The sequence below is a fragment of the Haemaphysalis longicornis genome, unplaced genomic scaffold (assembly GCF_048455015.1).
Source record: "Haemaphysalis longicornis isolate Haplotype H1 unplaced genomic scaffold, Haemaphysalis longicornis Haplotype H1 scaffold_7, whole genome shotgun sequence".
In the NCBI taxonomy this organism is placed as follows: domain Eukaryota; kingdom Metazoa; phylum Arthropoda; class Arachnida; order Ixodida; family Ixodidae; genus Haemaphysalis; species Haemaphysalis longicornis.
Genome location: NW_027526422.1, coordinates 191,178,256 through 191,250,344, shown reverse-complemented (window position 1 = coordinate 191,250,344; position 72,089 = coordinate 191,178,256).

Below are 72,089 nucleotides of genomic sequence, written 5' to 3'. Positions count from 1 at the left end.
CCATCCTACAGCGGCTGCAACGGGCCTGTTTTCCCCAAGCTGGCGCTACAAACTGATTTTACTTTCGGGCAGGGTGCTGACGTGAAAGATGCCGTTACAAACTTTAAAGGGCCACGCGATGCAACTTGATGAGTTACTTTTGCGAGATCAAGTTATGAACAAAAAGAAGAAAAATATTTCGCCATATTACTTCTGCGTCAGTAGCCAATGTGAACATCCAAAATACAACTACAAACGGGCTCCAGAAAATTCGCAGTCAGCGATATTTCCAGCTTTGTGAGCAAAAGAACGTTACTATCGTGTGGTTTGAGCAATATCTTTATTCCATTGGGATGGAAGACGGCTAACGATTTTTGTTAATGATTATATACTTGAGTGAACTCAGGAAATGCTACAATTCTTGTAAAGCTCTTGGGTAACGGGTGAAGCTGGACATTTGTTCTGCAGTACAGCCGTCTCCGAATACCGACCTAAGAAGCAATGATCATGATCAGCCGAGGAAGTAGACGAAGTGTTTTTCAAAATTGTTTGGTAATGGGGATATAATATGAAAACGAAAGAAAGAAATTTCCCCGCTTCAAAGCTTCGCGCTCCTAATATTTAACTTGAGCGTCATACGAGGAGGTGGTGATAAGTATGGGGAAGGAGTAGGAGAAAGAAAAAACCTAACAGGAGAGCAAACAAGCAGTACATGCTTTACACGTCGGATAGACTGCTTGCCTTTGTGGGTGGCGGCAATGCGTAGTAACATTCGCTGACCTGCGCTGCCTGTTTCCCAGGCTCATTTTATATCTGTTGAAATCAGGGCTTCCCCCTACTAAACTATGAGCAAGGCATCCGGTCTCAGAAATAAAGTCTTTTTTTACTGCAGCGGTTTCTCAGCAGCTAGACAGGTGCTTTGAACACGGAGGATAAAGCTAGTTGTTAATATATAGCGCCTCACAGCGCAAAGAAAAAACATACAACGGACAAAGGAAACGTTATCGCTTGTTTTTGGCTCTTTACTTTGTCCATTATCTGTTTCTTGCGCTCAAATAAAATATGCTTTTGAACGAGCCAATTGAGCGTTTGTGGTTCGGGGATGACCTTTTCTATCCCACGTATCTTTCGGTGCAACCAGTTTGGTATACCCAAGAAGCCTGGTGTGGAACCAGAACCGCAAACCGGCACCGAACCGGTATATTTTAAGAAACTGAGCACGAGCCCGAACGGTTATTTTTTTAGTTCGCTTAACCCCTACTGCCACTGAAACAAAAAATAACTAAAGGTTACCGGTTTACTACGAAGCTGTTCGACCATCCTTTTGTGATGCAGTTGAACACTGATATATCGAAAACGGATACAGGGAATTATTACCTATGTCGTGCAGTCTAAACATCCCCTTGGAAATCCGTCGCAAAGGTATAGCGCAGTTTTACGCATGTATCGAACTCCTGATCACAGGCACATTCGATATATCAAAATCTGCGACGCAAGTGCCCCTACAAGTGGGCTTCTCCTGACGGTTGAGGGGTGGTAATGATGATGAATTCTCGCGGGCGCTACCACATTCATGAGAAGGAGGTGGCGTCGCGTCGGTTCGTTGGCATTGAGCACCTCGCAAGCCAGCATCAGCCCAGTGAGAACGCGGGGATTGATTGGGTTTCAAAGGCAAAAAGGAGGAGGCAAACCGACCGGAAGCGCTGGGTTTCTGGCATTTTTTCTCTGTGTTTGAGCGGTTACCAATGATGGCTTGCGCGGGGGCCAATATGGCGTGGTGCATGTCTAGTTTATTCGCGGCACACGTTTAGGAGCCATGGTCACGAAAAACCGGAAGAATTTGGATTTAGCCACGAAGGCAGACATTTTTCGACGGGTACAGGCTGGTGAAAAGATATCAGCTGCAAAGGTATTGGAGATTTTTCGCAACATTTTTAGGCGCGATACTGCGCATAAAACCGGACGTAAAGGCAAATGCAGCTCGGTCGGCTCGGTCACGGCCCGGCCGATCCGGAGCGTGTCATGTGCATGCGGCTTTGCTGGGCGGCTCCACACGAGAGGTAATCGGATACCGACGACTACGGCGATGAGTGCCAAGACAGTAAATTTTGAGAGATATCAGCATTTCCATGCGCCATTGTGAATGGCACAATGGCACACCAGCTCGTAAGTACTTACGGCGATGTGCAGGCTGCGGCAGCCATCACTGATGCCGAAAAAGCGGACCCGACTTGTGGCCCTGACAACGTTCCCAACTTCCTACTTCAGCCAAGCTTGCGTCAGTGTTCAGATTCGCCGCTGTTGTGGGACAGTGTACACTGCAAAATAAAATTTCGTATTTTTGCGTACAAAGCTTACACAAAGAAACGTAAACTGCTTCCATATTGCGGAAAACGTACGTCGTCTCCACAAAAAACGTAAACAGTTTCCGTATTGCAGAAAACTATGGGAATCTCCGGAATTTTACAAAAATTTAAAAACAAAATTGAATCTAGCTTAACCGAGATAAGATATTAGCAGGACGTAATTGCGTCACCTCCAGCCGTGATGGAGACCTCCTAAATGTATTGTAACGTATCCAAAAGCGACTCAGATGTCTTGAAGGCAAAACAAGTTTATTGGAGCGAACGTGTGCTCCCCTGACAACTTAAAGGCCAACTGCACTCAAAATTTCGACCGCGCGAAATCACTGTTCCTCCATAGTATGACTAAAAACACCACGATGCACGAAGTATGACACCTAAAATGTGCGTAATTACGCCGCAAACGACCAGAAAAAATTGACGATTTTGAAACCGAAACTTGGCAAAACGCGGCCATTACGGGCAGGCGGAAGTGACGTATCAGCCGTCGGCGCGAGCGGCCAGACGGCCTGGCCTAACGGCGCGAGCTGTGCGGACCGGGCGACGCGGCCGGCTCGGCCAGCCAGGAGGTGAGTGTGAGCGCGCACGTGCGGGGGTGTGGGCGGCGCGCGGAAAAGCAAGCGCTTGTCCCGCAAGCACGACACTATTCGTGCGCTCCGACAGCAGCACACCACGTAGGCATGATGTCGAGACGACACTCGAAAAGGAGAGAACCGTACGGTTAACGAAGCCGCTTCGGAGCCATGAAAGCCAGGCGTACCGGCGCGAAATACGAGTTTCCCTGATTCTCCCGCTGCAAGGCAGGCCGATCGGCCTGGGCGGCTGACATGTCACTTCCGCTAAATGGCTGTTTGCGCGACAAGCCGGCAGGTGCTTTGTCGTATGCAAGGCCGTTATTTTGAGTGCCTGAAACTGAATAACCACGCATTGCACAGAGCTACAGGTCGCGTCGCAGTAGTTCTCATGGTACCTACTACACATTTCGAAGGCATTTAGCCAGAGAGAAATTTGAGTGCAGTTGGCCTTTAATGAATAGTCTGTATTCAATAGCGAGGCACGCATGCAGGCAACCATGTGAGTGCGCCGTCACTGGTTACATCGGGCTCTGCGGGATGGCGGTACTTGTCCGTGCTAAGCACATGATATGGGTTGAACATGGGTTGAACCGACAGCGAAATTATACCTCGACTACAATGTGAGTGCGATTAACAACTCTGTCTACACTACCGTTGAGAATCGGGTTGAAACAGAGAAGACGACAGATACCGGTGTTATTTTTTTCTTCGGCGTGTGGTCGTAGTGGCAGAAGCCACGCCATGTCCGTTGCGCTTCAGCTATGTTTGTGGCAATTTCAGTTTTGCCAAGCGTTGAAATTGACAGCTAAACTTTTCAACGAATACCACCTATACACAGGCGGCGCAGCTGCAGCCAACAAAGTGACGTCCACCGGAGAGTGTTGGAGAATATAGAGAATCCGTGGCGTGTGCTCTGCGGGTATTTATCTTTTGGTGGGGGTGTTGCTGTGGCTCGAACCGTTGAATTACATCAAAAATGCTGTAGCTCAAAGAAGAATATTCTAGGCTAGTGACGTTTGAGCGAAACATTCGCCCTATCAAATGAGATAACCCGTGCGGCGTAAGAAAGAGTGGAACACGCAATTTAATCTCGACGCAGATCACACACCCGGTGCATCCGGGCTGTAAAAACAAAACAAAATTAAACAAATCCAACGCATGGTTCGGGGCAGTATTGTTTGTCTACGGCGGGTCGCAGAAACAAAATTCAAACGTGACCTGCAATCGCTGTGGCGCTTCTTACCGCACCTCATCGCTGGTTGCCCTGTAGAACTCTATGTGCAAACGGCACCGCATTCGTCCGTGGCTCAGGGATGTGTTGTTTTTGCTCTGGCATTGTTGTTGTTGTGGGCGGGAGAAGTCTTCTTTTGCTCCGCGTTCGCGGCGTTTTCTTGATATCTTTCGCACGTTCGCAGTTATCGCTCGATCGACGGATAGCGTGACAGGAGGTAAGCGTCATTTCATTGCTTGCTTTGAAGTACTGTGTCGCGGGATGCATTGAACCAACGCCTTGGTTGAACCTTTGTTCTCTTCTAATTCAGAGGCATGTTTTGGAAATGGCGCGACGCTGTGACTAAGACGGCGCCGCGAGACACCCGTCGCGCATTTCGAGAAAATAAGCTCGCTTTTTTTTTTCTTGAAGTGTTAGGACTTTCGTGCGGCAAGCGCACGCAACATTTATGAGCTTTGCACGCGCACACGAGTTATCGGTGGCGTGGCTTGGTAGGGCGAATGAAATCTGAAATGTCTTGCCAAGCTGTACTGTTAAACACGCTTAGGGCGCTTAGAGAATCTTGCACGGGAGAGCATCTCATGTTGGTCGGTGGTTCTAAACGGCCGTGAGTTGTAATTGGCGTCAATTTCAAATCTACGCTGGCCGTAACGGTGGCGTATTTTTCTGGAGTATTTCCGCAGTCGAATAAAATTGTCCGAGCCCTGCGTACATGTTCAGTTCTGATTACACTGTAAAGCTCTTTGAGAAGCGCGCTTATGAGGCTACGGCGAGTATTTGCGTTTGCTTCTTAAATTAATTTTACTCGCACATCTTTTGCGGCAATCAATCTGCCAGTACTGATTTTACGAATCTCATTTAATTGTCGAAGGCGTAGCTAACTATCGGAATCAGCGCAACACAACACAGGTCATACGGGTACAGGTGCACCAAAAATGTAACTGTGCAGCTAAATGTCTCTCAGGTGTAGAAAATTGCTGATGTAGTGAACATTTACAGTATTATGGCTGCAGTGATTTTTCATTTTAATGATAACGTCATTTGCAGATAGCAATGCAGGATGAAAACCTGCAGCTGGTGTAGAGAAACCTTTCCTTAGTGTGTCGCCTGCTTTGAGTGTTTTTTGTTTCGCAGCAGTGTACTTAGTTTATGCTTCGTCCCATTAGTTTACGCAATGTGGTTTGCAGGATACGAAGCCTTCAAGAGCCATATTTTCACACACCAATAAAGCAGGATAGAAAAACAAACATTGTTGCATTTTTGTGTTCTCGGCCGTCATATGGCAGCCACGAGTCAAGACGTACGAATCCCATCCCCCACATTGTGGACCACTTCAAGTATAGGAAAGTCTGTTGTCCATTCTTTCACAGGCTGTGTCAGCGTGCTGAGCTCAGCTAGCTCATTTATGACCCACGAGTCTAGGTGCCACAAAGAAGCATAGGATTCGTCAGTGCACTCTGATGACCTAAACGACAATATTGAAATGGAACCAGTAACTGCCGCAGAGCTATCACAGGGCCCCTGCCCATTTCCGTTGATTCACGAGGAGAGCACATTGTTAGGCAGTGCAGAAATGTATACGTTTGAGTGTGGTGATCTTGATGTGTGCACATGTCTGAAGCGTCAACTATGTGCCATTTGTAGCAAAATGTGTGGTTAGCCTCGTTTATGTCTTTTTCTCGCTTTTTTGTTTACTTAGTTTTGTGCAGCCATTGAAGATAACGAGAATTACGTGTGATGCGAAGAAATGTACTACTGGGAAGATCTTTTTTTTCTGGTTGTATTTGTTAAAACTGTTTGCTTTCTCACGACTTTGCTGTTGAGTAGAAAGGGGGCTGCGGTATTCTCAAGCTGTCTAGTACACCTTTTTTGTCTGTAGTCGTGGAGCAGAGAAAGAGAGAAAGATGTAACGCGAATAAATTTAGTTTTAAATTTAAATTTGTGTGGATTGGGTAATTGTCTTGTGTTTTTTCTTTCTCTTTTTTTGGTGATGCCACGGAACAAGGCAGAGAGTTCAGTTTGTAAAAAAAATAAATTGTATGTACATGTGTTCAAGCCAAAACGTGTGAGAAACTTTTGAAGACGGAGCTACAGGCTTTGCCTGCGTGCATAAATATGGTGGACGTGCATGATCAGATATAATGGGCTCTCATTGAATTCCTGTATGTTTTCGACAACTGGTCACTCAAGCCGCTAGGCATCCACGATTTATACATAACAAATACGGGATTGTTACCCGAGAACGGACACCTTACATTTGATCAACGGAATTGTTGTTTAGACAGAATGGGTGGTTTCGTAAAATTCCAGGTTACATAATTTCTGTTAGCGGAAAACGAACACTTGACATCTTAGCTTGCACGCAAGTTCCGTAATTGGGTCAAAGAGTCCGTGTTACAGACTTCCCGTTTTCTAAATTACGGAAAGTGTTTGGCAATACATTACCTCCGGGTTGTTCAGTAAACCAGGAAAATTTTTTTACAGTGTACAACGACGGATTTTCTCCCTTGGACAGCGTCCGCAATCTTGAAGGTAGTGTGGTACGCTTTATGAGCAGAAGAAGCAAGCGAATATCCTGGACGCTTTTTACGCTAAGTGCGGTGGTCGTCTAACTGTGGTTTGAATTTTTCGCGCTCTGAGTAAAAAATCGGTAAGCTACTTCTTGACTCAACCTCGGAAAGCTGTCAGTGATGTGCAACGTTACCAGATAATATTCCGGCAGGTACATTTGACATTTCGAATTATCGCTATAACGAACTATATCATGAACCCCTTGAAGCTCTATATAGCTGTGTTCGAATGTACAGCCCGTTCACTGTCATAATGGGTTTTCTTGTTTGCATACCAGCAGCTTCCTCACCGCTCACGGGCTTTTGCCCCTTAGGTCAATCGCAACACTATCAGCGCCTTCCTTATTCGTGGTCGCAACTCAAACACAGAAAAACTCACCAATATTGAAAGCATGTTGTTTCGGGTCACGCGCTGACGAAATATCGCACCCTCGGCAGCGTGCAGATGATATGAAAGGGGTTTCGCGCTTACAAGTGCAGGTTTCGCTGCCACTTTGAAAGCACTCTACGTCGACACAAAATAAATGTTAAAATAAGAAAGGTCAGGTTTCTTTAGATTATCTTCCGTAATATATCACTTTGGTATTAAGAAAACTCAAACTAAATTTGAAAGTTCCATTTTTGTTAACCCGTTGTACTTTCTTGGCAGGCAAAGATGTCTTGTGTATTAGCCCGCCTGTTGAATGCCTTAATAAAACTTCAATTCAGTGAAAAACAGGCAAGGTAGTGTGGGTTATCGGTCACGAGGGAGGCGACAAGGCCATGCATAGAGCCCAGGGATTTTGTAGCAGGGAAAACTTCCATCGACCGTCTGGTGCAGAGCACCGCGTTATCCCACTGCTGTGAATTAGGTAGCAGCAGACCGCTAGGAAGAAGGTACTCGGGGTAGCCATACAGTATATTGGCTTGAAGCACACCTTCTCTTTTTTTGACAAATGTGCTTTGTTTCCAGCGTTTGACAGCGCCCGGCCGTGTTATCTGCACTATAAAAACTTTCCCCCCATTTCCCCGAGGGGAAGAATGTGAAAGTGCGAATGCACGAGTTGAATTTGCGCGGTTCGGTAATGTTCGCGAAAGAGAGATCACGCACACACACACACAACTACAAAGAAAGAAAGATGCATTTATTCACAGACACCTATTTGTGTTGCCGTTGTACTTGCTGCTAGAGCTGATCTCAGCTTTGAAATTTCGTGTCAGTACTCCTTTAAGCGGGTGCATTAGCCCTTCTCACGCCCGATTCCCGGCCAATCCCCCACGTGGGTATGTGCCATGTCAGCGGCCAGGCAGCGCGCGCCCATCTCCCCCCGTTGCCAAGGAAGACGAGGAGATTCCTGGCCAATCCCCCACGTGGGTATGTGCTATGTAAGCGGCCAGGCAGCGCGCGCCCATCTCCCCCCGTTGCCCAGGAAGACGAGGAGTGCGCGCACCCGCAGCTGTTGCTATGTGGACGGACGGCGGTCGCCGGAATTCAGGGTCGCTTATAAAGGGCAGTCGCACTTAAAACAGTTAGTCAAAATGGAGTCGCCGCTGCAATGACTCCCTTTGACTCCACTAAGATTCTCTTTTACACTACACGACTCTCTTTAAAAGGGGGAGGGCAGGGAGTTGACAGGGACTCTCGCACTTTGCAATTGGAGTGACGTGTCAACAGCATTTGTAACATATATTTATTGGATAATTTTATTTCCACATTGTCAGGTTTGTTCGTGCCATATTGCAAATCAGCGGAAATTACAAGTTTGCGCAGCGTATGTCGCGCATCACTTAAGACATTATTATGTATATATAGGGTCGCCATTTCTGCATAGTCACAACTGTTGACCTCGTACGCTAGATTCAGCCTCCTAATACACAATATTTTGTAGGAGCCACATAATAATGGGGCCCCTTCACCCCTACCAGTGTGCGTGTTGCAGTTGTGAGAAGGATTATATTGCTCCGCCCAAAAGGCATGGTTGATTAAGTACCATGTTGACCACAATAAAATGATGAGCATGTACATCGGGCTTCTTCGATAAAGAAGGTGCCAAGTTGGATGCGGTCCTTGACCAATGTCTGCCTGTAATGGAAGCGTGCAATCAGAAATTTTCTTTCAGCAACATTGCTGTGGAACACCTACTTCGAGTACCTCTACTGGCGCCACACTTTCTCAACATTGTTCTGCCTAGGTATTATTGATTTTGTCTATAAAACTGTTTGGAAAAGCTGGCAGCCCTTCTTTTGCAATCATCGCAAGTTGAGCCTTAAAGATACCCCATAATACTTTTCTTAAGCTTTTTTTCTAAATGTTAAATGCTTTCAGAACGTAGTCAACAAGCTCACGCAGTACTTATAGTAGGGAGTCACAAAGTGCCTCTGCCAAAAAACACTGCTCTATGCCCTTCAGATAACTTGGAATAACACTCAAAACATTTTTCTCTCTTTCCCGGTCTTGGCGTTCTTTGCTGTAATTGCGAAATTAGAACGGTGCATCGGCTATTGGCCGGCTTTTCTTCAATTGCAGCACTTAACGCTTTCGACAGCCACTTTATAATTAAAAGCCCCAAATGCCAAGAAGAAATAGAAGGAGGGTCTGCTACAACGAGAAAATCACGCATTCCAGCTCCGTGCTGGCGGTAACACTTGCTTTCCCCATGCTTCCAGACGCGAAGGAAAGAGTGAAAACGTTTATCAGAAGTGTTGCAGAGTCCCTTAAACGGCTTTTGTTGACAGGGCTAATAATGGTTTTTATGGGTTTTTATGGGCTCTAAAGGTGCTAACAACCGTGCCTCTCGGGATACCACCCTATGTACTATTCTGAAAGCCTTTCAAAGGCATTAGTGCCACAGATACATGCTCTCAATATACCGTCTTTCCATTTCCGCCATGTTAGGCCGCTCGTTACAGAATACCTTGGGATGGAAGTTGTAAGCACATAAATGTTCACTGCAAGTCGTTCTGCCTCTTCCCGCTCTGATAGGAGTCCTTGTTCTTTCAGAGTGGGCGGGTGTAGCGTTTATGTCTTGCCATGAATACATCTTCCTTGCCCTGACACTAGGCCACAATTGTCCTTTTGACAACTATCACCACGGAGCTACTCGGCAAACCATGAGGACGGTGTGGTCGTACCAAGAATGACCACTGCGGAGTGGCAAATTTAGGCAATATCTGCTTTCCGCATATGTGGTAGGAAAGTGCTCCAATACGGCGATGTGGCAGGACGCGCTATGTGCACAAGTTTATCTACGTTTAAACAATAGAGAGATGAGCCATAAAAAGTAACTACCCATTTCAGCCTGCTCGCTTTGCTACCACGTTACTCGTAATTATTTAAAGTTTTTTTTTAAATAAATTGCAATATTACCGCTCGTCAAGAGTATTGCGTGGGATAGTACCGAGTCATTTCTTAACAACGTCTTATACTGAAGAGATTGATTTCAATTGTTGTTAAGGAGAAGTAAGTAATAATTCAAAATCAATGTTTGGGTAATTTAGCAAATATATGTATGATAAAATACAGCGCTAAAAGCAAGCTCGACAGAGAAAGAAGTATGCTTCTATGTTCACAGAGTACAGGACAAATGTTACGGATTTATCTTTGGTCCTGTGGAGAGCTTCCTCTTTTCAGCATAAGGTCCCTACCGAGTTCCGCACTCGCTCAATAGTTCAACATAAAGCACAATGTCTTTGGTTTAGCTCTCTTCTTCCGAAGCTCGTTTTTTTTCTGCGTTCAATGCGGAGATAACCCCAATACAGTGTTGACAGAAACAATATGTTGCTTCATGGTGGAAACAGCAAACTGAATTTAATTTAAACACCCTATTGCTAGCCTTCGTTTTCGAGGAAATCCACGCTTTATGTAGTTTATATACAATTTCAAAAATACATTTAATATTGCGAATGACGGGTGACTAGAGAGGAAATCAAAAATGCACTTCGTTCAAAAAGAAGAGAAAGATTAATAAACGTTGGACTGAGATCCTCCCTTTTATTCTAACAACATCGTTGTGAGAGAATGGAAGAGGAATGCATGGGCTTTTTTTGTTAGTTTATTTTTCCAGATTTCGCTGAACACCCTTATTCATCATCAAAAAGGCGCATCGCTTTGTTCTTAGTTCTTATCAAACACCAGAAGAAGGACATTTTATGGCAGTATTGCTTAAAAAAATTACTTCGACAAAGCTTATGGGTAAAAGACCGTCTTCTAAGTCTCTCTGGTCATCTGTTATTGTGCGTGACCTTAAAGCATTTTCCCGTATTGTCCAACCCCACCTCATTTCCTAAAAATATTCTGTTGTACACAAATCTTGTAATTCCCATCTTTAAAAAGGCATACTGAAAGCAGTTCAACAAAGCTCCCGATGTGGCTGTCAATCTCACAATACATCTACCTCTCGTGCAGCCTTTTGTTCTTTGTGTTTACCTAATATACCATGTGCACGGCTTTCACTGCAACTGCGGAGATGCGCAGCAAAAAAAATACGAACACCAAACTACAAAAAAAACATTGAGCCAACGAAACCGTCCCCCTCCCGTAGCTTATCCATGTTGTGCTCCAGTAGAAAATTGGCTCGGAGAATATAAAGTTATTTTTTTAGTTCTGCACTTCTTGTTCACCCCGTGTCACTTCTCGCGTTAGTTGTAAAGTTTACGTGCGAGATTCCCAACAATAAGCCTGCTTTTCTTTCTATAATTAAGGAGGAACCTTAAGGACCAACCACATCCAGCCTACTTTCGGCGTGTTGATGCGTCGACGTCGGCCAGCGTCGACGCGCGTCAGCGGGCGTCGCAAAAAATGCATGGCGTCGCGAGCTGACGTACGAGCAGCGCCGACGTCTGTGCTCGCCAGATATCGGCGTCGACCCCAGCGCAAGAAAGCATAGGAAAGCGTTCGGCGGCGTCCGGGTTGCCTGTACTTCTCGCGGTTTATGGTCAGTCCTTTCAGCAGACAACAATAAGTTTCTTTTAAACTTCTGGTGATCGGTTGGTTTGAGACAAATTGCAATCTATTTCTGTTCGCAAGCGCTCATCCATTTCTTGCTTGTTTGGCTGTCATCAGGGAGATCGAGGATTCGCAATAGATTTTTTGGGGGCTTAATAAGAGAGCTCTGGCTACATAGCTTGCAGTATTAGCATAATGTGGCTTTTCTGGAAGATCCGTGTTTGACGAGCAAGCGTTATCAACGGCAGAATTCTGGCGGCACATCCCATTCCATTCGCGGCTAACGTGGCTTGCGTAGAGGAGACCGGGGATGTGCGATAGGTTGTCTTGACTCAACGAAGGGAGCTGTGGTTACATCGCTTGTAGTACTAGCATAATTACATTCGGCTTCAAGATGGCTGCGTAAGAAACAAGTGTTACCACGGCTCAAATCTCTCAAATACGACCAAAACAAACAACACCCGAAAATATTCGTGGACAGCGTCGGTTAGCATACCAAATTTTTCACGGCCACCTCATCTCCTGGCGTGGTCGAGCGGTTGATCACTTCGCTGCTGTTTTGAAAGTCCATAGTTTGAATCCTGCAAAACTTCTTTGTTTTTTACCAGTTAGTTAACAGGTACACAAAGGGTGCCACAATACCTTGCCTTTTGTTCTACAAATGACGTTCGACTGAAACCTCAGTGTCAAGGAATCGCTGAAATTTGTAGTGCTTGCAATTTGAATTTATGAGCCTGCAGTCGGTACTGAACATGAAGGTTAAATGAAGTAGCAACTAAAGCAGGTGTGCAAAGTCAGTCTTCGCTTGTTATCGTATTTTATTTTGTTCATATTCGGCGGTGCTGACTAAAGATACATTTCGCCGCATTTCAATATTTTCAGCGAACATACTTATCAATAAATAAAGACGCCAAGTAATCTTTTTGCTGCAGGTAGGTTCCTGATAATTCCACTTCAACAATCGACAATAACTGCTCCTAAACGAATTAAACCGCATGGAATACGTGCCCAGGAACGCCCTCCGACGCAGCGGCTGGCAAGCGACTTCACCGGTTTAACGCGGTTACTCGCCCTTTCGTGCGTGTCCACGCGTTGCCGTCGAACGACGCCGACGGTCGCGCGACGCGTACTTTTGCATCGATCTGGTTGCGGTTTGATCGTTCCCTAGTTCGAGCTCAGGGAGCTCGTGACCACGGGTCCTTTGTGGAAAAGTTACAGTTTTTCTCGGCAAGTTCCCTTTTGTTTAGAGGTATGAGTCTAAAACAGTAGCCGTCATTTTGGAATGACGCTGTAGTGATGTAAGAATGCTAAAAATCCGCGTTTTTCTTTCTTTTCGAAACGTGTGGGCGTGCAGCAACCTGCCGATCTCGATTGTGCCTTCAAAAAACTACTGCTAGAAGCAATATGCAAAATTATATGACATGTCGTTTTGCTCTTTGCCGGCTCCGAGAATCTGGCCCCAGGTAGCACCTGAAATATTTTAGGTTAGAGCGTGCAATGGCTAAACCCAGCCTTCACTGATACAGTGGAGCATCATTGTAGATCTTTCTAGAATTTACGTTCCTTGTACTAGTTATCCTAATAAATACCTCGCCAGCCCAAACAGCGCACTACACTGTAGTTTGCACTGGGCAGCTCTTCGCTCTCTTTGTCTGTTCTGGATCGTATATTAGCTTACCATTCTAGCCTGCAGAGTAATTTTTAAGGCACTTTTGCATGGCGGAAATGACAAGAAAGGCCTTCAGGATCCGCCAGTGCCAACAAATCACTTTAACAAATGCGCATTAGCTGCATTTTGCTGAATGCTGAACGAGTGAATCTCAATAGCAAGGGTCTGGAGCAGTAAACTTTCATTCCTTCTTATCCACAGCATTTGCAACAGAAATATTTGCAAATTTCATCAAGTTTAAATTTTCGGAACTTGAGAGATGTGTGCATGCCTCGTGGCATACTTCCCCACCAAGGCCTAATAAGAGCGCAAAAAAAAAACGCGGCCCTTAATAACATGGACGGCGTAATAACCATTGCCCCTCTGAACCGAAGGGAAGGATGAGGGTATGAGTCCTAAATGAACAGCGAACTGAGAGGGATGGTTAGAGAGAAGGAAATCTCAATCAACTGGCACTATCCGAAACGGCCATACATGGCACCTCCAAATTCTTTATTATTGCACTGGTAGATTAGCAACCTAAAACGAGAAAAAACTACAGATGTCCGCGCACATGGTCATCCACTGGGTCTATATGCCAGCCGTATGAGAAGTTGAGTACTTAAGAATACACTTTCTCAGCAACGTGAGTAACAGCGGCGTTGGCAAGAAAAGACGTCATCGACCAGTTTAACAAATCGCGCGTGACGTTCCGTATTGTAAGTAAATTGTTGTTTACTATGATTACAACTCCGTAAAAGGTATGTGTGTTTCGCCTTAACTAACAGTAAGTACGTGCGTGGATCAAAACTAGACAGCCGTAGTTACGATTTACCGTGCTTGATGCGGATTCCATAATTAACGATTCTGTCTGTTCGTGATGATTTGTGTAATAGTGGAGAAACGATTATCGTCCAGGTACAGTTGTTCTCGAGGTCATTGTTGACGGCATGCTCTGCTCTACAGTTAAGAACTTTTTTATTACTGTCACAAGCATGCTGCTGAAAAAGCTTCACGTTTTTTTTTTGTAATTCGCCGCTGTAAACGTGGGCATAGGGTTTCGTAAACTCCGGGAAATATTTCTTCACCAGCTGATGATGCGTATTTTAAAGACGATAGCATTTCTTGTGATACTGAAAGATGCATGCTACGCTTACCACCGACTATTCGTTTCGTATTTGGGGGTAAAGTCTATTGCCACAGCAATGCACTCTTGTAAGAATGATAAAAGAACGTTCAGTATCACCGGAGCTACGCGAGATGAAAACTCGTGCATAATCGTTTTGTCCACAACTCCGCGCTCACTGTGCGCTCACTGCTGAAGAGTGGGGCGACCAGTGACGTTCTCTTCACCGGCCTTCGATATAACACACACCGGCGAGTATTCTCTTGTTCTCCGCAACGTGCAGTGGTCTATTTCTGGTGCGGTGAGAGAGAAAGCAAGATCTAGTATCTGCTCGCAATAGCGCCCTGCGTCTTGTGGGGCATTTATCAAGCCATAAACGCTTGTTGCCGAGTTACCAGGTATGGTTGAAAGTGAAGTATTGAGTTCGTCCTTTTAACACTGCGCGTGCTCAAAACACCAGAAACGCCAAAACTGTGCTTGTGCAGGCATATAGGAGGTTGGTGCACAGTGCCGATGATAGAGCGTGGGTACAGGAAATTCGAAGAAATACGTGAAGTTGATAAGCAACACCTAATAGGGCAGCCACAGGTTTAATGACGTAATTAAAGCGGTGCATAGTAAGGGAATTTGAAGAGACTACACTTCGCTTCCCGCCCCTTTCACGGCGATTTGCGAGTTTATCGCTTCCCGTGCACAAGCAATATTACGATAAGGTGCACCTGCCAGTGTAATCGAAACGCCGTTCAGGATTATTTTCACTGCTGGAAGCGTCTTGTGGGGTTAATTGAAACGCGATAATTTTGGTCTGTCTATCTGTTATTTGGATACGTCTATTCGACAACACAAAACCTTGCACTAAACATAGAAGACACAATTAAGTACTACGCCTACAGGAATAATTATACACTAACAATGTTCAGCAGAATCACGCTATGTATAGTAAAAGGGAGGCTATTATATAACTTTACAACGACATACATAGCTATGTGCAAAATGAATTGGAATTTATGTTATGCAAGAAATGCAGTTATGCCATCCTGGTTTGCATGCTAGAGCTACTCGCCCTTCCGTCCCCCTATTCAGCCACCCAGCCTAAACGTGACAGAATTCTTGAACAAGAAGTTTATATCGGCGAACATCTCCGAACAACTGCATCTGCAAACTTTACTTGCTAACATTGTTCAGAAAAAAAGCAAACAGTATGCATATTTCAGCAAGAATAAAGACATAACTGGTATTTGCAAAGCTAGTTTTGTCGAGAAGGCGACATAGAGAAGAGCTCAGACACGTCTGAACGCTATGCGAGAAGGTGTGTCGGAAGGCGTGTCGGCGAGCAGGATTTGCAGTTAGCGAAAGAGCTGCGAAGGTCGAAGATCCCCCAACTCCTCCGCAGAAACCAGCCGCTGGAAACGCTGCCGTTCCGAAGGCCACGTGCGGCTGAAGATGGCAGCCTTTAATGTACCAAAAGGGTTCGTGGTAGGTGGGTTTGTGAGGATGTCGCGAACCTCGACCACAATCTCAATAGGTAGTGACTGTTAGAGATAGTTGAAATGGGGCTCTTGCTACGAGAAGTGGCCCACTCGGAAACTTGCCTGGCCTTGAAGAAACCTCACGTCGGTGTGCTAAGCGCTGAAGGGGGGCAAACAGCAGGCGAGGGCGGAGGAGGCAGAATTGCCGCCTGTGTCGCGAGAAGGGTTCATTGTAGCTCCTTGACTCCGCTGCAGCGTCCGGGTCACCAAGACAGAGAGACGAGCTGAGACACGTCTGAAGGCTATGCCGTGCACCAAAAAAAAAAAAAAAAAACTGGGGTCCCGTTTAATTCCACGCTCGTGGCGTTTGTGGTTGTTTGCGCATCGGCGGCGCGTGGCCCGCACGCTTAGCTTGTCGCTCAGCCCCAGCGCCATCGCTCTTGCAGCGCCCGGCTGCGGCTGCAGGCGATCTGAGCCGCTGCACCGCCGTCACAGTTTAATTGATAATATATGACGGCTACATTTCTGCTCTTCCAAATAAGAAAATACGCGACGAAAACAGTATATTTCCCCAAAAATACTGAAAGCGCTCAAGCCCGTTCCTGGACCGCATGGCGGCATTCCGAGGAGTCCAGCAGTAACAAATGGTTCTAATAGACGGTACCGGAGCGGAGGAAAGTGCTAAAATTTAAGTGACTTGCTGAAACCTCCCCTGTGTTTACGATGAGAGGAGCGATACGGGAAGGGAAGAGCTTGAGTATTTGGCGCGAAAAAAGAGCAAAGGCATTGTCGTGCAGGCGGGGCAGAAGACCGTAGTTTTTCGGCAACATTTTCGCAGAAGTAAGCAGATACGCGGGGAATACTTTTTTGATGAAACATGTGCCTTTTTGCGTCACCTTCCCATACGACACGTACAGAGCACTCGATTGTTTCCGAATATACAGTCCAGAAGCCCGCTTATAGAAAGAAGAGGGGAACGGGGCCTTCCGCTGTCCTTTTGCGACAGCTGGAATTTTGTTGCGCTGATAAGAGGCTGTAGTAATCCACAGACTGCACGTTTGTGTAGTGTCGTTGCGCTGTCCATAGACCCATCGTAGGGCCTCCAAAACAACCCTTTTTCGACGCAGAAGCAACGTGCTAAAAGCCATGTACTGGTGATTGGCGGGTGCACCGTACCGACATCCAAGTAGTCGCCTTTCTGTGTCCCCATTTAGCGCACTCTGGGTATTTGCCTCTGGCATTTTAAGGCAAAGAGTACGCCAAAGAAAGCAAAAGGGCTGCAAAGTTTCTTTTTAAGGGAACTGAATATAGCTTTGAACTAGGTAGCCGTGATTCAAAAACTTGATCGCCATTTTTGTTTTGATGATGCAGAATCAGCTGGTAGTGTAGCCGAGGAAAACATAGGGCGAAAGGGCAGACCATGGTACGCCTGGTGTTCCAGCACTTCCATCGTAAATGTTGCAGTCATGATTAAAGCATAGGGTTTCATTGCTGTCCCGTGGACTTGTTTGTTCCGTCCCAGCCGCCCCAGCTGCAGTCCGTCTCTGCACTATTTCTACGCAGCGCAAGGTGTCAAAATGTCGAGGAACGCAGCTGGTGCCTCGACTGTAATCAATTCTTTTCCCAGCAGAGCTGTTGTAGCTGGTCGTAATCTTTGGCGGGTACCACGTTAAAATACCCAGAAAACACCGTGCGCTCGGGAGCGCGTGCCTCGTGGTGACCGCCGAGTGACCCCGGCTCGCGCAGCGGCATTTAGCAAAAAACAACTCTCGAAAACCCCGAGGAGCACCTCGCGTGGCCTAGCAACCAACAACGCCACAGCTGGCACACGACGTTCTCCACGGAACGTCGACGCGACTTCAGGAACGCCGCGCATGCGTCGTGCATGTACGCGCCACCGCTGCGCCCCAGCTGTCACCAGCGCAACCGCGCATGTAATGCGTGGCATAATGAACACGACGATATCTATGCGTACGACGATGACTACTTCTATCACAATGCAAAGCGACAACTGAACACGTAAACAAACACTTTCCACCTGCTTAAATGCGTGGTGATATTTCAGTGGTCACGTAGAAAGAGAAACCTGCAACTTTACTATGGTTCAAGCCTTGGGCGACTTAGTGCAAGTTTCGCCACTTTTTTCGCCCAGCCGGCGCTCTGGGAAGACAAGTAGGAAGAGTTGTACGATGTTTGAGCCAAGAGTTCCTTTACATACCCACATGCCCACATACGTCCGGAGAGGTTACCGACTATGTATTTTTATAAATCGTTTCGGCTTACATACGGTGCTGGCATTTAATTACATTGCTCAAGAGGTTTCTCAACACTCCCCCTCTCTAGCATAATTTGGGACCGCAAGCTTCTCTCTAGCTTGAAATCTACAAATAATCACAGGCAAAATCAACCTGTAACAATAATAGCACAAACTGTAGCGCCTAGGATTATGTTCACATAAGCAGTTTCTAACAAGCCCCTGCCGCAACACAAGACGTCAATCCTTTGCATGGAATTTAGGCCCCAGCCAGCAGGAAACAGGGGTGGTTAACTGCAACAAACTATGCCTTCGGTATTGCTTTTATGGTTTGTTTCCAGCGTGCCCCTTCTCAGGGCTGTGGTACTCTGTGGTGAAATAAAACACCAGTGTCTAAAAAACAGTTGTTTTGAAGGAAGCCCAAGGTATAACAAGCAAAGAGGGCATAGACCTCTGTGACACAAAGTGAAAAACAATGCACCACCGCAATACCACTGTCACTGATATAAAAATCACATGTTTTGATGGGTAGCTTATTTTTGTAACAATGCACAATCGCAAAGTTTCCTGTTCTATTTCCGGTCTTTTTTAAAATTATTAGGGATATAGTGGTATATCTTGCCGGAAAGCTCGAGCACAAACAGTGCAAGTAAGTGCCGGTTGGTGTCTCTCCGTGCTTTTGGTCTTTGCGTGAATCTTCTCCTACATAATAACCTGCAAATTACATACAGAATCCTTTTAGGAAAAGCATCTTGGCGCGCCAAAGTGTGGCACAAGTTACGCAAAAAAATTACGCACACCTCCCCTCGCGGGAACCCTGGTGTGATGCGACGCTGAGGGGGGTTCAAGCGCAAGCGGAGAGCAACCGTTGACCGATAGGCCGCCGGAGAGCCGCACACCGGTTATATGCGCAGCGCGCCCGAAGGAGAGGAGACCGCGGAGAGAGAGACTACTGCAAATGCGCAGCACCGTGGGCAGCGCCGCCCACCGGCGGAGTGCGAGCGCGCTGGGCCACACACCCGCAGATTTGAGAGGGTGTTTTCGCTCTCACCTGGGCACGCACCGGCACCAGTGCGTCTGCCGCGGCTATGACGCAACACAATCCAACATTATCCACTTTTATCCAATCCAAATGTAATCCAATCCAATCGAAGTCAAGACAAGCCAAGCCAATCCAATCCAATCAAATCAAATGTCCCTCGCGAGAGAGTTTTCGCTATCGGAGAGGAGAGGGGGAGAGTGGAAAGGCTGCGGACAACAACGGACGCACGCAGGAAGGACGGACAACAACGGACGCACGCAGGAAGGACAGGGCCGCCGAAAAGAGATGCTCTGAGCGTCACATCTAATAGGAGTAGGTTAAGAAAGAAGCAAATACATGCAGTTAAACCGATCAAACACCACTGTACTAGATGTATAGTTCTTTCTGGTGTATACGGTGAATGTTGTAATGCCGATATTGTGCATTCAAAGCCAAAAACGTCAAGGGGTCGTAAGCAATCGCCTCAGGCTTCTCTCTAATAACCCTTTTATATTGTCGCTTGCGTGGGTTTTGCCTTTTTCCTTCAGCAGGAACTCAGCTCCTCACCTGAACTGAAGCAGGCAGCGTTCATCTAAAAAAATAACTGTTTAACAACCAGGATCGTAACTAATGCCAGTTATATCGATCCCACTCCTCACATAACACGCCCTCCTCCGCAACGTTTGAATTCCGGTCCCCTATCCTCCACATCACAGGGTAGTGAGTATCTTTGATATAATTGTCATCCCATGCGGAAAACGCACATCAGTACATTATTCCACTCACTATCTTAAGAACTAGATAACCTTCACTGCGGAGCTTTCATATTGAAATTCCTTTTCCTTCAAAGAAAGTTCTGCCATCATTCGCAGATCATAGTCTACATCAGCAACGCTCGTCTCTTACGACGAGGTGCTCTGCTGTTTCGATAACCATTCTGTGAAACTTATAGATTAACTCGATCTCATTTCCGGTGGAAGGCTTTCTCTTTTCTGTAGCATTCAAAATCAAATCCAGACACTTCCGGCCAGCCAAAAATACTAACGGCGACTAGACTGCGGTATGCAACTACCACGGTGTACCTCTGGCGTCAAAGTAAAAAATACTTTGTGCGTCTTTAACAAATACTTTTTTGTGTGAAAAGTAGTGTTGAGCACAAGCTGCAAGCATACGATGCAATTGATCAGACTATTAGTTTGCGACGAGGGTATTTATTAAACTGCCTACCCTTTCCAGTTGGCAACGACCTCTGACGGAAATCGCGCCGTTTTGGTTGTGTTGAAGTGGTGAATACAGCGCAATACAAAAAACTTGTACAAATGTTTTTTTAAATGAAACAAATTATTTTCAAAGTACTTAAGTGGCGGCCCATGGACCTTTAAGAATGTTCACACATTATATAGATGACGTACGCATTTATGTTTACAATGAGTAGAATCGATAAAGGGATACTTTGAATAGCACGTTGTACGTGGGTACGTTCACACATCGTTTTCTTTGGAATTTCAGGCGTTGCCTACGTGGTAAATTTTGCAGATTTCTCCGAAAAACCATTGGGTTTTTTTTCGGTTACTAACAACGCCAACCCATGTCGGACTTAGTAGAATTGGCGTTTATTATTCACCAGGCAACATTTCAATCCATTGAGTTAATCCAGCCTGAAACCATTGTTTTCGGCTTAACCTTTGGTATTCTACGATAAAGGCACTTTTTAAAAGCGACTCCTTCGAATAACAAGCCTATTTGTTGTTGCCTGATTCAACAACATCAACTTCTTTGGTTTGGAGGAGTGGGTCGAACACATGTAAAGTGCTTAGATGCGGAAAGGTGGACGAGCAAGTGTATATGCAAATGCGCGCCTAAATAACAGGTCGACTGCTTGTAAGGCTACAATCGGTGACAAAACAGTTGAAGTAAATCTCAATCGTAATCTTTCTGATTCCATCCAGATGTATTTTATCTCATTTCTTGTCTATTTATATCCCAGCACGTATCCTGAACAAAACCAATTCACGATCGTTTATAGTCGATGGCTCAAAGATGGCCCAAAAATAATAAACCCACAGGCTGTGCTAGAAGCGCCTACATGCTTTACCGGTGTTTACGCACCTCATTTCTTACTCTTACTTTTCTACATACCACCGCAAAGCAATTCACGCGATCGTGCAATCGAACCTTTTAAGGTAACTTGTATTCACAAATATTGCGTTGTACTGCGATATGTCTTCACTACTAAAAAACAGAGCTATCTTTGAGGCATTTTTAGAATACTTTGGCATGACACTCTTATGCGTTAAATTGGAGAACTTCGTAAAACGTCGAAGATCGGTCTGACATGCTCGCCATGCTCCGGGTTCAGAATCTTCCTACTTGGCCTTTCTCACACACCGTTGACGAGTCTCGACGTGTACAGAGCCGCCTCGATTTTCATTCGTCCCCCTCTTCTGGTCATTTATGCTGCCATTTGGATTAATTGGTTGTTGGTTTTAACGCGCCGACGCAACGCAGGTGATGAGGCGAGCCGTAGTGGAGGGTTCCGGATTAATTTTTACCGCCTCGGGATCTTTAACGCGCGCTGAAATCTCGTACACACGGGCGTTTTCGATGCAAAGCATCTCTTACTCGACCCTCCGTCGTCCGGCGTCCACACCTCTCCCCCTACACTATAAAAAAAGAAATAGTTAGCGGCAACAGGGGTTCGATCCCACGACTCTCTGGCCGCAACGGGAGGTACGTGGCGCCCTTCCCACTGCGCTACCAAACCGAGACTGGAGCAAGTGCTACGAACGCGCCTTATGTGCTTGACTCATTCAAACTATGTCAAGAAGCTACTGATACGCCGAAGGCACGCGAAGCTGAAGGTCAACAGAAACTAAGAACTGAAAACTTTAGAGGAGGATGTTGAATTTCCCGCGGGAAAGCTGTGGCGGGAAGCGCCACCCGCCTTGCAGCTCAACCAGAGAAGACGACGAAGAGGTTGGGCAGCGGGGTAGGAGCGTGAGCACGCAATAAAGACGACAACCAGGAGGTATTCGAACAGGTAACGCCGGTGTCGGTCCCTTCGCTGTCTCTACACGCTGTCTCTACATCAGAAGAGCGGCCGCCGCGGCCGGGAATCAAACTCGCGACCTCGTGCTCAGCAGCGCAACCCCTTAACACCGAAGACACTGAAGCGGGTGCACCAGTTTCTTCTTTTTCATTTTGCAGTGAACTCGCCCGCAAGAAGACTGGCACACACCGCAGCCTCCTTATAATCGGGGTTTCGGATGGTGCGCACCTGTCCTTCTAATGTGCCATCTCGTTCTCGTGTCACACGGCACGGATTATTCTATAACTTTTACTTTTCGAATTCACAGTTTTGTGAATTTTTCATAAGCGAGCCCCTTCGCTCCTTAAAGCACCCAATGGCGGGCAAGTCACCCAAATGGGCATGTGCTATGAAAAATAGAATAGCCACAACCGTAGCTTTTCAAATTTGTCTTTGTGATATCACTTTGCTTTTTACAGTTCTTCTTCGAGAAATCTCTCTACAGTCAGCTTTAAAGCAAAGCTTTGTACCTCTACCAGCCAACGGTTATTTCGTGGCGTGCGGGACAAGTAATTCGCAACGCGGTTGAGGAGGCGGAGGGCGATTTTTACTCACGGAGCGCAGTGTAGATGGCGCGGCGATAGGGCGCTACTACCAGGCGGGTAAAGCTGGCTCAAAAATGTGTCTAAACACGAATGCCGCCTTGATGCCACGCTGTAGTTGCCAGATCAGTAGTTGAAGGTATGGCTAACAATTTTTCTTAAAAATGAGGCACAAATTTAGGGCCCTAAGCTAAAATTAGGCAACTTTTATGGCAATAACTGAGTTTCTTTACGAGTTTGTATGCTTTTATTAGTTTTCTTGAAGTATTCATGCTTGACGAACAAAAATAAATGAAATTATAAGCAAAAAGAAGACGTCGGGCTGAGGCGCCAAATTCAGTTTCGGTATATTGTGAGGAACGTCAGTAGTGTGGGGTGAACAAAGGTTCACCCCAAAGGAGTGAACAAAGGTTCACTCTATCACGCCTTAGTGTATGCTGTGTCACTTCGTTGCTTGCGAGGACAAGCTTGCGAAGACTGCCGACGATACGGAATAAAGCCGCCGCCGTCTATCTTCAAGGACACCTTCTCTACAGGTCCGCAGTGGCTGCTGCCGATTTGAACTCGCCGTCAGCCAGTCATATCATGTTACGCGAAACATGTCTAGGCAGATCGGCTCCTTTTAATTGTGTATGATTCGTAAATTAAAAACAAACAAATGTACGAACCATTTTACCATGCCAAGCATGTAAATAGGCTCTTGTTTACGGGTGCTGTTATACTTTCACTGAACGGTGTTTTACTTGAGTCAGAGATAAAACAACCGCCAACTAATAATAATAATGGTAACTTTATTTGCCCGATAAGGTGGTTTTCTAGAGGAGGACAAGTCGAAGCCGAAAGGTAATCCCGAATGTAGGTGCAGAAATTGGTGCATGCTCCTTCGATCGCTGAAACACGCAATCTGAAATTTTCGAGAATATATTCGATGCTTTGCATGACACATTTCTTAAATTCGGTGGATCAGCGACGTTGTTTAATTACGTATACTTGCACCTCTGCTCTCATATGGTCCATGTATATATATACCTGCACAGAGGAGGTGGGGGAGGAGTAAACTTCGTTCATTAGAGATGGGCACCCGTGTAGTGGGGCGTTAAGAAAAATCATTCTGTCCTTTCCTGGGTGCCTTCGCCAATGAACGGAAACGGCCATTTCTGTTCACGCCCAATTATCAGGACCACCCCGCCTGCAGGCGGTTTTCCCTGAAATGCCTGCGGGTTCGGCCGGAAATCTGTCTGTCAACAGAAACTGCCTAGGAAGCATGTTGAGGTAACACACATATGCGCTTTCTTGGGTCGCGATGGGACCGTCATGTATTTTGTGCAAGGCGAAGTCGATGAAGGATATACGTCTCCCTTGAAAAGTAAATTATTTGAGTGCACCTATAAATTTTTATTGCCGCTCATTAGTTCAATCATAGTGGTTAATTTTGAAACAGCTGCCAAACATAACAATAGCAGGTGAATCAGACTGCCTAGCATGAGACTATCAATCGCTAATATAGAGTATTCAGACACTTAATGTGCATTACATATGGCAGTCATTAAGAAAGCCGACAATAAATTGACCTCTCAATTATTATTTGCGACAGTTACATCTGCACGTATCGGTTCAGCCAGGGCCATCTAGACACGTTCTTCAGCTGTATACACTAGATAAAAGGAAGGAATGCGATATGCGAATGCGATACGCGATAGAACGAAGGAATTTGATATGTGTAGCACAGCCTTCTCATTTATGCCAACATCAAACCGGTGGCCACAAAGGTGCCACACCAGACCTTGTATAATTTCCACGCTTCCATTCTAGCGTGCTCACAGCAACAAGGATGATGACGAAGTTGCATTACCGAAGCTGGGTTCCAGTAATGCTGTAGCTCATCACATGAAAGTTCTGGCTAATGCTCATTCAGATTGTGGTCATCAGCATTCTTATTTTCATCAAAAATGATGGGCCATCGCAATGACATCAGTCCGTGTATCAGAAGCAAAAATAAACACAGAAAAAGCAAGAGGGTCATATGTACAAGCAATTCTTATCCAACAAATTTTATTTCACCACCAGTAATACCACCAGACCTCTAGGGAAGTTTGTGATGGTAAGAGCAAGGCTAAGATGACCTAATGTGCGACTTCAAAGAAAGGAAGAAACTGTAGAAGAAAGCTAGGGAGGTTAACCAAGGAAAGAAGAAGAAGAACTGTCCAGCCGGCTCTGCTACATGTGGAAATGGGAACAGTAAACTTGAAAGGAAAGGAAAGGACTGGCATAAAATAAAGTATAAAAAATTCGGGAGAAAAAAAACATGGCGAGGAAAGGGCCAGTACAAAGACAGCACCATGGGCGAAAAAAAGATAGGCATAAAACAAGCAGGCAAAATGACAAAATGGGCAAACGAAGGATGCTGCATGCTGGTAACACGCCTACAGCACCTGTGACTGTTTTCCTCTCTTAATCACTGCAATCTGCTTCTTCAAGGCAAGAACTGATTTGGCTACTTCAGCTCCATCTTGTCTAAAACCACTCAAATATGTCTGATTTTCTGTGTACATAATGCAAATAGGGTACATAATTTCTAATTTTTTTAAATTTCTCCTTAAGTGTCTGCTCCTTCGTTGAAGCTTTTGTGACCAACTGCCTCGTGAATTGCATTTGCTTTGTTCATTTTTTGCTCTTTTATGCTGCCTCTGCTTGTATTTGTTTATTTCGTTCTTCTCCTCTTCTCCAGTGCTTAGGTTTTTTATCATGAAATTGTTTCTTCAAAAAGGTTTTTTGGCTTTTAACCCTGTCAGTTCATTGGCTTTAAACCTGCCATAGCTTTGCTGGAAATAGTTAGTTCCTCACACAATTTTCCTCTTTCTTTATTCTGGGAGAGGGGGCATGAAATTTTAAAAGGTAAAGAGCCCTGCAGCGACTAATGAACACTTGCACTACTTTCTTTGTAGTTGGAAGTACTGAAAGCTATAGTTCCACAAACCCAGAATGGAAATGCGCGTTCTACATATCTTCTAGTCTCTGGTTTGCTTTTGTCGAGATTTTGTTTAAGCTGCTATTAAATAGAACTATTGCGACCTAATGTAACCTGACAACATTAATCATGTACCTTGTGTGACGTCCCCAAGCATACAATCAATGACAAATCCTCTAAGCGTACCTATAAAAACGGAAAATCTCTTGAGAGAGTTTCTTGATGCACATACCTTAGTAATATTAGGCTTGGGTATTTCACGGTTATTGAATCTAAGCTAATGCAAGGGCCACTACCTAAAAGCATTTCAACTGGAGAAAAAAGTTGCCACACGTGCTGCAGGGGCCTCGTAGACAGGCACAGAAAGCATGTTTGTTTAGCATAAAGTGCAGTCACAAATACGATTTCCATTTACATGCATTTCTTGGAAGCGTTGTCCAGTTCGAACTTCCATTCGCTAGAAAAGCAACTAGTTGTAAAGAGCACCTCAATAGATTGCGAAAACAATCAGCTGACGCATACAGGGGGGGGGGGGGGAGGCGTGTGAAACATGTTAAAATAGCGCTGTACAGACGGGACAACAAAGAAAAGACTATACACGACTAGCGCTGCATATCAACTGAACTCTTTTAGCACACACAAAATGATATATACAGAAACAGCGCATGCGCGAGTACAGGGGAAGCCACCAGGAAAAAATCATGGGAAAAAGCAATCAGGAGCAAGTGATTTCTTTTTAAAGGAAGCAGGAAAATAAATGGACTCGGGATATTATTAAGCTCTCATGGGAGCTCACCTGCATTTAACACAGTCCGGAAGCGGAAATAGTTGAGGAAATAGGATAGGAGAAAGAAAAGTAAAGATTAGAAAGGTGAAGAAAGAGTAGAGAAGAGTAGTTCCACTGTGGTCGACTACGTCGCACACAACACACCACGAACACTGTTGGCTGGCGTAATGCAGCGTCCGGGAGACGAGAAACCTCGAAGGGAACAGTGAAGCGCGGAGGCGAGCATGGTGCGACGAAGAGCGAAGTCTGCGGCGGTCCCGACCGCTTTGGAGACGGGTACTGGGGGGGCGGGAGCTGGCACTCGACCGCCCACACCAGCAGCGCGAAAGCCAGGCGACGTCCAACGGCCCGCGCGCGCAACGGGCCGCCGAAATGAAGCCCCTCCGAAGCACAGGAGCACGAAAAAACACGTCCCCTCAACTCCGAAGCGACGACCGAACTCCCCTGACGCACCCGCAAAAGCTACCTCTCCGAGCGTACGAAGTACCCGCTAATCTAGGCGCTACCCTTCTCAGTTGCGGAGAATGCAAAACTGCATCTAACGCGGCAGCATGGCACAAAAGTTCGCTACCAACCACAGGAAAAACTTCACACAACGTTTGTGCTCAGCGAAGTTTTCACGGCGCACTCACAGTAGAGTGTACTAGTACACTCTACTCACAGCAACGGTGGCTGCCATGATGGAATGCCTTGGTTACTAGGTGAATACCGACTACTGCCGCCAACTCTAGTAGTCAAAAAGGCAGCGGGCAACGCTGTGAGGGTGGCATCATGTCAGCGCCCGGGTGTAGCACGGTTTCAATGCACGGGCTGGCCGGGCAGCTTTTGCTCTAGAGTCAGCAGTATTAACTCTATGGCTACTACCCAGCGTTTGCCGTGCTCACACAGACGGGCGCGTTGGCGAGACCCTTCCGTCGGCTTTGTCGTCTGCTCTAATGACGGCGTTGGGCCTGTTTTGTCGTATCTTCCCGTCATTGCGCGCTTACTTCGCACGGCTTTATTAATTTGTTCGACAGGACTTCGTGCGTAACCCGGACCCGACGACATTAAGTGTTCGTACTGCAACGATACGTTAAAGGGTGGTTTGCAGGGCGGGAAAACAAAATGTAGAGACCACATAGAGACATTTGGCCGCTAGAGAAACGCCACCTTTTGCGCACTGCTTGTCACGAATGGAACAGCGTTTTCTAGAATACCAATTCGGTTGTGTTTTGACAGGTATTACAAAAGACGTATGGATGAACTGTTTCTGATAAATAACGATTATAAAAGCTCAGTCAGCAATCTAGCGATTATCAAACTTGCGAAACTATTTATTTATATCTGTAAAAACGGGAATCACTAAGCTCACATGCCGAATTGTTTCGGTGTCTGCGCTTGTGTCGCGCGGTAGTGTAGCACCGAGCGAGCACATCAGGATGGCTAGATTCCGCTGTCTCACCCTTCGGACCACGCTCCTTCCCTTTTCTTTCTTGAAACGCGCGCCCGGGCTAGAGTGGCGGCGTCCGCTGCTCGAACCCGGCTGTGACCGATGCTGCTGCGTTCGGGACGGCGCTCCGCGAATACCAGGTAACGGCTGGAAGAATCTCTGGTGTCACTCGTTGTAGAGCCACGTGTATGAATTCAAGTGACGTCGCATGTGTAATTGTTGTGGGGTCGTTCACAGCTTTGCTTTCTAACCCCTAACACAGCGTGAATCAGAACCAATTTTTTATGTACTCCATGCCTTCACCCTCTTTCGGGCGTCACGCTGTTTTTTTCGGTCTCAACTCTTCCCTACACTAGCTTTGCATGCTCCCGTTCCTGCCAGACGACAAAGAGGCTGGACGAAACCCTTTGAAATGAGTAAATATCGCCTCCGATAACAGACACACGCCATTGATTACATACCATCCTGCGAATAAAGTTATCGCAAGAATGGTGTGACACGCAACGCATCAGGAGAAACCGTCCGCCGCGCTGACGATAAATGAAGCGCACGGCCATTCAGTCAGCCGCCAGCCAGCATTTGCAACATGCTGCCAGGTTGCAGCAGGGTAACGCACGCCGCCGTGCGTTAGCTGATCACGGGAACACTCCCTCAGACTCAGCACGCGGTGATTCGACGGATACGTCCTACTATTTGTGTCGCGTGTCGACTGAGTGTTTGTATTGTGGAAGAGTTGCCTCGATTTTGCTGTAGGGTCAGTCCAAGTATGGTGAGGGATGGCGTAGGTGTTATTGGTTGGTCATTGATGTGGATTTGTATGGGGGGAGGCCATGGGGTGGGCCGGCGGCGCGGAGTTAGGATGAGCATGTGGGACTTTTCAGGGGCGCATGATAGGCCTGCTGTGTGGGCGAACTTGTTTATGGTTTCCGTTGGTCCCTATGTCCCTCTTTACCCCCGCTCCGTTTACCCAACCCTCCCACTACCTGGCTGGAGGTGACCGGGAGCTCTTCGCCCGAGCTACAGCACCTGACCGCCACTAGGGCTCAGGATTACCTGGCGCGCCTCCCTCACCTGAGGGACACTCGCGAGGACTGAGCCTCGTCAGAAATAAAGTTATTCTCTCTCTCTTTCTCTTTCTCTCAGACTCAGCAGAAATGTTGCGTTACCAAGAATACGGCAGCTCACTCTTCGTACAAATTTCATCTTAGAGAGTATAGTAACCTCAATGCCTATATTATCACATCCTTGCTTCTGTTTTTTTTTCGCAATCTTCTGATAATCGCACTGTCGCCGTTAGCGGCCGACTGCGCAACTTGCCAAAGGGGCATCGGTGCAGGCGAGGGGAAAAATAATTGTGAAAGAGTTGCCAGCGGTTGTGAGGAGCCCCGGAGCGACGACGAGTAAATCGGTGTCACTGGAATGAAAATTGGGGGGAGGGGGGGAATAGACATATACTTCTTTGCAGTAAGAAGGCTTGAAATTCGTTCCTCGCTAAATAAAAAAAAACTGTGTGTTGAAATATATATGCCTGCTACGGCGACCGTGAACAAAGAAGCGCGTCGCAGCAGCTTCCAACACGAGTGTCACGAGTTCAACTCGGCCACACAATATCTATCCCGATTTTTTTTACTTCTCCCGTCAGTCACACACACCCTGCCCATTCGTGGTCACGCCGTAGCGACCGAAGCCCTACCCAACTACGGCTGCCACGCCGTCCACTTCGCAGGTGGGGTAGCGTCGCAGCCACGAAGTCACGAAGAACACCGAGGAAATCGTTGCCGCCCCGCGGCGGTTCCAGATGTAGGAGCTTTAAAAGGAGGCGGCGGCCAGGCCGCAGTTTCAAAAGGAATAGCTGGGTTATCTACTGTACGCAGTAGAGTGCATATTGCAACTCGGTTATAGATGGCGCTGCACGCGGATGTTAGCACAAGCCATGCTTTTTCAACGTGAGCCGCCTCAACTGGGAGTGCTGATAATTCCAAGCATGCTCATCGCGATTGCGACGGTGTCGTAGGAGGTTTATCGGATGCTGTACTATCACTGCTTTGTAAACTCGAGCAAACGGAAACTCAGGTTCGAGCTATCTCGGGTTTTGTGGAGTAGTGGGGCCTTGATGTCTGTCTCACGCAAATTATTTACAATGCAACAGAAACAGACAAAAATAATAACCGCTAGAAAGGCTACGCTTTCACAAGAAATGAATACCCACTTACGTGAGTACTGTTAGGTACAGTCTAGCAATTTTATTGTGCACAATGATATCCGAATTAAACAATCAAGTCTTCGCCACACTCACACAAATACACTTCCACACACCTGAAGAGCATTTTTGGAAAGGTGTTTAGCTGCCTAACAGATTTTTGATGGAAAAGAGCGTTCTAGAGCACAACGGCAGTGTGAATTTTAGGGCGTAAGGAAATGCTTCTATGCAGTGATGTTTCGCCGTTGGCTCATCAATACGGGAGTAATCACGTAACACAGACATTGTCGATGCGCAGCCGCTGCGTTGAACATAGTGTGATTTGAGTATGCTTACTCAAACGAGCTGATGCCACTGCTCATATTTGAAGAAATCTGTTTAGACAGCAAGCGGAACGTACCCTGTAAAAAATCACAATGAAAATTGTAGAAACATTAGCAACTCCCACCTTCCACATTTTCTCAGTCAGAATTGTGTGTCCTGTCAGTGAGAATAAGTGTCCTATTCTACTCGTGCTAGCGGGGTTTCTTGGGGATTTGGCTAAACTATAGGGCTAGGTAGAACCTATAGAGTTCTGAACAGTCAGTGTCGCCGAGTAACATAAAAAACGATCTCAAACTGCAACCGAAAGCGATACCTGAGGCAAAGTAGTGTTTATACGGGGGGCGATATTAAAAATAGGCATTAAAAATATGCACATACAGCCATTTGCAAGCATTTAGGGACAAACGCGAAATAGGCTTTTATGGGTACTAAAAGCCACCACAAAAGTCCTTCTGAACCTTTTTTTGTGCTTAAATATCAATATGGCGGTATAGGAGCGCAAGGAACAGAATAGGCATTTGCCTAAAATCCACCCTCTACTGCTGACATGTCTGTTGTACGGGCGGGACGCTTACACGTGGACGCCAAACAGACGGATGCGACCTGTCTGGTGTTCTTGTAGGAGGACGAGCGCTAACTTCAAACCAAGTTTATTTCGAGAAGCAAACGAATATATACACCCCCCGAAAGAGAAAGAGTGAAACAATACACACAAACCATCCAATGATCACACACTTGCCATGCGCCAACTTTCTATAGGGTCAGGAGTTTCAACTCTTTCTCACAAAGCCCGAGGGAGGGGGTGCTGAAACATTCTGGCCCCACACTAGAAATCTTTTCCGCTTCGATGATTTCGCCGGTGGGCCTACTTTTGTTTTTCGCTATCACAAAACGTTTTTGGAAATCCGCGGCTTACAACCACACGTGCTGCAGTGCATTGCGAAGAAACCATCGCGACCATTCATGACGTAACATGCGTGTTTTCGGAGCCTATCATGTAAACAGCGACCTGACTGTCCTACATACTGCTTACGACAAGAAAAAGGGATCTGGTACACCACATTCTGAGCACACGTAATGAAGGTATTTTTGTGCTTCTTGGAACATCTTCAGTTTACTTTTGCGCCTGAAGATTTCATCTTGAATAACGTGGCCAGTATTTCCGGGGCAGAAAACACTACTTTTACACTGTCACGTGCTCTGATCTTTTTTAGGTTGTGCGATAAGCCATGAATATACGGATCCACGGCCCATTTAGGCGGGGGTAATGACGTATTTTGTGGAAGAGAATATTTTGAGATATGCTTATTTACCAAAGCTACGGCTACCAATATTTGTATGTGAATGGGACAGACAGCATTCGAGAGCCTCAAAGACTGCTCGTCGGAACTATTGACCATAAAGGGGGTGGGGACGAGTTTTGTATGCCATTGCGGAAGCAGAGGTTCACAATGCCTCGTTTATCAAGTTTTGAATGAGCTGAATGGAATGGGAGAAGAGGTTTAGGGCACCAAGGCTGGTATGCTCAGTAGGTGTGGTTTTGGTGAAAGGTGAAAGCTATATATGTCTAAAAATCGTAACGTGTTGTTGGATGGCAACTCATGGGTTAGCTCTTTCGTTACTGCGGGAAAATTGACCGATATTTAGGGGTCCAAGAAAACCTATTCTTTTTCTAAAAAAATTAGTTAGGCACTAATTACATTAACAAAAAATGCAGATTATTTAACGGGCTTTCCAATAACAGCGGTTTGTTAAAGGTTTTTATTTATCATAGTTGCGAAAAAAAAAATCAAAATCGAAATTTTTCACCAATTCTCGAAAAAAAGGATAAAAAAGGAGTTGTATATAACAATCTACCGGTAGCAGAAAAAAAATAGAGTATACATTGTTGGGGGAAACATTTAAAAAACACGCCCTAAAAATATCGACGCGCACGGGACAGTTTTTCAGATATAAAAAAAAAATTTAGCACGCGCGGTGCTCGTGTCTTGCGGCGAAGCCCAACTTCCAAATTAATATGTGCAATTTCGCGTGGTTCCATGGAAGAAATCTGGCGGTTTCACATTACCAGAGGTAGACGTTTGCCCCCACATAACATAAAAAACATCTTGCAAATGACTGATTTTGTATTTACAGCCACCACAATAATTGGGACAAGCACGCCATGTGGAAAAGCATGCAGGAAGTTGAAAACGGAACTTCGTGGTTGATGCTTGTTGACGTTCATGGTCAGTTATCTCTAAAAACATAAATTTGAGCTTTATTATCATCTTCTGACTCGAAATTTTAGCCTTGCTTGCAGGAATGAGGTACGATGCGCTAGAATCGCGCCCTGCAAACTTTGGCCGAGTAGCTGTTGCGCGGTAAAAAAGATCAGCACAACGAGCCTCCTCTATTGCAGCGCCACCTAACATTTTTTAAATGAAACAGTACAAAAACTTATATGAAACTCCGTCCGAATAGACAGTTCAGCTAAGCAGCAACACTAGACCCCCGAACATGTTCCTCCATGCCCCCAGAGATACCCTCGTATGTAAACTAAACTGGAAAGTGAACAGCTGGCAGTGTGTAAGTGTGGTTTGAAGCGCTATCCTCGTCGGAACCAATATCTGGCGACTGGGTGTGATCTTTAGACTTGCATATGAAGTTCTTATCGCATAAATCGGGTTAGGGTTCAGTGAAATCAGGAGCAACATTCTTTGTTCGAGGATCAGTCACGGACGCTGAAGGCGCCATGGCAGGTAGCCTTGAAGTTGGGTAACTGCGTTATAGCGCTACATATGAATTTTACTATGCAGAAACGAAACCGAAACTGTTTTTCTCGGATAGTCCTTGGGTAAGTAGAACAACCACACAACTTAAAAAAACGTGTGCAAAGGCAATAAAACTGCATAAAATAGTAAATTAACTTTGCAAACAGGCACTGCTTGAGATTTTCAGCCGATTTCTGGGATTGTTATTGTCAGAGTGCAGACCTGACGATCGAAAATCCTTTGCTGGTTTATCATTCATGCCCTGACAACAACAAAAAAAAAACGCTGATGCAGAATAATTACGAGTGGCACACATTCTTCGTTGGTAGCAGTGAAGCGCGAGGACCACGGCCCTTTTCCACACCCAGGTGATTCAAACGAGCGTCAAAAGTCACGTTTTTGTTGCAAAAATACAAACAAAACTGATTTTAAAAGGCCGTTTTCTGATGTAACTTCAAACAGCTTTACTTGTTCGAGCAACGCCTGGAATGTTATAAAAAGGCGCTCCTACAGTATTGTTGAAATTGAACGATGTTGAATAGGCGCGCTAAAGAAAGGGTTAGAGAGAGGGGCATAAAACGTTCTCTGATAAAATTGAGGGTGAAAAGAGCGTTTGATTCGCAGGAGCTAGGCTCACGGTCAAGAAAAACCAAATAGTCGTCAACAAATCTAAAAATGCGCAATACGTACTTTTCATTAAGGTCACAGGAAACGGTTCTGTCAAGTTTGGCTAAAACCAGGTCGCTTAAGATTGGAGCAATGCATGAACGTATGCCTTTTTGTGTGTCTACTCTGTAAACCACTCATATCTACAATGCGTCGGCGATTGAGAGTAAGTGAAATAAATAAATAAACAAACAAATAAACAATAAATAAATAAATAAATAAATAAATAAATAAATAAATAAATAAATAAATAAATAAATAAATAAATAAATAAATAAATAAATAAATATTCCCTCCTTTCGCAGGTAGGGCTTTCCATCAAACTGGATAAATATTGCTCGCAAATAAACTGATTAAAGTCCCAAAATCCCCCAGCCGACACACCAACACTGTTTTGGAAAGCAATACACCCACAGTTGTCGATACATTCTTCAAAATAACTAAGAAGCAAGTCATTAGGTAGCGAACAATACCGTTTTTTACATCAATAGAAAATGCGTACTTGCTTTGCAGAAAACGCGGAGAAACAAAATCTAGAACCTCATCTGAATTTTTTAAATGAAACGGCTCGTCTTCTGTCAAAAGGCATAGCCTACTTTATAAGAACAAAGCGACGCACTTCTGCCAAGGACCGTTTTCTGAAATGATCACTCGAAATCGTTTCTCTGGCTTGGGGGTTTTTGCACTGAAGAAAACTCCTAGAAAGTCTTTTTTAGAGTTACCCATGCTGCGAACCAGTTTAGTGAGGTTAAGCTTTTCGCACAGTTTTTTCGCCTGAGATTGTACATTCGAAATGACGACACTCTTATCACATTTGAATACGGAAGTAGTAGCTTCACTTGCTCGTGAATTGAGAAGGTTAGTTGATAGAACTGCAAACCCCCCTTCCTTGTCGGCGGGAGGCATGGCGAGGGCATTGTCCTTGAGGTAGGCCGCGTCTTTTTTCAGCGGCAACCTGGAGTCGTGCTGCTCCGAACGGAGAAGAACGTCGACACCCGCGGAAACACAGCCGGCTTGCTCAGAGTCCCAAGCCCTCCCAGAAATTTCACGCACCAGCGACAGCTTTTCACGAGCTGAAAGCATATGCTCAACCGCGAACTTTGATCCAAGTTAGAGCGTCTCTGTCCCGTACGCTGGCAAGTCTACAGACTCAAGCTTGTCAACGCAGCACTTGCCTTTCTCGTCTTGCTTTGACCTTGCTTTGCTGCCAGTCCTCAGACGCGCCGATTCGCTGGTCCAGATGGCGTCTGTTGTCTGGTCACGGAAGCGCTGATATTCGCGAAGTTGTCTTCTTCCCCCAGAGATGTCCATGTTGTTAATTACTTGAGCCGATAGCCACTGCCTAAGCAGCCTCGCTTCTCGCCTGCGCTCTGCGTTTAATTCAGCTAAATCAGTAGAAATATGCCCAACCGCAAATTGGCATACTTTCGCAAACAAACGTGATTTGTTGTGTGAACTCCGTCGACTGCGCCCAGCTTCGCTGGTCATCGATCTTAACAGCGTGGAGGCAACTAATTTTTTTCAACGCAAATTCAACCTTCCATATACCATGCCCTCTCGCCACCGTTCATTCTCCCTTCCCCGAAGGGCCGGTTCTTTTGCGGCGAAAGGTAGCAACCCAATGTTGAAGGCCTGCGTAGAGAAAGGACAGAAAGTTCAAGGAGTAGCGCCACTGGCTTCCAAATATTATTTATTTGCAAGGGATCCGAAAAAGAGCAGTTGTTCTTTGCTGTCTCCTAAGACAGATAAAATAAGGTACTTTACGTAAAGTATTCCAAGAGTATGAATGAGCATACAACTTGCTTTTGCTGCACACTGTTTTTCACACCTTTCACTGCCTCCTTACATTTCCCCGCCTATGAAGAATTGTCAAACTCATACCCCCATCCCCCTTCCTTACGTAATCTCAAGCCCCCATGAACTGCCTAGACATCACAGTTTAAACTGACGGCGTTGATTTAAGTCATCGATGCGATCCTTAAGGCAGGTGATAGATGTTAAAAAAAGCGAGACGTCGTGTTTTCAAATGTTCAGGTAAGTAGCAGTGTAAGTGCGTTTGTTTAGAGTGACACTAACTCCTCGGGCTTTATCTCCACTTTTCCACATCACTCCCATTTTCTTACTTTGACCGGCTTCTAGCCATTCAGAGTGGTCTGGCTTAACTACTGAAAAGAATTGGAAAGGACATATAGGCCCCTTTTTCTCGAATGTAACGTGTCAGAATAGCCAGAAAATACATAAATGAGCATCAGCGCTAAAAGAAGTCAGAAAGTAGCAAAGTCGCAACACTAAAATATCAGTCACCACGAGCCTCTAAACGTGGCCAGTTTGCCGAAAAAGCTCCAAATTTGGCAACTCTGTTAGCAACACCAAATATATGTAGAATACTCCATCTTAATGTTTATTTGCTACGCACTGGTCTAACCACCCCGATATTTTGCGCACTCTCAGGTGAAAGGAAAACACCCGTTATTTTCTTCGAATTGCCATGGTTTTTTATTAGAAAATGTTAGCTGAGTTTCCAGCTCCTGGCCTTAGGCTTTATTGTTTTTCTGGTTTAGTTGGGGGCACGTCTGAATAATCTGCTAACCTAGAGTGACAGAACCTATACACGAATAGCTTTCGGAGACCGGGTGCGTACACTGTTAACTAATCTCCTTCAAACAATTTTATCGCTAACTCCGTTGTTATGGATTTGCTCGGCTATATATTGTTGGATGAGGCGAACTTTGCCTTGCATCACTTCCGGCAATTTCTCTGCCTAATCGCCCCCAATATGATATCAGAGACACGCAAAGTCACTACACCTCACTTAGTCCTGTGAACTGCAAGAATCCCAGCAGGAGACGAGACACGTCTCTTTGCACAATGCAGTGGTCCCCATAGAAAAATTAATGTCCTCTGATGTAGCATGTGGCACTCCTAGCTTCTAAAGATTCCAAAAAAGGTTAGTCCGTTCAAGGTTGAATCTGGAGCAGTTCATAAAGTTGTGATCAATGTCACCAGTCACACTACACACACTGAACAGGGAGAATTTTAGAAAAGCAAAGGTCTAGCTTTGCCTGTACTGTCAGAAAAGCGCAGTGGCGGCGTCGTGAACTACCGAGGACACCCGCTTGATGACGCTATAAACAAGGCTTTGAAAACATGGCGGATGCTTTCTGCACAGGGCGCTTGAGCTCCCTAAGAACATGGCAGCCCTCGCAAGGCTGCCGCCGGCTCGCTGCTCCGGATGGCTCCTGGCTGGCACGCTGGCCGCGTGTTTACTTGCGCCATGCTAGTGAAGTGATGTTATTCTAGGTGACCAGATGGCCTCGACTGGCACAGACCACAGTGAGCAGCAAGTGAGAAAAAATCGTTTATTGACATCCGCAGGTTTACAGAGGCCAGTACATCATTTCATCTCGATCGCTGCATTTGTACGTTGCTTTAGAGACAAAATGTTTTTCCATAACAACTCGTTCACTTGCGCTAAGATTTCGAATGAAGGGCACATGCTTCCAATAATCTGCTGCCCGAATTTTTTTTTCTTTTTGGACGTCGCAACAAGTTACGAAGTAAACAGACGGTTGGAAATTCCCTCGGACTAAAGCAATAGTAATTGCGAACGCTATCGCTTACTGTGAACATATCGACATTTGAACATAGCAATAAAACTAAAATCCGTGAGCGAGTGTTTCAGGCACGGCGTTTTTTTTCTCTTTCTCTATTGGGAGGTGCGGCAGGCTCCAAGCACGCGCTAAGCAGCATCACAATTTTAAAGAAAAAGAAAGAAAGAAAAAAAGCTACGGCATTAAAAATATTCATCTCACTTTCTTTACCAACACTTTGAAAATTTTAAAAATACTCCTATATGTTCTGTTCCATGAAAATTGCTAACTAGTTTAATTACAGTAATAATTTTTCCATTCCACACTATTATACTTGATGCTGGCATAAACAGTAGCTTTACCGTACAACAATAGAATGTACGTAGCGTTGATATCAGCTGTTTATTACGCTCTAGGGTTGTTACCAATCATGTGCTGTAATTAATACTCATGAACGAGATATTTCCCTTGCTGATGACATAGAATGTAATTTAACACACTAGGTTTAAATAATTTTACCTTCCTATTCACACAGTAAAAATGCGACAAGAAATTTAATTTCCATAAGCAAGAGATAATAAATATGATTTCTGAACCCAGCTGCACAATAACGTATTACGCTCCATGTGTTGACTCGCACTTGCATGTCGAAGAGCCACATTGTTAGTTCAATTTTCCTGATTAACACCATTTGCTGCAATGAGTTGAATTTCCCCTCGTTAATCTTGTATTCCATTTGTTCTCATCGTCTTATTTTTTGTATGTGTTGCAACGCTTCGGCCAAGAGCCCCAGCCCTCCCTCCCTTATGTAATGCCCTTTCAGGTGTAAATAAATGAAATGAAATGTTGAATTTTGCCAGTAATAATGTAGATGGCCTTATAGTGTATTGACAGTAAAATTTTAAAAGACCTTTTTATGTTTCAGTGATTGATAAACGTAAAAAAAATCATACACATCAGTAAGCAAGACTTACAAATATGATTTGACGCTGCAATGCATTGACTGCACTGCACCGTTCGGTACACACCTTAAAGTTCTTAGCCTCCTTGTAGGTTCAACCAATAGTATCTACTATCTTCCATTCCTTACAATTTAGAACAAGACCAGCCTGCGTGCACTATTTTTGGGAGTGACATCATGGTGTATTGATTGAATATTTTTCACCCACTTGTGCAACAATGTGCAGTCGGTGGCTGCATGTAAAATTGCGCCCTGGAGGGAACTGGGATTTTCACACGCTTACTGAGTGTATCAGTGGTCTTCCTTGTTATATTCGATACAAAAACCCCTTGTGAGTTATTCGCAGGCAGCCCATCCAACTCGCTAAAGCAATCTGCCCTTGAGGTAGAAAGCACCACACCTCCTCCTTCCTCACTTTTTCCACACGCTTATCCCTGCTTCTAGATGACCCTGGCTACTACATCTCCAGACCTCCAAGACAAACTCTGACACCTTACATTTCTTTGTGTACAAAGGAATAAAGCCCACTTGCAACGTCCACACAGTGCTACTGACAAAGGAGACACCTGCTCGATCGCCACAGCATAGAATCATAGTGCCTATCAGAAATGAACTGACCCAATAAAGTTTACTTCTTCTCAGCTTCTTGAACGAACTTGCTTTAGGCTGATAACAGGAGCTCTACACTTGGTCTTACAGGGATTTTTTTGTGCAAAGTGTCGTAAATGTACAGGTACAGAGAAAGTGAAGTACACTTGAGCAGCAGTGACAGGGAATAAAAAAAAGTAAACTAGAATCAGCCCTTGCTTTCTTACATTTTCCAATGTGTACGCATCGTTATTTATTGATAAACGTTGAATTTTGGGGCTAGAGTGATCCTAGCGGCTAGCTACGTAACAATGTCACATCGCACATTTTGATGCGTCCCAATGTTTGCAGTACGTCGAATACTCGGCCGAAGTTAAATATTTTTCACATCGAATATCATTTTCTTGAATTGAACAACAACTATTCCATTCGTACTCAGATATATGCACATCACATGTATGAACGCATTGATATATGATGACCTTTTTAACATTTGGTGAAAATACCTGGCACTTTGTAACATTTATCTGCAGGCAACATAATACATTTTCTCGTGCTGAGAACTTGATGTTGTCGCCTTTCGGTGTGTGCTTCTTTGTTCGTTGGTTCTATCTGCAAAAAAACAAAGGAATGAATGAAAAAGGTAAATTAAATTGGAAGAACGAATACTTAACAGAATCATATCACACGAATTCAGAGAAACATTTATAAGTGGACGTAAATATACATAAACACACCAGTCGGACGCATGGCTGTCATATCAGGCAAGCACGAAGAGTTGAAATGGCCTGCCAGTCCTTGGTGCAGTTGTTGCGTGCGCCGACAATGTTGAAGGTTCAGCAACAATGTCTAAATGAACACCGACCTCTGAAAAAAAAATAACGCAGTATTTTTGAGTTCAGGCGTATTAACCATGACGCAGCATCATCTGTTACAAGGTATGCTAATATACCCTAACTCGCATCACCAAGTCTCTATGAAGGCAAACTTTAGTTGTAGCAAAGCGCTGTTTAATAAATGCTCACTAATGCGTCAAAACAGAAAGGTAAAGTCCGAGCGAGTTAGTGTCTTTTGGTAGCCTCAAAACTTCCATCCGAAATAATGTCACACATTTTGAGGCAAATGCGCTCACAACTTTTCTGGTTCGAGATTGTCAGAAATGTTCGAGGGCGGCCAGGACAGTTCAGAGGCTGTTTCTTAAAGGAGCCATGAAGACAAAGTACAACTTGGGTTTATAAAAAAACTGCTTAGTCCCGATAACAATGATACCAATATCATCGCAATCCTTGAACAAATAACGGAGATATTAAACAAAACGTGTGAAGCAGTCGCGACCCCATAGCCAATTTCCCGCAACTTTTATATGACGTCACGGAACCTTGTTTGGGCGATTGGCGGCCGCCTCACTGACCTGTCGCGATGACACATGACTGGACGTATGTAATCGGGCCTCTAGTTCCGTTTGACCGCATCACTTGAATGCTAATGTTCAGTTGACGCGCTGAAAATTATGTTTTATTGTTGGCCTAGCAATTTGGAGCTCGCTCAAAGTGAATGGGGAGTCGAGGTCTCCAAGGGTCCTAGTAATCTCGATAACAGGCAGGGGACGAAGAGCCACTTTGTCGGTAGTTGCATGAAGGAAAAAGGTCGTTATAAGAGTTTTTTCAACTTCAGGGTAGTCAGTGTACAAGCACATTTCCTGTACGATCTGCAGTCTTGCCTTTGCTCGACCGCTTAGACTTCGAAAAAGCCCCATAGGCGCGAAAGACCTCTCACCTGTCCAAGGCGTTGACAAAGATTTTGGCAATTTCCAGACTGAAGAATTTTCTGGTATTCATTTATCTTCTTGTAGTGGCGTTTAAGTTTCATGAGATCTTTGTTATGTCACAGGGAAAGCCGAAGTCAGCACCAGGTCACGACCAAATTATATGGCAGGATTTCCGTAAACTACCACCTAATGCGCAAGAGGCACTTTTGGCTCTCGTAAACCAATCCTGGGATACTGGAGAAGTTTCTGAGCACCTCAAAATGTGGATTATTCAACCTATACCCAAGCGGGGCAGACACTCTCCTAAACAGGAAAACCTGAGGCCTATTGCATTACCCCTGTCCTATGCACATTAATATAGCGAATGATGAATGACCTTCAACATTATCTCGAGACGACCGGTTGGTTTCACCGGGCCCTAACTGGCTTCCACCCTAATTTGGGAACGCACGACTATCTTGGCTTCTCCGTGAGTAGTGAACCGAACATCCCGCAAGAGTACTCCTGACTACATCGTCGCTCTCGATATTCACAAGGCTTTCGACAACGTCAGCCAAGAGGGAATACTCCGAGAATAGGCCCCTGCCTTCCGCAGTGAAAAGGCGCATAAATGGGTTCGTTGCTTTCTAGAGCACCGACCCATTCGTCTCAACCCGCGGGACGCATCGCCCACAACCTACTACCTTGACAGAGGCGTTCCTCAAGGCTCGATTCTTGGACTTCTACTATTCAACCTGGCTATGAACCGCGTTGCTCGCACACTAGAAACAGACTCTGCTGCCCGCTTCGCCATGTATGCAGATGATATCGTCGTGTGGACAGAAGCTGCCGACTATAACTCGAAGGAAGGTATGCAAATTGAGCTTCAAGCTGCTGTGTTCAGCTTGAAGTGCACCCTCGCTACATTTAATCTGCAATTATATAATAAAACAGAATTCATCAGCGTGGACGGCAAGCGCACTACGAACCCGGATCAAACCATCGAACTTCAAGTGGCCAACAAGGTTATTACCTCTAAAAATGGCAATATTAAGCTCCTGGGGTTGCAGATAAGCAGCTGTAATAGTCCCGCTGCGTGGATTCGCATTTAAGAACTACTTGACGCTCCAGATTACACTTGCTAACTCGCATCTCTGGAAAATATGGCGGATCACGTCAGAATGCATTTCTCATGCTTGCTCGTGCCGTTGCGCACGTACGACTGACGTACGGGTTCCCCGTTTATGAATTGCGTCCGCGCCATTTAAACGAGCTGAACATCCTCAACAGACATCTAATCCGTACCATCTCGGGGTTGCCACTCCATACCAAAATAGACGTACTGTCGGAAGCAGTTTCGCTTCCCCCCGTCGGTAACCTGGTAGAGGAGACGACGCTCCGCTTTCAGAAGCACCTTGAACACGTGCCTCAAGGACAATTTATTTTGAAGTGGGACACATTAAACAGTATTTTTAATGCTGACACTTTTCCACCTGCTATTCCACCCTGGGAGCGACCCGCCCTGGGCCACCTCAGGCGCCGACCCATTTCTCGCCGTAACCGTGCCGTACGGGAACAGAATGTCCGCACTCTCGCCAACGACAAAGCTCCCGATGAAATAGACATTTTTACCGACGCATCCATGAACGGAACAACAGCAGCAGTGGCGTGGACCTGCCCTGAGATCCCCCAGCCTAATGGCTGTCGCAATATAACAAACACATTTCTTCTCACTGATGAAGCCGAACTTTTCGGAATCCTGGGCGCCATTCAGACCATACAAAGTGCGACCTCATTTATCACCACCAACAAGTTCCGTGTCATCACAGACTCCCGTGTCGCTCTACGGAAACTGAACAGGTACTTCTCGCCCAATTCTACCGCCACCCACATTCTTTACAAAATTCGCGACCTTACTCACGAAGGGTTCAAGATACGCCTGGTCTCGACTCCTGCTCACACATATGGAGCGGACGGAAACCATTCGGCGCATAATGCTGCCCAGGAGTGTTTACGCAATCCTCCCATGGTTCCCGCGTCCATCCAAGAAAGATCTGAGCCCCGACAGGCATGCGAATGGGACTGGCAGCAAAAATACCGTAGAATTAAGAACCTCAGCAGGCAACGTCTTGCCGACGCCTCACGACCTGGCTTTCTTGCTCCTCTGCAGTCCCTGCCATGAACAGGAGAAATTTCGCTAATAAAGTCTACGCTGACTCGGCCTACACTCCGGACGTCATCTCCAAATGGACAACGCATAGGCACCTTGCTAGTCCTCGGTGCCCCTACTGTTCAGAAACAATACACCGAACCTTTTCCACCTCATCTGGGCTGGTTCACCTTACCCGAATGACCACGACCAGTTCCTTGCAACGCAAGTACGCCCGACGCCTTCTCAAGAACATGTCCAACACGTCAGAAACAACCCCCAAATTTTAAAGAAAATTACAGAATTCGGTCTCAGAACAGGTTTCTATAAAGTAGTATGATGGCGGATCGTTCACCCACTCTCTAGATGACCCCCCAAAAACACCCTTTGTGGCTCCTGAACGGCTCCTATTGCATACCCCGATCATGGTCGTATTAGAGTGTCCTCGCAACAACTTCAACTGCGCATGCCGTGCTAAGTGAACCCTCACAGTGCAGTGAAGGCTTTATATGAGCCATCTTCCTCTACCGTTTTTCCCATGTCCCCCAACCGGGCCTATTGGCCTCCTCCTATAATAAGATCATCCATTCCATTCCATTGTTGGCCCGTATGACGTCATTCTTGCTCATAACACGTCACTGTGGCGCAAAATTTGAAAGTTTTAAATACGTCTTGCTTTTTTTTCGTTAAAAACATCTTTTGGGGCTGTAATGGCGCTGAGTGAGATACTGAATGCTAGTTCTTTCAAATTACACGAAGTTTTTTTTTCTCTTCATGACTACTTTAGGGTTTTTCTCTTTTTTTCAAGTTTTTTGTTTGCTCCGAGGAATGCAGATTTTGTATTTGAATCATGTAATAAGACAATATTCTAGCGGAAGGTATGCACAAATGAAGTATTGACGGCGACAAGGGTTTCGTTTGCACCGTCTTCCTAGCGGAGTGCATAACACTCAGCTTCTGTTGGAAGAATGAAATATTCCGGCCTCTACAGCTGTTTTCGGATGCGGAATTTGCCACATTTGCCACTCCACAAGCACTGAATTCCCGTGTTTTCCCTGTCCTCTCAACAACTAATGGAAGCAAAAGCACATAACATCAATAACAGTCAGTAAACCAGTGCTCTGCCCGCAAAGAAACGGGGGGCCGTTGCAGCGGTTTCAATTTGAATTAGCGGCTTTGTGGTTGCGAATTCAGAAGCGAGGTCGTGCACCAGTAGGCCATTTTTAACAAAGTTGCGTACATTTTTGCTGAACGGATGTTTGATGCGGAACTTTTTAATAATATTTTTACACAACACATTGTAAGCAAGCTTTATTGGCTCTCTCAGCCACGGAATAAATGTTTTGTATTCTCTACCACAAATACCCTTTCGGTTGCGCCGTCTGGTGGACTTGATGGTCGAAAACTGCGGTGTAGGTTTGTCACGAGGGGCTTTAATTTTTACGCCACGTATAGACCGTTCCATCGGGCAAGGGGGAAACGTACTCTAGGACTGATCGGCTGCAGCGCGCGGACCGCCTTTCCCCCTCTCTGGAGTGTGCGCTCCGATCACGGCGGGCCTAACGCCGCTGCTCCTTTGCCTTGACAATGCTTTGTAGGCATCGTGCGTGCGGGTTTACCACTAATTTACGCATTGTTTAATGAAATTTTATTAATAAATGAGCCAGACTAGCAATTTGTGAGTCGCGCACTTAATAGCACAAAAGATTTTTGGCAATTTTGTTCTCCTGAGCTCTTTCTGTACAGTCCTACCTTGGAGTAGTGGCAGAAAATGCTTATACCTTCTTTCCAAATTAAAATGGGTAACTGAAACTCCCTGTGCCGCAGACGGTATTAGTTCCATCTCCACTGCTGCTGCGGTCACATTGCGGCATACCCGGCTCCAAGTATTACGTGGGCTGGCGTTGGTGATTTTCACAGTGACACCTCCCTAGGTTGTCCCCTTCCTACTGAAGGGGATTACACCTCTATTATTCCCCCATCCCCGACTCGGGTAAAATAAAGTTGTTCACTCGCTTACTTCAGCCAGGAGTTCAGTCTATTACCGAAATATGATGTCTCTTTGTCGGCAACATCAAGCCTAGATAAAAGCAACGAAAAAGCGAAATCTTGTCTGGTTGCCCAACAGTTGACGCTTAATAAGATGCTTAAAAAAAGTTTCCCAACAGCGGACTCTTTCCAGGAGCTGTATTGTTCACTTTATTTATGTTGTACTTTAGTACTGCAGAGCAGCTTGAAATTCTAGACAGAGGAAGATTTGTTTATAGTTGGAGCCAGTGGTGGCTGAGGGTGAGGTGTTAATATATCGATAATATTTAATACAAACTATGTTATATGCCAAATACTTACTAAGTCTACCCAAAACAATGTGTATTAAACCCTGCAGGGATATGAAGCCAGAAGTATGTTACACTTACGCCGACACGCGCTTCCGCTTGTTTCCCATTGGCGCCGGGCGTATCACGGTTAGATCGTTTTGATAAACATCAGTTTTTGCAGTAAAGTGATAAAAATACCCGTTTTACGCGAACCCGCACACAGACACGCAAACAAAAAAATTGTGACGAAGTATTGCAAATGTATGTTCGACACGGCATCGTTTACCGACCGCTGTCCACGCTACCTCGAGGCGAATTTCAGCTCCACCGCGGCCCGAAAATCCGCCAATTTAAGCCAGATCGCTTAAACTGGTCCTATGCAACAACTTTCTAATTTAAGATATATTACGGAAAAGAATGCACAACGCGCTACAACGAAAAATTCACCGAGCCGCCGTTGGCGCTCATGCGCCGCGGAGCAAACGCCCAAGCCAGCGAATCGGCCAGCTACGAGAGGGCGCTTCGCACGCAAGATTGCGGCGCCCTAGTTGGAATGGTGTATAGGGCAACCAGGGAACGTCCAAGCTTGAGAGGCCTGCTACACAATGGTCACAACGGGAATGAAACTATGTTGATTTTGTGTAGCCAAGCTCGTGTACTGGCTGAGTCAGTTCTTACTCGGTGAAGCAGACAGGCTTCGGCTCTCTTCAGGCCTTTCGTGGTTGATGTGCTGGTAGCCACAGCTGCTTAAAGTTATCGCGGGCGGTGTGTTTCGGTATGCGTTGGAAATCGCACCGCGTTTGCAACGTCCTTGTAGATGATAAGGCGCCCTTGGCTAGGTTGGCAGCATGTTCGTTTCCTGCTACACCGACGTGCGACAGGATTCACTAGAAGTGCACGATGAAGCCTTCGTGCTTGAGCTGCTTTAGAAGAACTAAGGATCGGTGACATGTTTTTTTCCTCCACGGGTATACCCCGCTGCAACAGGTAAAGGGCTGACTTTGAATCGCTGAAAATTGCAACTTTTTGCCCTTCAAACGATGACAGTCGGCGCAACGCAGTTTCCGTGACAACACACTCACTCCCTGTAGATGAAACCAAAGGCATCACCCTTGAAGCCCACGAAATATTCAAACTGGGTATAAAAAAAGCCGCCACGCACACCCCACTTTTTGTGTCAACCGATCCATGAGTGTATATGTGGAGATAGTCTCCGTATTCCTGTTGTAAATGCTTATGCACGAGTTATCGTGCCTCAGCAATAAGTATACAACGCTTCGAGCGCATATTAGGGATGATCAATACACAATTCACACTCTCGTGGGACCAAGTCGGAATAGGCGGTGCCAACGCTCAAGAGAAATAAAATTTCGTCGCCCCTTTAATGTAATTAATGTTCTACCTTTCTGTCATTTGCTTAAAAGCTTGGCCGTCATCCAACTTTATATATTGGAAGGCCTCATATTTACACAGGCCTTTGCTGTGAGCTGCGCTGAGCCCGATGAAAAGCATAGGATCGTATCGAAGTTCGTTAACGATACGTTAACCACTTAACGTAAAACGCGAGTGTCGTAGAATGCTCATAAGTCTTCCAAGCTGCACCAAACTGCTCCGACTAAAATCTAATCCCGAATTGCAACTTCTTCTATCCAAGTTCTTTGTTTCAAATGGCATCACGGGAGAACGATACCCAATTTCCAATATGTCGACCCCACGTAGCCAGGACCTGCGAATAACGTGTTTTGTGGTGATGATGATTTCTATTGGTTTGCCCTGTGTATCGGGGTGATGACATGTCATCTTACCAAAAAGGACTAATATACCTATGTTTTACACTTTTGGTTCAATACTAGCGCTGCTTAGAACAGGCACAAAAAGCTTATTAGGCACAAAATACTTTTTTTTCTGTTACAGGTGGTAACTGTCCTAGGCAATATTCCCCTCTCTGCTTTTCGTCCACCAGCATTCTCATCTTCTTTTCGTCCCCTCGACAGCCTTGAAGTTAACTTCCTATGTGATACCCTTAAATCCTAGGGCTTCTGAAAGCCCAATATTCCCTTCATGTAGATTTGGATGGATACCCTCACATTCTAACACGATGTGCCGCATAGTTTCTGTTTCTTTTCCGCAGACCACGCATACCCCATCATTTTGTGAATACTTCCCCACAAAACTCTTAGTTCGCAAGCAACCTGCTGTAGCCTCAAAAAGCAGAGCACTGCCCTGGGAATTATCGTAGAAATTTTCCTTTCTGATGTTCATCTTCTCAGCCCTGTACATCTTTAACGACGTTTTAGCTTCCATTTTTTCCCTCCATTTATTCGTTTCAATCTGCCTTGCCTCTTTTTTGGTTACCTTGGCTGTTATGGATTCCCCACTGTTCTTTCCATATTTCATCGTTAGCCTTCTAGTCTTTCTTAATCACTGAGTGTGCACGCTTTTCAAGTATAGGTACCTAAAAACCTTAGCTGCCCACCTTCGTTGATCCATTGCCCTCAACCTCATCTCAAAGCATATTTTACTCTGAGCTTCTCTAACTTAAAACGACGCCCAGCCCATATCTCCCTGAACAGCTTCGTTAGTTGTTTTTCCATGCGCGCCTAAGGCCAAACGTCCTACCGTTCTCCGGTTTACTTCAAGGCCTGATAGAACGTCCGATTTTAAGCGGAGTACAGCATTCGCAAACGTGAGACCCGGATAAGAGCGGTTTTCCTCTCGACCATGCGTTGACTCCTGTGCATCTCTTTGCGTACTGAGATACCCTAAAGTTTCTTATCCACGCTCAATTAGAGTATCTTTTTTCTACGAACGATGTTCCCTTTCACGGAGGCACGTGAAGACGCAGGAACTCGATTATCCGACAAATACGACAAATAAAAACCGTATATACGTTCAAACGCAAACTCTACCGCTTGACGTTACCGCTTGCAATATTGAATGGGCTACAGACATCTACCATAGTAGCAGGCAAGGCGCTCAACATGGTGTTCACCCAAACAAAAGCGGCCGCTTTTAATGGACTACCCCTTTTACAAATACATCTAGCTGCGTGGCCGACTTCGCGAACTTTTATATGCGAGGTAAAATTGGAGGCCGCTGTCAACCGACAATATAAAACTTTTTGAAGTACGCTCCAATAAAAATTCTTAGATTGTCTGACTGAACGCAGCTCGTTAAAGCTGCACTATGCAGTCTTTAGTTATGAAACATCTCCTTCTCTGTGCGCAGTTTCGGCATCCATCAATCAAGTGCTGTCTTGCCAAGGCTATTGTATTAAAAAAATGGGCGACCATCTGAACAGCTGGTTACGGCTTCGCTTGTCTAAAGCCGTTGTTTTAAGCCCGCATCTAGGGTGTATAAGACATAGCAGCTCATGCACAAGTTGAAGGAACTGTTTAGCGGCAGCTCAGTGCAGAGCGCCGTTCTCCGATAGGTCATTTTGCTTGAAAGTCAAATCTGTCATTCTCGGTTTCTCAGAATATTTTCCTGAACCGCTTTTGTAGGCTCCCACCAACATACTGTATGCTTAACAGTTTAGTCAAACTACCGCCTAATAGTGTGGTTTCATGAACAGGGCCACATTTTGTAGCTTTGATCGTACTGGGGACAGTAAAGCTAGAACCAACAAGTGAGAGTGGGATGAGCGGCGTTCACCCATGATTTAAGGAATTAGGGCGTGTTCAATTCCACTCCGCGCACGCCCCCCTCCGCAACCCCGATCCTGTCTTGTTGACGCCAAAGATTGCCTTTTGTTTGAAAAGAGGAGTATTTGTTTGCAAGTTGCTCGCTTGCCGGAATAGTGCTCCACTATGGCTTACTGTTACAGTACTGGTGTCTTCGCAATTCAGTCCCATGCAGATTTTTTTGGGGTTTTTAGTTTCTGCACTTTACCCTAGCGGGACCTTTTTATTGATTAACATGACCATACAAAACTGTTTAACAGGTTTTTGTTTCGATGAGTGTTAGCATAATAAAGACATGTATAACTCGTTTCCTTACACCGAGAAGTGAGACACTGTGCAAGCTTATATCTGCTTGGTTCACATGCCGTTTTGCTCTTGATGTGTAAAGGGCAACCCACACAGAGTTTTCAACGCCCTCGGTTTCATTTTACCAAAGTTCCGTAGTGACACCGCCCCAGCCTGGGAGCCCGTAAGTAGGATAGGGGATTCAAACTGAGTTATGGCGAGAGCCATGGCGAAGTGTTTCGGAACCCACAGCAATGAGTTGCGAAACTACTTTTAAAAATTGGTAACAACCTGATTCGGGGTGAGTTTAAATCCCAACCGACTACCCAATTCAGAAGAGCTGTGTTGTAATATAAGGTTGTTGTTTCATAGCACATGTTTATGGTAATGTCACAATTGCAAACGAAATAAAAGAGATACACTGATGCGCTAACCGAAGTATTGAATTATACCGTTGCCACTTTGGGGATTTACTTTGATGACGAAGTGGTTTTTTTCCGTTGCCGTGTCCACTCTGTCTACTATTGCCAATTTACATCGAAATCGTCAACTGTGGCACAGGGGGCATACCTGAACGTCATAGTCGCGCAAACTCCAAGCAGTATAGAAGCATTTTAATTTGGGGAAATTATATTTTGTTGGAGCTAACTTTATCGATCAGCTTGAAAAGACAGACAACCAATTGTTGTGGGGTTCATGGTCTCAGCTCCTACAAAAGCTAAAGTGTTATATAAAATGATTACAACAAAAAAGAAGTTATAAATTGGTAGACATTTTTTTAATTTGTCACTAAGCTTGCCGAATCGGAAAGGGGGCGCCATGAAGTGCCTGAACGTGACACTATCGCAGGTATGGAAACTGCTCCGTTGGTTTGGGCAATTCAAAAACCGCATGACAAAAAAATCTAGTGGAAGCGACGACGTAACAGGGGCTCACTCGAGAAAAAAACGCTTTATAAGCTGCTGTATTTTTTCATAAATACGAGAATGTTGCCACTATGAAAACGTGAGTGCAAATTGCGACATACGCTGCACTTTCTTCCTCCGCAACAACGTTTGTGTCCACAAACCTGCCTGAATAAGAAGCAATAAAGCTGAAGAGAGCACAATTTCTCAACTCCCGTCGAACTAAGAGTGCCTTTTTGTAACCTACGTATTGTCCAAAGCTTAAGCTTTGCAAATTGTTCCTGATGGCGTGAATGAATATCTCACACGCGTTTAAGGCGATTGATTAGCACCAATGTCCATACACTTTTTTTTATAAAACCCGATTTAATGAAGTTACGGGGAACCGAGAATAATTTCGTAAAATTCGATGTTCAAAGACAAAGGCACCCCAGTAGCTATCATGGCATCGCAATTGGGTGGCTGCAGCGCTCCCCTGCGGTAATATAGCAATGCGCCATAAGTACGCGGTGAAAATAAAATGCCAGCCGAGCTTTGCCCTGTAGTCGGCGCTCCCCCGCAGACGCGCGAATCCCGTGCGTGGAACGTTATTTCCTCTCATATCGTTGAACAAAGCAACAGGGCTTCCTCCAACATCTCGCGTCAAGGGTGCTGAGGTTATAGTTTTCGACGCAGTTCGAGACGAAGTGGCATGGATTATGGCGTCCTTTCCCTTCAAGGTTATGGACTCTTACCTTCAAGGTTATAGAAACCGTACTCGCCGGGACGCCATGGTCTGCGGCCACAGCACCGCTGAGCTTATCTCGTAGAGCTCTGTAAAAAGATGCCTCGTATTTTTTTCTGATATCCCGCAATAATGCTTGCGGCATTCGGACGAACACATTCGAAACTGGTCTTTTTAAATGTGTCTGTTATGTAAATACTTCGTAAAACCGCGAATGGCTCCGAATGTAATCTTAGTTTGAGTTCGTAAGAGCCGCTTTGCCTTATAGGCACCTTCGGGGGAACCAAAATTTGCTTGCTAGATCGGGAAATTTGTAAGATATGGTTTCGTTAGATCTACATGTTACTGTATTATACTCTTCAAATCAATATCAAACTCATACGTCACGGCACGAAAGCAAAACAAAATGTTTTATATGTCTGTTTTTGTATCTATATTCAATTATCCCTACCATCTACGCCGAAATGAGTGAGGAAAACGTTCCGTTGTTTCTAAAGTGAATGCAAATGAAAGGAGCAAAATGCTTCCCTCCAAAAAATTGCACAACTGCCTACCTTGTATCAAAGAGACATGCTAAATATACAGCTTTCCCTCCCAAACAGGCAATTGAGCACGAGGTCGCGGGTTCGATTCCCGGCCGTGGCGGCCACTTTTCTGATGGAATCGAAAAGCAAAAACACCCATGTGTACGAAATTTCGGCGCACTTTAAAGATCCCCAGGTGGTCAAAATTAATCCGGAGCCCTCCGCTACGGCGCGCCTCATGGCCTGCGTTGCGTCGGCGCGTTAAACCCTGCAATCACTCAAATCAAGCAGGCAATCGGTGTTCAGCCGGTAGCAATATTTATTTATTTATTTATTTATTTATTTATTTATTTATTTATTTATTTATTTATTTACTTATTTATTTATTTATTTATTTATTTATTTATTTATTTATTTATTTATTTATTTATTTATTTATTTATTTATTTATTTTGTAAAGGAGATACTCGACGTTCCTGCAGAAGGATGAGCGGGGCGAAACGACCAGATTGTTGAGTGCTTGAACGAGAGAGTCCTGTTTCTCGTCGGCATCCGCCGCATACCCACATATGGGAATTTGCCCGTTATGGCTGATGCTCGTCACAATTACTCTACCAGGTGCGCTACATATATACTTGCTACACTACCCTCGGCGAAAAGAGGAAGCCATCCTGGCGACCTAAGGGGTACACGAGACGAACGGGTCGTAGTAATGCTTGAGCCTAGCGACATGAACTGTCACGTCTTCGACGCCGGCGCTCTCAAGTGGGCGTTACAGGCTCAAAAACATAATTCACCGGCGATGTCTCCTCCACAACCCGGTACGGGCCGTGGTATTGCGACACAAGTTTCGGCGACAGCCCGGGAGCCGGGCACGGTACTTAGAACAAGACGAGCGAACCGTTCGGGAAAGTTGGAGCTGAGACCCGAACATCGTGACGGGCCTTCTGGCGCTGCTGGTCTTCTTATGTAAATCGACGAGCAAGCTGGCGACATTCCTAGGCGCGTCGAGCGACGTCTGAAACGGGCATCAATTCGGAGGCGTCAGGTCGGTACGGAAGTATAATGTCCAGCGTGCATGAAGGGTCACGACCGTTGAGCAAAAAGAACGGCGAAAATCCTGTGGTTGTCTGCTTAGCGGTGTTGTGAGCATACGTTAAAAAGGAAGAAAGAGGTCCCAATTGGAATGTTCCGAGGAAATGTACATTGCGATCATATCCCCCAGTGTGCGGTTAAACCGCTTCGTCAGACCATTGTTCCGTGGGTGGTATGATGGGGTTTTGCGGTGGACAACGTTGCATTCAGTTAAATGGTCTCCACGACGTCAGATAAAACCCGCGTACTCGATCACGTTGTAGCTCGCGAGGAGCACCATGACGGAGAATGAACCGCTGAAGGAGAAATGACGCTACTTCTCGAGCCGTGGCGGCCGCTAGCGCAGCTGTTTAGGCGTAACACGTTAGATGATCAACGGCGACGATGATCAAGCGGTTACCGGAAGCTGTGCTGGGAAGTGGGCCGTAGAGATTAATGTCCACTCGAGTGAAGGGGCCCGCTGGACAGAGCAACGGCTGAAGTGGAGCGCCAGTGTGCTGCGGAGAAGTCTTGCGGAGAAGGATTTAACAGCCTTTTTCACAAAGGTATACATCCCGCGCCAGTAGTAGCGAAATCTAAGGCACTCGTACGTTTCCAGGACTCCAGCGTGAGCACAGTGCGCGTCATCGTGAAAGGAAGAGCAAATTTCCTTGCGTAGGTGGCGAGGAGTCCCTAGCAGCCATTTTCGACCGTCGCTGTGGTAGTTGCAGTGGTATAGGAGTTTGTCACGAACGGTGCAGTGGGCAGCTTGCCAGCGCAGTGATCTTGGAGCAGCGTTTGCCTGTGGGCATGAGAAAAATTTGAGAATTGGGGTGATCCACGGATCCTTACGCTGCTCAGCAGCCATGTCCGCTATGCCGAGAGGCGCCAGAGTGTTATCTGCTGTCGACAAGCTCGTGACGTCCGATGGAAGCGGAGAACGAGAGAAGGCGTCAGCGTCGTTATTCTCGCGTCCTGACCTGCACACAACGCGGATACCATAATCTTCAAGGCGGAGGGCCCAGCGGGCGAGGTGACCGGAGGGATCCTTTAGTGAAGACAACCCACAAAGAGCATGATTATCCGTCACGACGTCGAACGGGCGTCCGTACAAGTAGGGGCGAAACTTGCTGATGGCCCAAACGATAGCCAAACATTCGTTCTCCGTTACAGAGCAGTTCGCTTCCGCCTTCGTCAATGTACGACTGGCATAACTTACTACGGATTCCTCATAGCCGTTCTGTCGTTAGGCGAGCACCGCACCCAATCATACACGGCTGGCATCGGCAGAAAAGCGTTTTCGCAGTCACGGGACCAGTCAGAAGTTTCCCCATTTCCACTGAAAAGTTGCGTGAGGGGAGCAATGATGGAGGCCAAGTTCCGCACAAAGCGCCGAAACAGGAGCACAGTCCTTCATCGTAGTCGGCTTTGGGAACTCCGCCACGGCACGGAGTTTCGCTGGATCCGGGAGAACGCCGTCTTTCGAAACAACATGGCCCAAAATGGTGAGTTTCCAAGAAGCGAAGAGGCAGTATTTAAGGTTAAGCTGCAAAACGGCGGAAGTTAGGCATATCAATACTAGTTCCAGGCGTGTTAGGTGGGTCGTAAAATCTGGTGAAAACACGACGATGTCGTTTAAGTAGCAAAGGCATGCTTTCCATTTCAGACCGCGCAATACGTTGTCCATCATTCGTTCGAAAGTCGCGGCCGCATTACACAGTCCGAATGGGATGACATTGAACTTGTAGAGGCTATCTGGTGTTACAAATGCTGTTTTAGAGCGATCGGCGTCGGCCATGGGCACTTGCCAGTAGCTTGACCTCAAATCCAATGTTGAGAAGTACTCGGCCCCATGCAAGCTGTCAAGGGCGTCATCAATTCGGGGCAGCGGGTAAACGTCCTTGTGAGTTATTTTATTGTGACATCTATATTCCACGCAGAAACGAATCGATCCATCTTTTTTCTTGACAAGTAACACAGGAGAAGCTCAAGGACTCATCGATGGTCGAATGACGTCATGTTTTACCATGTCCTCCACCTGTTCCTCAACAACACGACGCTCGGTGGAGGACACACGATACGGTCGCTGCCGCAATGGTGCATGGGTGCCGGTGTCGATCCGATGTGAAACAGTTGACGTGCGGCCCGAAGGAGTGTCATCACAGTCGAATGATGTACTGAAGCGTCGTAGAACAGTCAATAGTTCGTTACGTTGGGTCGAAGTAAGGGCGTCGTCAATGGCGTTGAGCAACATAGTCACATCAGGTGAGATATCAACCGGAGCTAAGTGTGGTGATATGAACAGGAGAAACGTCTTCAGCTACGTCGATAATAACGGAAGTGTCAACTTCTTCTATAAGGCCAAGGCATTCACTGCGAAAGAGTTTGATGGGACATGGATTAGGGTTTGAGACAGGCACAGAGCAGGAAGCGGATTTGATGTCGAGGACAGCGAACAGCAGTGGAAAGGATTTGCGAAGCGAAAAGAGACCAGGAGGAGCGAATATGACCGTGGCTTCCGCAACACTGCTGCACGACAATGGCCTAAGCACAGATAAATACGGTAGAATGTCCGTGCCGTAAGCAACAAGCAACTTTTAGGCGGCGTTCTCAGAATCGCTTTAAAGTACCGGAAACAGCTCTACTTCAGCGCATGCGCGCCGTAAATGATGGCGGGATGGCGTGACAAGAAGTTCCATCCTATAATGAGATTGTGAGAGCACGACGGCAGGACGATGAGTTCGAATGTGTAGACGACCCCTTGAATTGTAACCCGAGCAGTGCTTGCGGCCAGCGGTTCCACAGGTTGCGCATTAGCGGTGCGCAGAGTAACGCTATAAACAGGTGTCGTCGCCTTTCTTAACCATCGGCAAAATTTATCGTCAATAACAGACACCGCAGCTCCAGTATCAATGAGCGCCAAGGTAGAAGCACCATCAACGTACAATTTGATTAAATCAGGCGGCGAAGAAGGGGGACTTTGGCATTTCGACGGTGACGCAGTTCTTGCCTACGGAACTGCGGCGTCTAGTTTTCCGACTGACTAGTCGTAGGGCGACGGCACAAACGAGAGTGTAAGCTGTCTCGTAGAGACTGCGAGCGACGGCTGGCGAAGTCGCTGTCATCGGACGAAATAGGTGTCATCGAACACGGGGCTGAGACGTGCGTCATGGGTGGTGAGGGCGCATAGGAAAGGGAACACGATGAGGGGCGCGTACACGTTGTGCCACGGCGGTAGTAGCTTGCCACATGTCCCTCAGTCCCACAGGTATAGCAGATAGGGCGATTATCGGGCATGCACCAAGGATTTGCGAATGGAGACGCCGGAAGCGGCACGACACGCGTGGACCGCATGCGTTGAACCACGGCAGTGGCATGACTCCCAGAGCTTGCAGAAGTATTCAAGGTAGGGTCCCGGTACGGTTCCAGTGAAAGGCCGTGCCACGGTCTCGGCATAGGTTAGAGGCATATGTTGTACTGCGTCGGCGAAAGTCAAAGGAACGGCCATCGGCGTTTGCGGCGGGATGTCGGCGTAAGCCACTGGAGCTAACGCGAGATTGGCCTGCCGGGTGCAAGGAAGCGCGTCAGCGACTTGTTGTATGACGCTCTTGAGGGTTGGGGCTAAATCTGGCTGAGGTAGCTTCGCTACGTCGCTAATGGGTGAAAGCTGATTAGCCACTTCTTCGCGAACAGCCTGCTGAATCCGCGCGAAGAGAACACGCCTGTCATCAGAGGCTAAGCTGCAAAGCGAATGGTCTTGTTCCGCGGGTTTACGAGTGAGAGCCCTCTCTCTGCAAAGTACATCGAACTCTTGGCAAGCATTGATGACTTCAGCAACCGTGACAGGCTTTTTCGCGAGCAACATTTGGAAGGCATTGTAGTCCATGCCTTTAAGGATATGCTTCATCTTTCCTTCTTCGGTCCAAGCGTTGTTTGCCCTTTTACATAATTCAAGGATGTCTTCGATACAAGAGGTAAAGCTTTCATTCGCGCGCTGAGCGCGTTCGCGCAAACGCTGTTCAGCGCGCTGTTTCCGAAGTGCCGGGCGCCCGAACAGTTTGGTAAATTCGGTCTTGAAGTCTGGCCATGTGCGGAAATCAGACCCATGGTTCTTATACCGCGTCTCTGCAACGCCGGTAAAGGATAGACGGACGTTGTTCTGCTTCTGTTTATCGTCCCAGTTGTTATGTGTGCTCACCCATTCGAAGGCGGTGAGCCAGTGCTCAGCGTCCTGATCTTCAGTACCATTGAAGAAGGGGGGATCCCGTTGAGGGTCCGTGCCAGGGCAGATGATGGATGCCACAGGAGGTGTGGTCTCATGGTGATTACCGTGAGACATGGCCGAGGGAAGTGTCCGACTGCGCTCTCCAGGGTCGAAAAACGGGGACTGAAGCAGCACCGCAACCTCTGCGGTGGCTGTCGAATCGCCGCTATCTAAATACTTTTAATAAAGTTTTCACCTTCTTTATTGTTTGTCTCTTCTGCTCTGCCACCCCGTTACATTTGGTGGAGTGTGCGGGTCCATCCCTGTCCTGGCCACAGCTTCGCACCTCATCGGCATCGGTGGACTCATCGAGGGTGCGGGAACCATGTCGGGCAGCCCCAGCCGCGCCGCTACAAGCACTCGACGAGGTCCCCCCACCTCGTGTCCCCAGCCAGTGACGAGCTGATGCTGAGACGCCAAGACGCGACGATATGTCACCAGACGACGACGACGTGTCCCCAGCCCTGTGGTCCGACGTGGTTACAAGCACTCGCCGGTTCATCGTTGCTTTGAGGGCGTCGCTGCTGCAAGACATTGCTCACGAAACCCATCACTTACATCCGTGTTGGCAAGAGCTTCTTCACTGTATATTCTCATCACATCGTTCACCTTCACCGAGCTCCTCATCCTACTCCGGCCTCGACCGGGTTAGTAGCCTTCAAGGAGAGGGCTGTTACCCCATCAAAGACGAGGAAGACGGCATCGGCGTCGTCACGCTCGAGCATCTGGGACGACGACGACGCTGGTTGGGACACGCTGTTTGGCTTGCATTTGGCGGCATTGCTCATCGGCATCGACATGCTCATCGCGCCGCAGCTTCTACCCGGACGATCGCCCTCGACCGGGGGGTAATGTCGCATGACATATAGGTGGCAATACCGCACAGCGTCATTACAAAAGACCAGCGACGACGACGACGAAGAAAGTGCTGGCAGACCCTACCCTTGGCTATCTGATCGCCGCCATGTAAATACTGGAAATTTCACCTACTGGATTTTTTCACCTTCTTCATTGTTCATCTCATCTTCTCTGCCACCACGTTATATTTTATTTATTTATTTATTTATTTATTTATTTATTTATTTATTTATTTATTTATTTATTTATTTATTTATTTATTTATTTATTTATTTATTTATTTATTTATTTATTTATTTATTAGGTACTCCATTCATATAAAGCCTAAGCAGGAGCCACACGACAAGTACAAGTATAGTTTTACACGAGTCACTTTGCACAAAAGTAAAGTGAAAAACGTACAACAAACACAAGAAGTACAGGGCAAAAAAATAAAGAAGGAGAAGACAGTATGAAGTTCAGCAGATTAGTAAATAATAACGTCACAACGCAAGAAACACAATAGGAGGGAAATAATATTAGAAGGTTCGCAAGAACAACAATGCATCAACACAGAAATCTTCAGTTCGGGAGAGCGCCATTCTTCTACACATACATTTCCAAGTTTTCTACACATGGAAGGGAAGTTGCAGGTAACAAGGTCCATTCTTCAATGATGCGAGGTGGCAATGATCACTTGAAAGTGTTCGGCCTGGGGAAAAATGGGTTCAAAGAAAGTTCATGGGTGTGTCGGCAAGGTAAATGGGACTGGTGGCGAAGCTTCCATAGAAGCCCATACGTTCAGAAAATAGCGGCTCTCAAGCTGGTCACGGGGCTTAGCGGGGCTGTGTCAGGAGGGAACACTTCTGGCGGAACAAAAAAACAACCTGATGTGACTCAAGATCCGGTCAAAAAGTGAGGTCATTTTGGTACCATTAGCGCGAAAATTCGACTTTAAAATATCTTTAGCACGCCTCTGGTCGCTGAGGGCTCATGTCATTGCCATCTGCCGCAAGTTGGCGAGCTCATGGCGTGTGTGCGTCAAGTCAATGCCGTCTTCGCTAGTACAGACTCGTGACTACAGAAACGTACGTAAGAATACTGTCGTATGATTCGCCTCGGTGTTTATAAAAAAATTGCTTGCATTTTCTCTGAAACTCTATTCTGTATTCATGCCTTCCACTGCTGTACAAAAGCAATCAGTTATTTACGTACCCCTCCCCCATCGCCCCCCCCCAGACCGGAATTTTTTTCTGCCCTGGGATGCAGAGCACACGATGACACTAGAACACTCTCGCAACATCCCCCCCCCCTTCATATCAAAAACGTGCCCCTTCCTCACCGCGATACAAATTTCTACCAAAGCCTTAAGTATAGATCAATGTTATATAATGCTTGCTCGGTTTCTGGGCTTCAGTTCTAAGAGAACAAATAACCCGTAGTCCTGCTATAATCAAGACATTTGAATTTTATTCCAGCACAAACATAAAACAACTTTATCACACTGTACAAAATCAGCACATATACAAGAAGTACGAAATGTTCGTGGACACTACATGCATTATGATTTTCCTTACGAGCCGAAAAATTTACTTTACCCGTAACACATAGCATTATGAGCAATGAAAGCCTCAACAGCAAAACTACTTTGAAAGAAGAGAACAAAAAGTAGGCACTGTATCTTTACGCAGAAAACCGGGGCGCAGTAATGCCGATTCACGAAAGTGCAGCGAGCACACCGCAGCTGTCTGGGCGTCTTATCAAGTTGGCATGGGTTTCTACAGAACTTCACCCAGGATTTACGCCGGAAATTACATACATACATACATTTACATACTGCCGGAAAAAAAAAGCCACGGCAGTATGTAAAAACACATAACTGGAAAGATATGGCAGCAGCGCAGCACGGAGCAGCACAACACAGTATTACGATGGAAATAATGCTTGCGTATACAAGTGCGGGAAGCAACGATCACTACAAGCTTTGACATGCAATAGAGAAGGCACTGAGATAGATAATTAAAGCGAATCATTTGAATTCAAGTGTGAATACGCTGAGAAGTCCTAGAGTAATTGACACCACTTGCTCCGAGCCAACCTGAGGTGGAGTCAAGAGATAACTGTGACATAACAAAGCTTTAGACCCATAATTTTTCGAAGCACCACCACATCCCCTAACACAACCCTCGTGCACGTATTAATAGTACTATATTTTCGCGTGACCTGTGGAAATGAGAGGAAAATGGTGCAGTGAAACGCCAGGCGTACGGGAGTTGCTGTTGCAACCTTGTACAGCACATCGTTTCCGTATAGGTACCGAGGAAAGCGCTCCGCTCCAACCATTGGCAGCATCGTCCCGTAGTTCACCGTGCCTGCCGGGCACGGTACTACACGTGTTCACCCACGATACAACGCACCCCGCTACTCCACGCACAGCAAAAATTAAGTGCACACCAAATTAACAAGGAAGAACGAATGCAAATGGCACCACCAAAACACGCCAGGGGCGTTTCCTAGCAGACTAACATTAGGTGTGCCTTTCCGAACACTGCAATGAGTGCATCACAGAGAAATGACATGTGCCATTGTTCAGAGGGCGCACCAAAAAGGTTTTTGAGAAGGAACAACATTTTCATAAGTTCTTTGCACACTGTACCTAAATAAATTTGATCCATAAATAAACACAATTCCTGAAATATAAATGTTCTTTATTGTTAAATAAAAGTTGTTTTTTTTGTAACTAGTGTTTGTTCCCTCCTCACCTAGTCGTGCTTCAATCGCTACTCCCATAAGCCCCCATGTTGATGTCGCTGGAAATAGGTTCTGAACCGCTTTTCGCCCGAAGCTTCGCTACCATTTATATAAACCTTGGTGTCGGATTGTTCTTTTCGAAAGCAGTCTAGATAGGCAGTGCTGCCTAGCTCAAGCTTATTGGTGGACAATTGGGGAAGAAACTTCAAGCGTAGGGATTTCCGTCTTAAATCGAGGGTGTTGATGTCATTACTGATCATAAGGTTGGTAAGAGACCCGCGGCAACCCTATTTTAAGTAGATAAAACATACATCCCTTCTTTGGATTTTCTCGATACTATTGAAGTTAGATATGGTGTAGGGATCTGGATCTATGTAAGTGTATTCTTATTTCGGTCTCATAAACGTTGTGTAGGCGGGTAGTGTAGGTCACATAAACCCACACGGGTGAACGTCATACAGATCTGACCGATAGTACATGTGGTCGTGCCTTTTAAGATGGTGTCTATAGTTGCTGGCTACTACTTTTGTAACAAATCGCCTCAAGAGCAGCGCCAAAGAAAAAGAGCAGGAACAGACTCCCAGCTCACCTAGCGCCTCTCGGCTCTACCTCGTTGTTGTTGCTTAATTCAGTTTCTGAGAAACAGATACCATACCTCTATTATTCTTTTAGTTATTATACTGGTTCTAGATTCTGTTATATATTACCGCTGTTGGAGGTTCTGAATGTATGAGACGTAATTGCGTATTGAAAACGCAACACTTTGAATGTGAAGACCTCAACGGCACATGCATCCACATTCTTATTATAACAGTTTGTGGTTTATTAGTCGCGGCAGTTTCAATTTGTGGCCCGTAGTTTTGGTTTTGCATTTCAAAACAATCTTCGTGTTCAGGTACTTCGACGAATTCTGCACGCGTGCGCTGGAACTAAGAATACTCGAAGTTTGCTCAGGCCCTCGATCCACGGATATAACTTCTACGTAAATCAGCGGGTCCGATGAGCCTGTTGTTCCGTACTGACAGCTGCATGCGCACTGCATGTCACGAGAACATCTCGACAGAAGAGAGCATTGACGTACAGAAAAACAAAAGCTGTGCCTAAAACGTTGATGCGCTGAATGCAAATTAAAGTGTCTTTTTCAGTTAGCGGCAGGCTGGCGCAGCCAACTCTGCCACTTTAGTATGATCTATGTTAGGCGAGTTCCGTGTGTCAGCGTCAATTAGCGTCATTGCTCTGCCGATTATATTGTTCCTAACGCCATGCATAGACTTGGGAAAAAATTGCGGGATAGTTCTGCGTTTACCATAGCACTGAGCCTACCTCTGGAGAGTGCAGTACGCACGAATCATGTGTATCTCATTCGGCCGTGCCCCCGGCGGGCTGGCAACTATTTTTTGTTTCTTTATGAAATATAACCCTAGTTAAGAACTCAATATTTAACTGAACTTTCCTAGTTCTGAAAATTCCACTTTTCCCCGTCTGCTTAGTAGGGACATCTTTTCGTGGAAAAAAATGTTTGTGACCTCCAAAGCCCCCCTTCGATTTGTGAGTATGAAAGCAATGATTTCACATTGCAGGCTGGAGAGGGCTATTTGAAGTGCATATGTGGACGTCGGAACCAATTAGAATAGGTCAATATGCCTTGGGATAATTGGAAACTGTCAACATTAGTTCCCCAAAAAAACTGAACTGTTACGTGGAGTATGTGCTCCTCATAGATGGGCATGTGCTCCTCAGAGACAGGATTAAACACGCGCCTGCTGATTCAAGCAAACTTGCCCACTAAGTGTCAGCGTAACCTTATAAACACATCTTATAGATTCTGCGCCTTCGCTAATTCGAAATCCAAACAAAGCCTGCATTATAACGCAAATAATACTTATTTACACACCGAAGACCAAGCTGAACGCTTGAACTGAGGCCACTAAACTTCGCGTACTTACTATTAAGGGTCTTTCCCAACACAACCACCCCGGCCCAGAAACGACTTCCAAAATTCTTTTGATAAACTTTCACTTCCCTCGGAATATTCCTTAATAAGGTTTCAGCACAATAGTTTTCTCGAAAATACGTTTTTAGCACGATGGTTGTTTTAAGTTTCTCTAAAAAAGCGAAATAAATTGCATGTACTATTTTAAGTTACGACTCAATATAGATAAAAGAATAAATAGCATTTTTGCACAATACTTTTTCGTCGTTCCATCATGTGACACCGTAATTAGAGCAATGTATATATTTCTGGCTTTTCTTTCATTCAGTTAAAGGCAAAAAAATGTACATGCTTACAAACGTCGGAGCAATTCACGTCAAAACCAGTGTGTCGAACCGAAAAAAATACGGGTTCGGCTACGGTTCGGGTTCAGGTAAATTTTCTTTGTACCGGTTCAGTTCCGGTTCGACTAATTTGATCCGTGAACCGGTTCGTGAACCAGTTCGGGGAGTTGAACGGGTTCGCGAACTAGTTCAGAACTGAATTTTTATCAAGGTGCGAAAAATCAGTTTGTATAGTTTAAATTCATCGTAAAACTCGAACTAGTGATTTTTAAAATGAGCTGCAATACTACTGTCGAGTTTGAACATCTAGGCCAGGTGTAACAGAAAATATACCAGCCTCTTTTTAATCCCCCTACTGTCGTCCTAGAGACTACACAAAGCCACCGCCAAGAGACATGAGTGTGTTATTTATTGGTGCCGTTTGCTTCGTTTTATTGTATTGCTTCGATGCTAATAATTACTTAAGACATTGCTAATTTTGCTTGAATTAATTCCTTGTCACGTACTGCTGATACTGGGTGTCAGAAAATTTGAAAGTTTCTTCGGTGTTTCTCCCCACTTCTTATAACACAACGTACTTAACGAGTCATCAAAGGCAGATCTTTCAAATAAGGCAAGATAGGGCTTCGTTTTCATGGTCCATAGGATCCTTGGCCAAGCATGTAAGAAGACGCGACGGAAAAATATCGCCGACCACGGGCTGCAGCCCCTTCATTATCGGGCTCACTGCGACAATCAAGAACGAATGCTGCCTGCTTACCCATTGCAAACAATCAACAAAAAAAATTCCACGTAAAGCACGCAAAGACACGCCCGCGCACACAACATGGCGTTTTGTTCGCCTGTGAAGAGCAGCTTTACCTGTACAAGAGACTACCCAAGACGCTCGCGGAATTAAGCGAAACCAAACGTACAGTGCTCAACGCCCAGCACACGTGTCGATTCGAAAGAACACAATCTCTAGATTTTCGAATAGACACATATCTTCGCTTACGTCCCCCGCCGCGGTGGCCCAGAGTCTAAGATGTGCTGATAAGCCCAAAAATGCGGTTTCGATTACGGATTTTATGATGAAAGCGAAACGCAAAAACGCCTGTGTGTTCAAAATTTCGGCGCGCGCTAAAGATCCCCAGGTGGTCACAATTAATCGTGAGCCCTCCACTGCGGTGCGCCTCATCGCCTGCGTTGTGTCGGCGCATTAAAGAACATCACAAATAATGAAATTGTCACCTTGTTGTTACCGTGATGAGCGCGTTCGGAGCGTTGTGATTTATTGAAAGGGTAATAGTGACCGAGAGATTGCGAAGTTGATTTCGCATGAAAGAAAGAAGGCCCTAATGACACTTACCACCCGTTATCAATAACGAGATGGCCGAACTGTTTTGTCGAGAACCGGAAACCGTTATTTCTTTTTTTGGGGGGTTCAGTTTCGGTTCGGGTTCAGCCAGCTCAAAAAATAATGGTTCGGGTTCGGGTTCAGTTCCGGCAAAAATACCGGTTCGGTTCCGGTTTTCGATTCGGTTCGCTTCCGTTTCCACACCCTGATCAAAACACAAAGAAACGAAGGCTAAAAAAGAAGTGCAAATACAATATAGCAATAAACAAGTTTTGACTAAATAGTCATAGGCTTTTGCCTTGAAGGCGCGTGCGAACACGCAAGTGCAAGGAACAATTTTTGCGCTTTTAGGCGTTGGTCTTGTTTACACAAAAAATACCTTAAACTAAGTGCAAAACTCACTTTTCAAAAAAATATATTTCAATTTCTAATATATTTCAAATATCGATTACAAGGACAGCGCCTGTCGTTGTCAGCGTTTGTCGTCGTGTCCCATGCGCTGTTTTAATCATGAATCCTTACCGACTCTCCCAGTTTCGCACTCTTGTTCTATATTTCAAAGGTTTTAAAAAAGAAATTTCTGTGAATTTAAATAATAAATGAAGCACCGAGGCCCAACCTACGAAAATGAGTTGGACGGCTGATTATGTTCTTAACTTAGGTAGTAATGCCGTATTTAAAAAGCCTTTCTCGCCTAAACGAGAACGAACTGAAATAAAAATTTTCCACAGCAGCGCTGTTGTGTACTACTGTCACGTTAATTAATTAAGGGCACAGCACACACAGCAAACACGCTTAATTGACGAGGACGATATTTCTGAGCACACGTCAGGTAGCGGTAAATAATCAAAAGAGGATTCTCGTGGTTTCAGTTTACGTAAAGGTATATGTATTGTGTCAATTCACGTTACGAGGGATGTCTTCCTATTTGATGTGTGGGACAAGGCGACCGTCGTGTCTCGTGGTGGTTGCACGAAGTGGGCCCAGCAGTCGCCGCCAACAACCCAAGGAGCGTAGCCCTAGTTGCGATGCAGAACTGGTGTCGGTGCGTAACCCTAGAGTGTCAGCCTGGCAGCTGAGCTGGTTCTCGTTTCTGGAGTTGCCGATGGTGCGTTGCCGTGGGGACTTCATCCAGGATCACCTCCGGGAATGTGTGTTTGTAGGCCTGACGCGTAGCCAGGCCCCGGTGACGGTGGGGTATGTTCCAGGAGCATAGCCTGGGCCAAGGCGCTACTGAAAATTGCACAAGAAGGGCGGCGAACCTCGCCGTTCGTGGATGCGGCACGATACGGCAGCTCCAACAAATACGTGGCGGTCGTGACCGACCCTGCTGGCAAACTACTGAACGCAACATCCGTAGTTACCCGCAAACACGCTATCGCAGAGCAAGTGGCGGTTGCCCTGGCTATGGCCGACCCTTCGAGACCGAACACATACTCGGACTCAAGGGCAGCAGTCCGTGCGTTCCTCAAAGCAACGATAGCCAAGGAAGCAGCGCGAATCATTAACACCAGAAGCGAGGACGACCATCGCTACATTGCGTGGTTCCCTGCCCCCATTGGACACGAATACACGAGAACATCCCCAACGCCAACCATATGGCTCGCGACTGCGCGCGTGAAATCACCCGCCGCGGCAGCCCTTTGACGCTCGACGACTGGCGAATGAGAAGAGTATAGAGATCCGGTACAAACTTTCAACGAGATAATGGCACACTACAAGCTAGATAGAGACAAATACCCTGCCTCGCACGCCAAGCTTCAGTGATCACAATCCGCTTCCTTTAGAATGCTCTAAACAGGTACATTCCCCTCGAGAAGCGTGTTTAGCCACTTCGCACACGACATCCAACCGCACTGCACAAAATGTATTAGCACCACATGCTCCTTAAACCACATGCTCTGGCAATACCCTGCGTTACCCTGGGGTGATATTTAACAGAAGAAGACCGGGCAGAAGCCCTAAAAAAAATTAAGAGTGCGTGACTCAACGCCGGGCTGTCCAGACTGCTTGCGAGAGAGCGGAGGAACAAGGACGTCCGCCAGATGCGCAAGTGCGGCCCGCGTCTACAGTACGCAGTCACTAAGACTGCTACAGATTTTCGGGACCTCAAGAAAGTTATCTGTCTGTCTGTCTGTCTGTCTGTCTGTCTGTCTGTCTGTCTGTCTGTCTGTCTGTCTGTCTGTCTGTCTGTCTGTCTGTCTGTCTGTCTGTCTGTCTGTCTGTCTGTCTGTCTGTCTGTCTGTCTGTCTGTCTGTCTGTCTGTCTGTCTGTCTGTCTGTCTTCTCCAACGCTTGCCTCCATCCTCTTCCTCTTCTCATCTCGTTGTGCATTTCACTGTCGGCGAACTTCTCGCCTTCTTCACTGCACATACTGCTTGGGAGGTTCCGGCGCATACACCTTCGAGGGTTTTGGCACATACACGTTCGGGGGTTTGCTCATGACAAGATACCTCCATTTTTAAACGTTTTTCCCTAAAACCGGCTCACTCCCTCCACCAAGATTGTCCACCGTGTTGATCTTGCAGCATTCAATAGCTTGACTCGCACAGTCCTTGATCACATTCACGGTTTTGCCACAAAGTTCGGCTAAACTTAAGAAACACAGTTCACAAACACAGTTCACAGCACCGTTCTAAGTTCACAGGTGTCCAAAGTTATTTAGTATTTGGAACTCGTCTCCACTGATTTCCTACTTGCTGATAGCAGCCCCGTAGCGATGTATCTTGCTTTTGCCGTTCTTCCAGTTCACTAGGCGTTAGTACCAATGGCCAAAAGGATGGAATCCGGAGCATAGACTTTTCCTCCTCCAGTTGCTCAATCACTCAGCAAACTACTCCTGCTTCAGTTTTGTCTTCTTCGCTTTCCTCATAGTTTTGCTGCTGACCTCCTGTTGGGATCTGTGTATACAAAATACTACCCGCCTTGTCTTTCGACCTAAAACTGAGTCTTCAGTCCTGTGTTCCCTCTTGTAGCAAACGTTGCAGATAACGTCGGCTTTGCCACCGACATTGTTAGTGGGGCAGTCTTCTGCCAGATGACCGACGCAGTCAAAAATGAAACATTTTCTATGCGGGAGGAAACCTGTTGGACAGTCTCTTGTTTCTGGGTGTTTGAATTTACTGCGGGCTTCTCGTCGGTCTCGGCTCTCATGTCACCCAAATTATCCAAACCCAGCGCTTCGATGTAACCGTCTGTCGACTCGGCCAGGTCGTCGAAAGCCTGAAGTTGTCTCTCTTGTAGAAACGCAATTCACGCGGCGTTGCAGCCCTCCAGAAATTGCTCTACGATCATTCTATTTCGAATTGCCTCGTAGGTCTTTTCTGTGCCAGAGAGCTTCGTCCGTCTCTCGAAAAAGTTGCTGAGCTGGGCAGCCAACTGTCGTCCGGTTTCTGCATCTTCTGGCTTGCACCGCCTGAACTTCTGTATAAACTCTTCTGCACTTAGTTGAAATCTTTCGAGAGAGCAGTATTTACTTTGTCGTAGTCGGTAGAGTGTGACGCTGGTATTCGACCTAATATACTCAACGCCTTTCCTTCCAAGCGCAAGTTCAGCGTTGTAGCCCGTTCTGATCTTTCTCAGCACTGGCATGCGGCTATCATTTCGAATCGTTGAAGGTACGCGTCTTTGTCCCGGGTCTCGCTTAACAGTGATATCAATGTCTTTGGACAGCTCTTAAGGGCTCGGGGTGACACAGAACCTGAACTCTCACTTCTCGCTGTTATCGTTCTCTGCAAAGCGCATTCAGCAAGCTGCCCCTCTATTCCACTAGTTTTTGCTCTGTCATGTTCTCGTGTTCTTGTTCATTCCTCATCTGCTTCTCCCGTGATGTTCTTTCAGACATATCGAATGCCTCCTCCATCGTCGGTTCTAGTGCCTCAGCAAGGGCTAACAGTTTTTCTGGATCCACAGTCCAACCTGCGTGATCTGACAGTGACAATAAGAAATGATGGATTCTGGCAGGATCGCCAAAATATACCCCCCCTCTTCAAGAGTGTTTTTCCCAAAAAACTTCTCACCAACATCACTGAGGAAGGCGAGGATTGACTTTCAGTCCAGAACCGCTGTTCACTCTTCGCGCACTTATTGTTTACCCTCCCATTGTTCATCATCAGGCACTCATTGTTCACCACAGTCGTCACCCTTCATTGACCATCACTTTCTTTATCACCATATACTTCACTGGTGACGGCGCACCATATTATGTTCACACAATGTGCACTAATTGCTCAACTATCACCATCTCTAACGCCAGGTTACTTATTGTCGCCCACAGCCCATCCGCAGATTGAACACTTCTCTAACTATACTACAAATTACAACTGCTCACCTCTAAATACATCTACACGGCGGGAGTTTGCTGAGTACAATCACAAGGAAATTGTCCTCATTCTTTATGAGACGTATTTATGGCCATATCTAGTCCGTGCTTGCCGTCAGATGTTTAAGCCGATTACTTCATTTTCACCTTCTTCCAACAAGCCCATTTAACATCTTTCTCTAAGCGGCCGCTTCGGTTCCTGCGAACAATTCTCATTCTATCTTTTACGCCAGTGGCACACAACCCTTCCTTCAACGGTATCTTAGATACCTACACCTTCCTTCATCCACGTTTTGCGATGGTGCGCAGTCGTCAGGCCAGTTCTTTCAGGTTGTGACACCTCTATCCTTTTACGCAGGCGACTTTACTTTTGATGCTCACTTTTGAGCCTGTCCTCGCCACTTGTCTTGATATCAGCCTGGCTGCGCGCGCTAGTTTGCCTTCCTCTAGACGTCTACGTTCACGTTCTCCCACTTGTATACGCGTCAAACCCTTTTCTTGTATTTGCTGGAAACGCTTTCTAATGCATGGATGCATGCTCCTTGCTGTGTGCCCGAGAATGCCTATCAGCGGCTTGCCTCGCGGCAACTAGCTCGTGAACGACTTCCCTGCTCGACTGCTCTATTTGCGTCTCTTGGCCGACTGTGCAGCTTTCTATCTTAGGGCGCGGTCCTACTTGGTGGGCAAACTCACTGAATGACTCTGCAGCGATGATCTGTGAAACAACCTCAGAGAAGAACTTTTCCCTTTCCCTGCCTGCTGTGCTTTTCCCTCTTTTTTCAACCCAGAACTTAACCTCCGTAGTGGCCGGTTTGTTCGTATCAGAAGAGTCCCGGCATTCCAGCGGAATCCTATCACACCTTGCGTTTATCGCGGAAGACGACTTAGCTGTGATCGCTCGCCTTTCCCGGACCTCTCTGCCCTTGTATAAACCATCAAAGGTATCTATGGACAGCAAGCTATACTTGGCTGGCACCTTCTTGATGCACTCATCTTCATTTGACTTGCCTTCCGCCGTTCCAAACGCACCATCAGAGTCCGTCAATGCTTTTCAAAAGCATTGACGGACTCTGGCACCATGTTTCCCATGTCGCCCTTGGAACGCAACTTCTTCTTCCTCGGTCTTCAGCGAGACACCTGTATCTTTTCCTTCTTACTCTCCACATTATCGCTACTTGCAGTGCGTGTGCATTCCATCTCACGTGGAGTGGGTTCACTGTTCTCTGCTTTTTCGAAGCTATTTTGAACAAAGCGCAGCTGTACTTTGGCCTGTTGTATCTCTTTTTCCAATCCTATTTTATCTCCCTAAAACTTTTCCTGCTCTTTTTCACTCTGTTCAATTATTCGAAATGGCTGCTCTTTGTTGACACCGAGCGTTTGAACTACCGATAGCACTTTTTTCCAATCCATTCTTCTCAGCTGGCGAGACACGTGAGTTGGTCAATCCTGGCAGTTGATGCGCATGATCCCGGCAGGCTCGCGAATTATTTTGTCACGTGTCCCGACCAGCAGAGAAGAGGGAAATGGGATGCAGCGGCCGGATCGGTAAAACAGAAAAATTATCCCTAATGATGTACACCTCGAACAAAGCACAACCACCGAAACAACTCGCACGCGAAAAAGGACTGGTAAGGAAAAACTACAGTTGCGCCCCAAGGCCAATTAAATAACCTTCTACGATAGCCTACAAAGTCCCACGCAAACCGTCCATAAACATGCCTACCCAGTGATCGCCGCTAAGGAGAACCCGCAGAGTGGCTGTGGTGAGGTAAAAAAAGTAGCGGCTTTTTCGTCTCGATGTTGTGCGACTTGTTTGGGAAGCATCGCCCTTGTGAAGGCCGTCGTAGCGGAAGACGACGGTTCGGTGCCGCTTCCCGAATACACACGCCCGTCGCCGCTGGAGCTGTCAAGGCGTGGGTTGGCGGAGCGTCTGGAGACTGCAGCCGATGCGTCGTCGGCCCACTCCTGGCCCGGGCTTGTTGGCGACGTCGGCTCCTCGGGTCGCGTCACCCTTGGCTTGACTGTTCCGGAACCCGGTCGTCACACCGCACCTGCCTCAATCTCCCTCTTCTTTGCTCTGTTCGACCTACATCTCTGCGGCGTCATCTCTGGGATTGCCTTTGATTCATGACAACTACACAACCCTTGCTTCATGGGCAATATGCATGGATCACAAATGGAATGCTCAGAATTTAGCACTCTGAATACATTATGGGTTGGATGTGGTGGCTTATGTGAAATAAATGGCAGTGAATACCCCCTTTCTATGGTTTCATGTTGAGACGGAAACAACTGTCTGCGTCATAGCATTTTTGTGACGAAAAAGCGGGGCTAGGTTTATTTTTCCATCAGGATCGAATCATCATAATTAGCATCAGCATCGTAATCGCCAGCATCACAAGCCTATTTAGGTCCACCGCAGGATAAAAATTTTCCGATGACAATTGTGGGGCAGAAACCCCGTCAAGCTACTTTTTGTGGCTTTTTGTTTCTGTCCTGGCATTGTTTTTATGAATGTAAAAACAATGCTGAATAAACTGAATTGAATTGAATTGAAAAATTGAATTGAATTGAAAATTATCACAAAACAGATATCGGGTAGGACTTGTGTTCATTAAATTGTTCAGCACAACTGATGAGCAAAATCCAAAAGGAATGAGCGTGGCTGAATGTTGTCAATGCTGCAGAAAATTGCCAACCTCGCCTGAGGGCGTTGGGGCTGATCTGGAGTTGGTACCTGTTTTGTCGTTCTGATCTTCTTAAAGCTCAATTTTTTATGGGGTCTGTGGGCGGCTGAAGGACAAAGGAAATAAATAAATAAATAAATAAATAAATAAATAAATAAATAAATAAATAAATAAATAAATAAATAAATAAATAAATAAATAAATAAAAATAAATAAATAAATAAATAAATAAATAAATAAATAAATAAATGACCAACGTTATTTTTTATAAATATTTGAAGAAATGTGACGAGTAGATAATTGATGATGACAACGGCGGCGATGTTCGTGATATTGATGATGATGATTATGACCACGATAGCGACGGTGACGATTGCGGCGCGAACAACGCTTACTGAAGGAGACGGCTTCTTTGGCTAGAGCAAAAATTCCGAAAGCAGCCACGCACTTGCTCGGAGCTGTCATAGCGCGAACAATAATTTCCAATTGAAGGCCATTTTGAACAGGGAATAACCGTGGCTTTTTCGCCGCTGTGCTATACCAGCAGCGGTGTGTTTAGGTTGCCGCCAAATGCAGCACTCGCATGTGGAGCTGAACTTTCGGCTTTCTTCACTGCGTTGCTTGGCAGTGCGGTACTTTACTTGCTAGTGTTGATGCTCGGTCGAGGTGGTGTTCCTTATTTTTGAACCATTATGAGAAAAAGAGCAAGCCGCAGAGCCGGTGTTTTGGTGCAGATATAGAGAAACGAAATACGTACAGGAAAATATTAACTAGAAGACGCAAAATTGAAAAAATGCTCTTCGGGGAGGTTCTATAGTCACGTACTATTGGTGTTCTTGGAATACCACACTCCCAACTTTGTTATTGTAATTAAGACACGCGGCAGTCTGACTTGGATGAAAGAAATCGCTCTGTTTGTGTGTTATGGCTCTTATTATAGTTATCGCTTTTCATTTGTCCATAAATCTGATAAGAGTTCTATTATTTCGGCCAAAGCTAGTTTTATGGAACGCCAGTCATGTGGGAGCCGTTTCCCAGTTACATAGGATAAAGCTGATATTAGTTCGTTCGCTCCATCGGCCACTTAAGGTTGTCTCCTTAAAAGAGATTTAAACCGGCTATAAAAACCCACCTCTATGGCGAAGCCCCCGA